The sequence below is a fragment of the Balaenoptera borealis genome, assembly GCF_965194805.1.
Source record: "Balaenoptera borealis genome assembly, chromosome: 13".
In the NCBI taxonomy this organism is placed as follows: domain Eukaryota; kingdom Metazoa; phylum Chordata; class Mammalia; order Artiodactyla; family Balaenopteridae; genus Balaenoptera; species Balaenoptera borealis.
The window spans coordinates 72,463,293-72,535,381 of NC_138870.1; the positions used below are offsets into that span (position 1 = coordinate 72,463,293).

The window sequence follows — 72,089 nt, forward strand, 5'->3', positions numbered from 1 at the left end:
CTTCCCAATGTTGTGTTTTGAAAATTTTGATAACTTGGAATCACCAATGTTAATTATAAATGTGAAATAAGGCATAGTCAAAGATACAGTCTGTGGCATGATATTAAAGATCTCTTTTCAAGTCGACATCCATTATGTGTAGTGCTTTGTTCACTTAAAAACCACTTAACCATAAACCGTTATCATCCTTCCCAGATTTATGTATTACCTATAAGTGTACCATGAAAACCTTTGCAGGCAGCTTAATTAGTGCTATGCAGTCTCTTTACTTGAGTCCAAAAATCCCATAAATCTGCACTTCCTAGAATTTCTATGGTGTGATGAAACTATTTTGTTAAATCCACCCTTTGAAGGCTCTTGTTTCCCTATTCCCCCAATTCTCCTTGACACCTCTCACAACTCTAAATCTTTGGTCAGTTTTCTTGAGACAAGTATTTTAACTAAAGATTTTAATAGAAGGTTTCTAGAGTTGTTTCTGACTGGAGAGACTGTGGAAGATCTTGGAAAATAATAGAAGCTAGTGCCTGACTTATAAATAGCCTAAGACGATAAATATCTTTCTGTCCCTCAAGACTCATTCAAAGTCATTTATTCAACAGAGGACTTACTCTGTCCTATTTCTATTGAGGTCACTTTTTGTTGAATATTGTAGGTACCAGGCACTGAGCAGATACTGGAAATCCAAAGGTGAATACAATTTAGTTTTCATCCTTAAGGAGCTCACAGTCTAATGACAGAAATAGATATTTAAATAGATACTGCATGGTAACAGGTGTAAATAAAATGAGAATAGGTAAGACCTGAAGCACGTACCAGCTGGAACCTAAGTCGCTGGAACCTAAGTCTAAAAAAGTCATAGTGTTCTCAAATTAGTAATAGTTATATACAGTTTTGTCTGAAACTTTCCTCATTACATAGAACATTCTGTTTTGAGGCAAACACTTCAAGGAAGCATTTCGTCAGACCAGTATTGGCCCACCGACATGAAACTGCCACCCATACCTATATTCATCAACCAGTTATGTACCTTTTTGTTGCAGTTGTCTACTTGGGCTCAGTATAATACAGTCAGAGCATTCCTGGGCATAACTCAGAATACTAATTAGCAATCCAGTTCGGTCTCTATTTCATACGAACCTAAGGTCTGTTTCTCCACATATATTGTTCAGCACAAAGGAAAAGAAAATAAATTCATTGCTTTGTGGATGAGAAAGCAGGCCTAGGCTTGTTGACATCTGTCTGTGGCTTCCTTCCAAGCACTTACTTTCAAAAGCCAGATCTCTATCCTTTTGTTGATTTGAAAAAATCAAAAACAAATAAAAAAGCTATAGGAAACTTCCTTTGTGGAGGAAGAAACCACGTGTGAAGAATTTTCATCCACCATGCACTGCCAGTGTTAAGTCTAAGTATTGAGGGCATCGCCTCATGATTGAATCTGCCTACAAGTGATTAAGGCCATAAATTACATAAAGAAAATGAGCATACTGCTAAATAATTGCTCCAACACTAATTCTACCCTGTTACATCTTGCTAGAAATTCTTTGCCATCCATGCAATCCTATCATGTTTATTGCAATTTTGAAGCCTGGTCTAATAAGATTTTTTTTTTCCCCACTATATCCTACTCCTTTTTTACCTTTAAGGGTCATAAGGACTGGGTAATGAAAACTTTTAAATTACTCTGCAATTCCTGCTTATGAGGTGGTCGAAACTACCCAATTTTGTTAGTACATTAAAAAAGCCATATGAAAGAATTAAAGTTATATGTTGTGATGCTAGCGTCCCTATTACAATATTCTTTTTGGTTTCTATGAAAGGCCTTTCATCCTTAGAACTACAAACTTAAGAGACATTCTGCAGTGAAATAAGTTCCTTTCATGTTTCAAACATCAGACTGATTTACAACTCCCCATTGACATGAAGGTGCTCAAATTATCCCCCCACCCATCTTTCTTTTCAAGTTTAAGATGAACTAAGTGAATTTGCCTTTGGTGTTTTATAATGTCAATGAACTTTAAAAAGCTTTTGAACAAATGGTATTGCCTAGGCAGCCACCTGGGACTAGATCATCAGTTTCTTTGTGTTTCTATTCAATTGAAACTATCTCACTGATTCGGGCAGGGCTCCCCAACCTGGGTGCCTACATACTTCAACCATCGCCAGCACTGTTCCCAGGAAGCTTGCCCAACTGCACTTTCCTTGAAGATCAGTTCTCTTATACGCCTTTCTCATGAAGAAGAATTACCACCAGCAGATGGGCTTACTACTACAAGGAGGATTTGGGCCCTCCTTCAAGTGAAGTCTCCACCCTATCAAATAAATCTCTTTCTAAGGCTCCTGTTGCGTACATGAAATTTTCGCAAGAGCCCTGCTAAGCCCCATCCTTTTACACTAGCATGGCTGCCGGCTACCCATGTCCCATTCAAATTAGAAACTGTCGCATCCTCCTCTCCTCGGGCATCAACAGATTTACGCACAACCACTGCTACTTCAGTTGCTCTGCAGCTAAATTGCCTCTGATGACCAAAAGTTGAGCTTGCGCATGAAGTAAGACTTTCAAAGCTTGAGCCTTAATTCACCAAACAGGGACAGAACATAACTAATATAAAAATAATAGTTCTTTTCAATTCTGGGGTATTATTAGCTGTCACAAACAAAGCCGGCTTGGGCCTGTATCTCTCAGGAATGACGGACCTTGAAATAAACACGTGCTGCTTCATGAATATGTTGTTGAATCTTGAGAATCATTTTTTTTTTTCCAGGGGTGATGCTGTTTAGAAGAAACTAGATGGTGCTCTCTTGAAAGGTTTAGCTATTTATAGGCATGCCATGTTAAAAGTTTCTTTTCATAATAAAGACTATAATAAGCATATCTGAAAAGGCACAAGCCTCTCTAAACAATTACACTTAAAACAGTTTTTGAAAGTTAAGTAGAATTTACTGCTTTAACAGGGAACTCAAATGTTACCATTCTGATTTTTCCTAACATAGTTAAATGCAATTTCTCTTGCCCAGCAATAGTATATTTGTTTTTTTAGCCTTCATTACACTCTTTTATCATACTTAATCTTTTTCATGCCAATAATCATTGTCTAATTACAGTCTGATACAAATTAGATTTGTAACCTGGATATTTGAATAAATAACTGAATTGTATTTTATTATAAACAACTGTGTTTCACAGTTTATTATGTTGTTTTATATGCCTATAGGTAGTTATATACTAACTAAATTATGGAAACTTTAAAATGAGCTGACAATACTTTTTTAATGGAATATAACTATAAAAATAGAATGGTTTGTTAATCTACTTTCAACCATATCTTATTGGACATATAATATTTTCACAAATAAACGTTTCTTCCTGAATCCAAATATGTGCTAAACACACAAGTAGCCTGAAATCTAAATTGTCATGATTGAATTCCTAAATTATAGTTTTTAAGAACTGAGCTTGAACAGAAAACTATTTCAATTAAGAAAAGGTCATGACATTGTTAGGGAAAAAAAATTTTTTTCTCCACCCCTTTAGGTTCTTCTGGCTGGTCTAAGAATTAAATTGACATGAGGCAGATTAACAGGAGAAAATCAAACAAGGGTAATAGCATGTATACTTTGGAGAGACCCAGGAAAACTGAATAACTTGCCAAAATGGCTGAAACCCTCACTTAAATATCACCTTCAGCTAAAGACAAAAGAGGATGTTGGGGGTAGGGGGTTGGGACTTAAAGGAGAGGAAGGCAATGGACATGGAGTTAGAAAAGCAAATGTTTGGTAAATCAGTATTTGCTGGGCTATGCAGAGACAATGGGACACAGAGTGAACTCTGATCTCTGTTGAACCCTGTTTCTGCTCCCCACCACAAATAGCGCTTATTCTTTGCAGATAACTCTGGTGATAGCTCTATTTCAGGAACATGCCGTCCACCTAAATTTTTTCTAGGCAATTAGTGGGGAAGGTCAAAGTTTCTTCCTGAGTTTTTTGGGCCTTGTCTGTTTTTAGCTCTGAATAATCCACATGCCAAAGAGACATTGCGGGTGGCAAATTTTGCTCCCCTACAATGTATCCCTGAATGTGTATGCTCATATACACCTTAGATTTAAAAGTTTTTTCCTACTACTACGAAGGCTAGCAAACATGAGGAAATGGCCCAGACAGTGAAATTTCAGTATTCCACCAACTGGACCTGATCTTTATATTTACTTTCTCTTCTTATTTTTAACACACTGACTCTGCTGATGGCATTTTAATTCAGGCTGCCAGTGTTATTATCTTCTGAGATTATATAGGTGTTTTATGGAGATCTTTATTCCAGGGCAGCCAATTAACAAGCTGAATTGGGTTACAGGTTATTACCACTTGGAAGCAGGACGTGTTTGCTTCAAACTTGTTTCCTTCCCTGTGTTAGAGAACATGTGTGTGCTTGTAAAAATATCATTAATCCTTGAAAACATTTATTCAGCTGGACAATGGTTCTTCTCCTGTTACAATGTGCAGTTTATGGCTTTCTAAACAGAGATCAGGATGTTCCCAAAGTAAATATTAATAAGGGTACACCACCTTTAGTGAATGAAAACAAAAATCAAGTAAACCAAAAATATTTAAAAAAGCAAACCCACTCATCGAGTTACATATGTCTAATTCAATCTAGAAATAAATATATGTAGAATTAAGTAAGAACTCTGAATACAAATATGTGATTTTATTCACATTGGTCCTCTTTATGTATAATGAGGCATTATGAGTTCTGTCCAAATATGCCCACCTTTATAAAAATTATGGTTGAGAACACTAAATATATGACTTGTAGGTTTTTCTACACAGGGTGGTTGGATATATAGCAATAATTTAGTTTATCTGATCCACGAGAAAAATCAATATGGGAAAATTCAGATTGAAAAAAATGTTGGCTCTATGGGTTTTATTTTTTTAATTTTGTTATCTAGATTGACCAAGTAACAATGATTATTGCTGAGTCTTCAATTAATTTTTAAAATAGAGACAGACTATAACAAGATCAATAGGTTATATTTTATTGTTTGTTTACTTCTTAGTTAATTATCAAATATTTTAGGCCTTTAGTATATCCTAGACTTGGCCATCAACTCACTTTGCATGTGCTAATTCTATTCTAAATAATGATATGAAAGTTTCCTAACCTGTTTTTCCTTCCCCTTTTTTTGGCATGTAATGCCTACCTGGAGACTGGTAAGTGCTAATATTTTATTTAGAATAAAATCATTTTTGTAATTCATAATAAGAAATTTTAAGTTGCTGTTTTGTACTAAATACAAATCATCTATTCATCCACCAATTTATTAATTCCCATATCTCCTCCCTCTTGCATCTCAAAGCCCTGAGCTGATCTCCCTGTGCTATGTGGCTGCTTCCCACTAGCTATCTATTTTACATTTGGTAGTGTATATATGTCCATTCACTTTGTTATAAAGCAGAAACTAACACACCATTGTAAAGCAATTATACTCCAATAAAGATGTTAAAAAAAAAAAGGAGCTGTGGTATATATCTACAATGGAATATTACTCAGCTGTAAAAAAGAAGGAAATAATGCCAAAAAAAATTTATTAATTCCTTCCACAAATATTTATTGTATCTTTTATTTTCTAAATATGTTATAATAATTATTCCTGTTTCAATTCAAATCAGATTAAAGTATATCTATGAATCTCTCTCCTTCCTGATAAATCAGATTACAGAACCCAATCCAGATGTGTTCGTTAGTCATACATTTAAAAATGGCCTCTCTGTCCCAGAAATCCAATAGTCTCTATGAAAGAAAATTGCTGATTCTCTTCTAAATACTACTTAATCTGAATTATCCTTAATATGCACCTAGAAAAAACTCTCATGGATATTTATCATAAACAATGTTTTAGTTTTGTGTAATATAAAAACCATGAAGAAGATTTTCAGTTTTTTAAATATGATCGTATTTGAACTTATTTTATTCTTAGAGAGTCTTAGAATCTCTTCCAATCACCCAAACCATCATATAACGATAGTTTTTATGTTTTAGGGCCAGAGTTCATAAGCTTTTATATTTAATACTTTAAAAATTAGGAATAATATTCAAATAATAAATAATCTGACATCTCAGATAACTAATGCCTGTATCATAGTAGGCTCTAAAATTTCCTAAAACATTTACCTATAATACTATTATTTCTCAAACTCACCAAATGTGTTCTCATGTCCAACGTCTTCACAATATCTATTATTGATACACTTATAAAACCCAGGTTCATTACTATTTTTTTTAAAAAGTAACATATATCATTCAAATGGTTCTTACTAATGGAAAGACAGTACTTTGTCCCTCTGGCACCATGCTAACTTGTCTCAAAAATTAACCACTATCAAGTTTCTTATGTATTCTTCTAGAATAATTTAATTAATATTTTAAAAAGATGTATGCAGATATCTTTGCAGTGATTCAGTTATAATTTTTATATGATATCTGTCTATATCAACAATACAGATAGTGATTCTTTCATCTGCATAAAAGCTATATAATGTTTCATTATATTGACATTATAAGTCATTTAACCACTTTCCTATTTATTGGTCATTAATTCTTTCTAATTTGTTTTAATTATAATATTGCAATGAATAACTTTGAATATATGTTTTGATACATTCTTGCGAGTCAATCCAATATCACATTCATAGTTGTGAAATACTGGAACAAAGAGAACATGTATTATGCATTATGCATTATGATGGCCAAATTCCACTCAGAACACTTGCGTCCTTTTACATCCCCCCCAAAAAACTTGTGACGGTGCTTATTTCCTTACTCTCTCACCAACACTAGATATTATCCAACTTTTCATATTTGTCCATCTGATGGAAAAAACATAGAATCTCATGTTTTATTTGTATATCTTTATGTATGAACGAGGTTGAAAATCCACACATATATGTATAGGTTTTTTTGAAAGCTTCTCTTTCTTAATCTTTTCAAATTTTAATTGCCATATTTAACATATTATTGTGGTTTTGTATACATATTATTTAACTTGAAAAAATGAGTTATTTGCTGTTTTATTTGCTATATGCACTATATGTGCCTCCAATGCAAGGTCACAAATTCTACTTTTTTTTTTACTTTGGATATTTTTTTTATATAGAACTTTCTACTACCTGAACCACTGAATTTTGTATATTGATATAGACATATAATGGGAGTGTGGTGGATAGAGACAAAGAAACTCAGGGATCAGCTAGTTCAAACATCTTATTTTCTGCAGATGTTGAGACAAAAGCCTTCAGAGAAGTAAGTTTCCTACATAGTTTGTAAGAGAATGAAGAGAAGAATTCAGGTTTCCTGACTCTCAGTCTCATCCAACACCACACATTTATTATTAACCTGTATCCATGTGGAAAGAGAAATTATTTAGTATACTCAAGGAATAATCAAATATAAACACAGATACCCAAACAGGACATTAGCTACCTAAGAGTTAATGTTTAAGTACATTTGTATCCTAACTATAAACTTCCCCTTGCTTTATAGAATGCAGATCTCAGTACCTTTATTCCATAGAAGAAGAGGAGGTTTATATCAGACCTTGAAGAGCAAATACCTTAAAATTCCTCATCATATATGTTTACTCTCCAGCCTCTTCTTCCTTTTCCTGTAGGAGTGGAGGTTCATGTTCTCTGCTTTTTTCCACATAGCTTCCAGATCTTGTCCCCATCTCTTTCTTTCTGAACATCCCAATCTCAAATGCTAGCCATTTTTGGGGGCAGAATAATTCAGATGTTTCTTGTTTCTGCTTCCAAACTTGCATTCACAACTTCCAAGGTGATCACCAACAGAAGTTCTGTTGCAAACTGACCTAACCCAAAAAAGTCATCAACAGCTCAAAGATCTTTTATTAGTAGTCCTCTAAAAAGTTTGTAGTAGTCAGAGTTTACTCTACCATGTAACATCACTACCAGTTTATAATGAAAGTTAACAAATTCTCAGATCATATCTGCCACACACATAGACATTAACTAAACAATCATTCATTCATGTGTAGACATAAAACCTTTTCATACAGATCGTTTGGCAAGATTCATGATATATTACTGGCTTTCAGGGCATGCTCACTTCACGTCATTCCAAAAAGCTCACTTGAAATTAGGCCAGAAGGAGAAATCTTTTAACCTAGTTGTCATCAGGCAACCAGAAGTCATGCTAATGATGGCAGGACATAGAACAATTTGGGAAATCAAATCTTGGGCTCCATTCCTAAATAAAGGCTACAGACCTGGCTGGAGTCTTATACACTATTCATGCCAAGGGAAGAACTATCTCTAAAGAATTTTAGCAAAACCACAGATCTTGAATGGCCTTAATTTTACCCATGGGAACCCATTTCTAACATTCATCATGCTCATTGATCAAACTATTAATATCATTTATTATGCTACTTATCAAAGCATCTGGTTTACATCAAGATATGGATTATTTAGTATGGATTAAGATCTTTCTGATGTAATGCTAACCCATCACCCCTGGGAGCAAATTCTTGATTAGAATGCTAACTGCCTCAGGTTGTGACTTTAACTAACTCACATACTATACTCACTTTTTAATGCTAAAATACTTAAAAGTCCGTCTTTGTAACATCCATCCAATTATTACGATCCATTTAGAAGGCAGTTAGGAATAAGTAAAAACTAAAAATTTTCTGTTACATATTTTATATATGAAATTAACTTAGGTTTTATATGTTGAAATTGAGAAATGTAAAGGTCTGAGTTCAGTGAAGAGTGAATGTTATATTGAATGTAGCATTATGTAAAAGAAGAAATTCCAGGAAATTACTGAAGCCAGGAAAGGTGATTTTTCACAATTTAGTGGGGAACAATTTTCTGTATTATTTGGTAGGCTGTGAAAGAAGTTGTAGTTCATGAAATCAGATGATTATCTGAAGAGTTTTATTTAACATTTCCCAGGACAGTCAGGACAGTAACTCTATTTGATAATAACTCAGTTTCTTTATTGAAGAAGTATTTTTAAAGAACATTTAAAAACAATTTAGCATCTAGATTTAAATAAACCATGGAAGAAGACAGAGTTTTGGTAAGATGAATCTAAATATCCACATTAAAAAGCTGTTCATAAGATGGAAATACACAGAAATATGTATATTCTAGTATTAATTCAGGGAGAAAAGTTGATCTTATCTGTGTCAGCCATTCTGCCTGGTATTTTATATATCCTATCTTATATAATTCTTATTAAAATATTGAGGCATATGTTAATTATTCATCATAGTATTCCATAAATTTTCTTAATAACCTCGAATATTATCAGGAAATTCTTTTCTGGTACCTTGGTACAATACTAAACTCTAGGCATATTTTTTACATTTTTTTAAACTTTTTGTTTTCTATTATCATCAGTGAGATAGAGGAAAATCAGTTTGTTAGATATTTTTAGAGAGTGTTGTAGGTATTCCATAATCAGGAACGTTTTCCTTCCCTAAGATGGATTGTATTTTTCAATCTTGTTCTCGTCTTAAGACAATGGACACCAAAGGTCAGAGAACAATCAAGGCATTCCAACAGCCTTTATTCTCCCCATCAAATAAAATAGTAAGTCATATCTAGATTTTACCTGTTTTGATAGTTGCTCTCCTCCCCCCAAAAAGAAGAAACTCCTTACTATAATCATTTAAATAGTTTTTAATGCAAAGCTGGCATTCTTTAGCTTTGGGGCATAAGTCAGAGGGTTCACCACAACTTATTAAAAAAAATCAGGGTAAGAAATACCAGTTGACTATTTCAGCAAAGGGACTGAATATTTTGATGCTTGTGATTAACTGCACTGTGGTAGAAATTATGACTCTTGATGAAATATAGGTACATTTCCTTTTGCTTAGTCTGAGATACAAAGGCTAAGTTTCTTCCTAAGGTATCTTTGGAAACATACATATTCTAAACAAAGGGACTTTACACAATGGATTTGCCAATTTTCAGTAGTCTTCCCCTATGGCTCAGTGACATTGGCACACTTTGAAAAGAATATTATTCAAAAATATTAAAGACAAATATCATGATATCGCTTATGTGTGAAATCTAAAAAAAAATGATACAAACGAACTTATTTACAAAACAGAAGCAGACTCACAAACTTAGAGAATGTGATATTTATCTTCAGGAGAAAAAAATAAAAAGCGCTTACTTGATATGTATTAAGAACAATTTTTAAGACTCACAATTTCTTTTTTTTTAGCTTTATTGAGGTATAATTGACAAATAAAATCTTAAGATATTTAAAGTGAGTAACGTGATTTTATATACATATATATTGTGGAAGTTTTTTTCCCCATTTGGTTAATTGACACATCCATTACTTCACATATTAACTTTGTTGCCAGGGAGGGGGTGGGTGGGAGATGAGAACACTTAAGTTCCACTGCCTTAGCAAATTTCAGATTCCCAACACAGTCTTATAAACTACAGTTACCACGTTATACATTTCATCCTCATGCATCTTACATTTGAAAGTCTGTATACTTCTACCATCCTCTCCGTATTTCTCCCACCCTGCAGACCATGGCAACTACTTTTCCACTCTGTTTCTATGAGTTTGACTTTTTTTTTTTTTTTTTTTTTTAGATCTCACTTGTAAGTGATACTGTGCAGCATTTGTCTTCTCTGTCTGGCTTATTCCACAGAGTATCATCCATGTTTTCCTAAATGGCAGGATTTCCTTTTTTAGTCTAAATAATATTCCATTTTATATATGTGTCACATTTCCTTGATCCATTCATCCATTGATGAACACTTATGTTGTTTCCATACTTTGGCTGTTGTGAATAATGCTGCAAGGAACACAGGACTAAGATATCTCTTTGAGATAATGATTTCATTTCCTTTGGTTATATACCAGAAGTGGGATTGCTGGATCATAAGGTAGTTCTATTTTCAATTTCTTGAGGAGACTTCATACTATTTCCATAGTGGCTATACCAATTTACATTACCACCAATAGTGAGCAAGAGTTCCCTTTTCTCCACATCCTTGCTAACATTTGTTATTTCTTAGCTTTTTGATAACAGCCATTCTAACAAACACGAGGTGATACCTCATTGCGGTTTTGACTTACATTTCCCCGATGATTAGTGAAGTTAAGCACCTTCACTCTTCATGTACCTGTTGGTCATTTGTATGTCTTTTTTTGGAAAAAAATGTCTATTCAGGTACTTTGCCCACTTTTTAATTGGGTTATTTGGTATTTTGCTATTGAGTTGTTTGATGTACTTTTATATTTTAGATATTAACCCCTTTCTGGACATGTGGTTTGCAAATATTTTCTCCCATCCCATAGGCTACCTTTACATCTTGTTGACAGTTTCCTTTGTTGTACAGAAGCTTTTTAGTTAGGAAGTCCCACTCGCTTATTTTAGCTTTTGTTGCCTTTGCAAGGTATCATATTCAAAAAATCATTGTCAAGACCAATGTCAAGGAGCTGAATCCTGTGTTTTATTCGAGGAGTTTTATGGTTTCAGATCTTATGTTCAATTTTTAAATATATTTTGAGTTGATTTTTTGTGTGTGGTTTAAGATAGGGGTTTAATTTCTTTCATTTGCATGTGGCTGTCCAGTTTTCCCAACACCATTTATTAGACTATCCTTTCCCTGTTGTGTATTCTTGGCATCTTTGTCAAAAATTAATTGACCATTTATATATGGGTTTATATATGGACTCTCTATTTTGTTTCATTGATCTATGTATATGTCTTTATGTCAATACCATATTATTTTGATTACTATAGCTTTGTAATATAGTTTAAAAACAGGAAATTTGATGCCTCCAACTTTCTTCTTTTTTCCCAAGACTGTTTTGTCTATTCAAGGTCTTTTGTGGTCCCACACAAATTTTAGGATTTTTTTGTTCTATTTTGTGAAAAATTCCATTCAAATTTTGATAGGGATTATGCTGAATCTGTAGATCGCTTTGGGTAGTATGGACATTTCAACAATATTAATTCTTCCAATCCATGTGCATGGAATATCTTTTCATTTATTTGTCTCTCTTTCAATTTCCTTTAACAATATCTTACAGTTTCTAGTGAATAAATCTTTCACTTCCTTCATTAAATTTATTCCTAAATATTTGATTCTTTTTGATACTATTATAAATGGGATTGTTTTCTTAATTTATCTTTCTGATAGTTTGCTATTAGTGTATAGAAATACAACTGGTTTTTGAATATTGATTTTTGTATCCTGCAACTTTACAGAATTTTTTTCTATTGAAGTATAGTTGATATACAATATTACATAAGTTACAGGTGTACAATATAGTGATTCACAATTTTTAAAGGTTATACTCCATTTATAATTATTATAAAATATTAGCTATATTCTCTATGTTGTACAATATATTCTTGTAGTTTATTTTATACATAATAGTTTGTACCTCTTAGTTCCATACCCTTATATTGCCCCTTTCCCCTTCCCTCTCTCCACTTGTAACCACTAGTTTGTTCTCTATATCTGTGAGACTGTTTCTTTATTGTTGTATTCACTAGTTTGTTGTATTTTTTAGATTCCACATAAGTGATATCATACAGTGTTTGTCTTTCTCTGTCTGATTTATTTCACTTAACATGATACCCTCTAAGTCCATTCATATTGTTGTACATGGTAAAATTTCATTCTTTTTTATGGCTGAGTAGTACTCCATTGTATATATACCACATATTCTTTATCCATTCACCTGTTGATGGACACTTAGTTTGCTTCCATATCTTGGCTGTTGTAAATAATGCTGCAGTGAACATTGGGGTGATTTTATCTTTCCAAATCAGCGTTTTTGGTTTTTTTCAGATATATACCCAGGCATGAATTTGCTGGGTCATATGGTAGTTCTATTTTTAGTTTTTTGAGAAACCTCCATATTGTTTTCCACAGTGGCTGCACCAATTTACATTCCCACCAATAGTGTATGAGGGTTCCTTTTTTTCTCCACATCCTCTCCAGCATTTGTTATTTGTGTCCTTTTTGATGATAGTTATTCTGACAGGTGTGAGGTGATATCTCACTGTGATTTTGACTTGCATTTCACTGATGGTAGGGATGCTGAGCATCTTGTCATGTTCCTGTTGGCCATCTGTATATCTCCTTTGGAAAAATGTCTATTCAGTTCTTCTGGCTACTTTTTAAACAGGTTTTTTTTTTCTGTTTTTTGTTTTTTGGATGTTGACTTGTATGAGCTGTTTACATATGTTGGATATTAATCCCTTACCAGTCATATCATTTGCAAATATTTTCTCCCATTCAGTAGGTTGTCTTTTTGTTTTGTCTATGGTTTTCTTTGCTGTGCAAAAGCTTTTAAGTTTAATTTAGGTTCCACATATTTATTTTTACTTTTATTTCCTTTTCTTTACAAGACAGAAAAAAAAATTGCTACAATTTATGACAAAAGTGTTCTGCTTATGTTTCCCTCTAGGAGTTTTATGGTTTCCACTCTTACATTTAGGTCTTTAATCCATTTTGAGTTTATTTTTATATATGGTGTTAGGGAATGTTCTAATTTCATTCTTTTACATGTAGCTGTCCCGTTTTCCCAGCACCACTTATTGAAGAGACTGTCTTTTCTGCACTGTATATTCTTGCCTCCTTTTTCATAGATTAATTGACCATAAATGTGTGGATTTATCTCTGGGCTCTCCATTCTGTGCCATTGATCTATATGTCTGTTTTTGTGCCAGTACCATACTTTTTTGATTACTGTAGCTTTGTAGTAAAATCTAAAGTCAGGGAGCATGATTCCTCCACCTCTGGTCTTCTTTCTCAAGATTGTTTGGCTATTTGGGGTCTTTTGTAACTTTACTAAATTTGTTTTTTAGTTGCAACAAATTTTTGGTGGAGTATTTAGGGTTTTCTACATATAATATCATGGTATCTGCAAATAGGAAAAAATATTGTTTCTTCTTTTCTGATTTGGATGTGTTTTATTTCTTTTTCTTGATTAATTGCTCTGGCTATGACTTTCAGTACTATGTTGAATAAAAGGGGTGAGAGTGGGCGTCCTTGTCTTATTTCTGATCTTATTGGAAAAACTGTCAGCTTTTCACCATTGAGTATGATGTTAGCTGAGGGCTTTCCAAGTACAGGCTTTATTATGTTGAGGTCCATTCACTCTATACCCATACTGTTCAGAATTTTTATCATAATTTTGTCAAATTCTTTTTTTGAATCGAGATATTTCTTCATGTTGTTAATGTGATGTATCACATTTATTTATTTATTTATTTGTGGACATTGAACCATCCTTGCATCTTTAGAATAAACCCACTTGATCATGGTATATGAATTTGTGCCAAGACCTATCAGTGTCCCAAAGCGGAGGATCACATTCAGCACCTAGATATAGGCTGCTTGGAAGCTGGACCCTCAAACAGCATCTGGCACCTTCCAAAGAGAAACTGGGAGATGAGGGTTTTTGCATGTTCCCTCTGTACTGGGCCTGGGTATATAGCTGGGGGGAATGGTGAAACGAATGCTCCTGTAACCATTAAGAACTGCTTCTCTGTTTGCTACAGTCATGTGGGACTCATGAAAGCAAGCACCACTGGCTATCAGAGCCATACGATCTTGGGATCTGTCCCTCAGGCAGCAGTTCATATACTGGAATGCAAACATGTGTACGAACTCCTTTTAGGGATATACTGGTAACTGGGAGCAGGCTAACAGGAGACAGCGGGTAAGATGTCCACTGGTTTACCCAGTCTCTACAGAGGATCATAGCTGGCCCTTAAATATGTGTTAAACTAGAAGCCTGACCCTCAGGAGGCAGATTTTGAAGTATGTGGATGGACTTCTTTCAGGGAAAGACTGGGACATGTGCATTTTTGGCTGTTCTCTCTGTGTTGAGCCCTGAGGGGATAGTTGTAGCAAGTGCTTTTGTACCTTTTAACAATTGCAGCATTATTTGCTATAGTTTTATAGCTCTCATGAGCACAAGCCTCTGGCTTTCAGAGCTAGATGTTTTGAGGACCTGTACCATGGGTGGGAGTCTTAAATGTTGGGGTACTAAATGTGGGCTGCAAGCCCCTCACTCCTCAGGGAAAAGCTGAGAGTCGGGAGTTCCTTCCTGATTGTATGGCACTGTGTGGAGCTATGGGGTTTATGGTGAGAGTGTGTCTCAGCCTTTCCTATCCCTTCCAATGTGAGTATTTTCTCGTTTGCTCAATGTGTAGGAGTCACTCAGCTAGTTTCAGAATATCTTTCGGAAACAATTGCTCCTTGTGTAGCTGTATAGTTGATGTGTCCGTAGGACAGGGGAATTCAGGAACCTCTATGTCATCATCTTGGTTGACCCTCCTTCCCAATTTCTTATATCCTTTTCCCTCAGGGAAAGAAAAGAAATCATTAGGTCAGTGGGAATTATAACTACAAAGGGAACTTGATTAAAAATTTCTTTGAATCATATATAATCACCAATATTATATATGTAATATAATCACCAAAGTTACTAATCACGTTCTTGCAAAACAGAATAAAACAAAATGAAATAAAATATGGATTTCATTAACTGTTAAAATAAAATATTAACTTAGATATAAAATCCAGTGCAACATATTATCTAAGAAACATCCAAATAAAATCAATAATCTCAATTATATCCTTGGTTATATGTACAAAAATGAATATCTTCCTTAATGAGCGTTCTTGTATGTTATGTAGATAACAAGGAAAGGTGATTGTTATAGATATTGGCTATATTAATCAGAGATATTAATCTTAAAGTTTATCTACATCTATTGAACAATAGGGATTATCTTTTAATAACTCAAAGTACCACAAAGTCTTTTTAAGTTATTTCATTTGTTTGCTTCAATAACCTCCCAAGAAATACAGAGGGCATATGTAAAGAAGACAAATTGATAATAATGTACTTCCGTTTTCCTTTTCATTATGGAAAGATTTAATTGAACTATATTAACCTCTGTGTTTATGTTCTTATAGGAAACTGTCTGTTTTGATGCCTTACACATTTTCTTTCCCCTGCAGCTTTACTCAATTGGCAGTGAGCCAATCCTTTTGAAAATACACATTCACACATATAATCGATACAAATATTTGTTTTTTTTAAATGAGGATATTAATAATCAAGGTTATGGATGTTTAAAATGCTTTTTATAGTTACTGAAATCCAAAGTTAATTTATGCTTTTGAAATAAATTCACTAAGATTACCACAATTGAAATATTTAAAGAATATTATCTATTCATTTTCAGATAAACTTGTTTCTGAGGCATATAACTTTCTTTTGTGATAGCCTCACAAAAAGGCAAACCCTCTTTGGTATTTCTCTAATACTGTAATGCTATGTGCAGCTGAACTTGTGGCAGTTACCTCAGTTGCTCAGTGTCCTGGACTGGTCTTTCACTGAAGTGTACTTTGGAAGAAGCTTATCAACATGGTTTCAGAAAGGGGTTAAGTTATCGTGTTGTTACAGTCCCTTTTTTGCTCTTGAAGGTGGGGAATTCATGGCAGAAACCAGTCTAAATTAAAGTCATTACATTTTCACTTTACTAGTCTTGCCAAATCCTTTCTACTTGCTGAGTTCTCACACCAAGGAGTTCTTCTGAGTGATGAATAAAACTTTTATTTGTCTTTCCCATAACTTCCCTCCAAATATCCCTCTAATTATCTCATTTCCTTCCCTAGTGAACAATCCGTTCATAATAAGTGTTAACAATTTTATTTTGGAAAGATTCATTTATGTTTTGTTTATACATGAGTATTGCACAAAAACATTGGGAAGTGATTTCCTATGTATTTATCATGAGAGATGGTAATCAAAGTGTTTTAGGGTTTTAGGTATTTGCTTCTGATGTCATAAATGTTTTCCTGGAGATTGTATTTTCAGGACAGTTTATGCTTTTATCTTAATGTAAAAGACAGTGCAGCTTAAGTTCATGATTTACCGCCACAAACGTTTTTGGATTAGATGAAAAATGGAATGATATACTGATTTTTAAACAGTTTGTGGTACTTAAAGCCAGTAAAGCAAAGTGATTGTATTAATACAGGGGGTATATGCATGTATTCCAAATAACTCAGTGTGACATCCATTTTCATAGGAAATCCAGATATGAGGACTATCTCACACAAAGTGGCACCCCATTTTAGGTACTCCTTAAGACATTAACCCTCACCCCCAAAAAACATATATCAGTACATTAAATGTGAATGTCTTTATTCTCAGAGAATTTTCATATGAGTTCATGTAATTGTGTTATGTATCTTTGATCTAGATGATAATTATATTAAACAGCAGTCATATTAAAGGGCAAAATATGTAGGTTTTAGATTATGTAGAAAGAAATACTGAATAATTTTGATTGAATGATCCAGTTCAGAGCTCAATTATGTCGACTAATAATTATCTCAAATAAAATAATCAGATTATTGAAAAGTTTTACAGTCTTTTAATTGGAATTAAAATGAAAACTAGAGGGAATTTTATTGTACTCGAGTTATTGTATCTGAATATACAATATGAATTGAATAACCTAATTGTCATAAAATATTAATCTGTTTTATGTAAATTTTGCTTTCTTCAATTAAGATCTTATTTTAAAAATGTTTTCCTAACTTCTCCAAAGCAAATCACTTCAGCTATTAAATATTAAACATATTTGAGTCAAGAAATGCTTTTGGAAGAAAAAGAGTACGTCATTATTATAATAGAATTCTGCTAGTATGGAGCTGGTATATATTCAGTCTCTACTGATACCGTTTCTAGTAGAATCACTTGAAATGCTATGCCAATTGCTAACAAAGACTTACTGATAAAAACTAATAAAGACCTCAGTTTAACTTTCTTCTTCTCTTCCAAAAAAGCTATTGAAGGTCATCCAAAAGGTATTGTACAGCTAATTCTTCGGTCAGCCAACATTCCTTGTCTCCTCATGTTTCCTGGCCTCTGAAAAATAGTGCTTGTATTTAAAGTATTCACACTAAGTTGAAATTTCTATTTGTGTTCTATTTACATAAACTACAAGCTCCCCCCCACAATTTTTAATGATCAAATAGTTAATTCATCGTTGAAAAATTGTTTTTGCAAGTTCAGCAATAAACACAAGATACAAGACTCTCTAAAATATGTTAATTAATTTAAACATGTTTAGCTGTATAATTTGTCTCTGAAATTCTCTCGAACTTAATAACACAGATAAAAAGGCAGAAACAGTTTAAAATCAGGCCTTAAGAGGATTAAAATATGATTGTAGTTCTCACTAAATGGCTGAGTTAAAATACTGATAGTATTTTGGGAGCTGAACAAATAAGATATGGATGTAGTTGACATTAAAAAGTCTCTGCTGAATAGGTCTCATCATTGGTTTCATCTAAATAAGCTAAGTGTTTCAAACTCTGTTATGTTTTCTGTAACTTTATTTTCTTCTCCCTCCCCTCTTGAACAATATAATGTACCTGTCAGATAAGAAATTACCATCAGGTAGGAAAAGAAAAATGTGTATTTGATCTATCAATCAATTAATGTCCAGACAGTTTCCTAGGGAAATATGTATTTAAATAAAGGCTTCAAACTTTGGAGATGTAAATCCAATACAGTAATAATATTAGGGATGATACTGTTGATCATGATACTGATAAAGAAACTGAAGGGTGGACTGAGAGGACATTAAGAAAAGACTAGAACATCAAATATTGTGAAGAAAGAGACAAAATCACAATTTTATAAACAGAAAAGGTATTGGAGACTTAGGTGTTTTTTTTGGAATGGAATTCTAGTTTCCCCAGTCCCTAATTGAAATGAGATTTCTGGCTCAGTATTTAAGACAGCGTTAGAGAAGTAGTCTTGACCTGGCTGATTAATGAAAGACACTTGGACAAGAAATATGTTGTAGCAATTGATGGGATAACTCCTGCCCATCTTCTGGTTTCAGGGTATAAAACACTTTGGTGATGTATTTTCCGACTCACAAAGACTTGTTTATGTACCACTCCTTTGAGCTGCTCTCAGAGCACACTCTGCCTGCTTTTATCACAATATGGGAATTTTGTGCTTACTTGTTGGGCTCCCCACAGTCTCTTCTTCATGATCATATTCCTTTATCTACCACTTAGCACGTAGCTGGCATTCAATAAGTACAAAATCAAAGAAAGGATAAAAGGATGAGAGAAGGAAAGAAAAACATACAGAAGATAGGAAAAGAGGAAGGGAAGGAGGAAAGGAGTACATTCAGTAAAAAAGACACTATAGGGAAGGGGAAAGTCATCTTTTTCTAAGGGAGTATTCATGGGGGGAATAAGAGGCCATCTGCCCATCAGTCAGACAGGCAATGGCAAGCAGTGTAGGACAGATGTTACAGCCAGAGTATCTTCACATTGCCTGCAGTGAGGAACAGTTCAGGAATTTGAAATCCAGGGAAGAGAACATGGATTTACAGTTGGAGCAGAAAAACAAAACCAAACCCCAGTATTCTCTGTAGTTTCTGTAAGAGAATAATTTTCTTGCAAAGTGTATGCACATTTTTATTGTACGCCTGTGTTTATTGTTTTGTAAAGATATATTCATACTTGAATGAAGAGGCTAAGTAAGAAACCCACTTCCCAATGTGTGAAGAGAAAGTTATCTCTTGAGGGAGTCATCATAAAATATAGAGAAATAGGCCAAATTAAGTTTATTGGTAATGATTCCAAATCATTTCAACAAAAGTGAGTCACCTGATAAATATTTTTCATGTCAGAAAAATTGTATGCAAATCAATTCACTGTTACTCTTACCCAGTTATTAACAAAAATATATATATGCCTTACACTTTACATTAGATTTTGGATTACTTACATATTTTATTTTTAATATTTAAATTAAAAAAAAATTTCATCACTCAAGAGGACTGTACCTCAAAATTTGCTCTGTTCACTTTGTACTAACTCATTTGTCCATTTGTTGTAATCACTGGTTCATATCCAGTGGCATATCTTTCTACATGATTGGTCATATGTCAAGATAACCTTAACGTTTCTGCATAAAATTAGAAGAGCAACACAATCATGAATCAAATAATTTTAGAAGTAAATCATTTCATAATTTACATATCTGTGTACAGCCTGATTATTAAACCACATTAAAATCGTTTCTGAGAAAATCCCTCTGAACTGTGTTGAAGAGAAATGCTCTGCTAATTGTAGTTTCCAAATGATAATGTAAGGCAAAGCCCAGAAAGCAAGAATCATGCCACAACATGATTGTAATATACCTCACTCAATTAGGAAGACAAAAAAGAAAACTCGGCATGTATAAGTCAAGTATTTTCTTAATTTGTTTCCCAGAGACAGAATGCTTGATGCCAGGCTTTCCAGTTTAAGAGAACATTCTGACACTTGGCAGTCTCATTATTAATAGTTGGAACTTTGAAAAGTGTAATGAACAGAAATACTGTTTACGTCTAATTTATGTCTTCTCTCCACATACAAAAAATATTGAGTTAGTATTCTTTTATAATGAAAAAGAAGGTTGAATTTTAATGAGATGTGGCTTAATTGTTGTATGGAATGTCTTTATTTTTAATTCACTTTTGTAATAGTATCTTGGATACAACAAAAAAAAATGCTCTTTATTAAAATTAAAATCAATAAAGTCTATTTTCAGTTTAACTTTACCCAGATTGTAACTCATTTCAGCCAGTAATTTTGTATGCTTTTTTGGCACATTTATCATAATTGTAGCTTTGAGACATTATACAATTTAGAGGGTACTTTTGCTTGACAAAGATGAACTAGCTGAACAGATAAATGCTTGGCTACATTTTATGTCCTTAGGATCAAGACCTTATATAATAAAGTAGCATTTAACGGCAGGAAGTAAATTAAAACACCTTTTTAAAAAAATTAATTAATTAATTAATTTATGGCAGCATTGGGTCTTCGTTGCTGTGCGGACTTTCTCTAGTTGTGGCGAGCAGGGGGCTACTCTTCATTGTGATGTGCGGGCTTCTCATTGCGGTGGCTTCTCTTGTTGCGGAACACGGGCTCTAGGCTCAGGGGCTTCAGTAGTTGTGGCTCATGGGCTCTAGAGTGCAGGTTCAGTAGTTGTGGCACACAGACTTAGTTGCTCTACGGCATGTGGGATCCTCCCAGACCAGGGCTCGAACCCGTGTCCCCTGCATAGGCAGACGGATTCTTAACCACTGCGCCATCAGGCAAGTCCCCCATGAGTTTTGTTTTTTTTTTTAACATCTTTATTGGAGTATAATTACTTTACAATGGTGTGTTAATTTCTGCTATATAACAAAGTGAGTCAGCTCTACATATACATATATCCCCATATCCCCTCCCTCTTGTGTCTCCCTCCCACTCTCCCTATCACACCCCTCTAGGTGGTCACAATGCACAGAGCTGATCTCCCTGTGCTATGCAGCTACTTCCACTAGCTAGCTATTTTACATTTGCTAGTGTATCTATGTTCATGCCACTCTCTCACTTCGTCCCAGCTTCCCCTTCCTCCTCCCCATGTCCTCAAGTCCATTCTCTACATCTGTGTCTTTATTCCTGTCCTGTCCCTAGGTTCTTCAGAAACATTTTTTTTTTTTTTTTTTTAGATTCCATATATATGTGTTAGCATACGGTATTTATTTTTCTCTTTCTGACTTACTTCACTCTGTGTGACACTCTCTAGATCCATCCACCTCACTACAAATAACTGAATTTCATTTGTTTTTATGGCTGAGTAATGTTCCATTGTATATATGTGCCACATTTTCTGTATCCATTCATCTGTTGATGGACACTTAGGTTGCTTCCATCTCCTGGCTATTGTAAAGAGTGCTGCAATGAGCGTTGTGGTACATGACTCTTTTTGAATTATGGTTTTCTCAGGGTATATGCCCAGTAGTGGGATTGCTGGGTCATATGGTAGTTCTATTTTTAGTTTTTAAAGGAACCTCCATACTGTTCTCCATAGTGGCTGTACCAATTTACATTCCCACCAACAGTGCAAGAGGGTTCCCTTTCTCCACACCCTCTCCAACATTTATTCTTTGTAGATTTTTTGATGATGGCCATTCTGACTGGTGTGAGGTGATATCTCATGGTAGTTCTGATTTGCATTTCTCTAATGATTAGTGATATTGAGCATCTTTTCATGTGTTTGTTGGCAATCTGTATATCCTCTTTGGAGAAATGTCTATTTAGGTCTTCTGCCCGTTTTTGGATAGGATTGTTGGTTTTTTTGATATTGAGCTGCATGAGCTGCTTGTATACCTTGGAGATTAATCCTTGGTCAGTTGCTTCATTTGCAAATATTTTCTCCCATTCTGAGGGTTGTCTTTTCATCTTGTTTATGGTTTCCTTTGCTGTGCAAAAGCTTTTGAGTTTCATTAGGTCCCATTTGTTTATTTTTATTTTTATTTCCATTTTTCTAGGAGGTGGGTCAAAAAGGATCTTGCTGTGATTTATGTCATAGAGTGTTCTGCCTATGCTTTCCTCTAAGAGTTTATAGTGTCTGGCCTTACATTTAGGTATTTAATCCATTTTGAGTTTATTTTTGTGTATGGTGTTAGGGAGTGTTCTAATTTCTTTCTTTTACATGTAGCTGTCCAGTTTTCCCAGCACCACTTATTGAAGAGGCTGTCTTTTCTCCATTGTATATTCTTGCCTCCTTTATCAAAGATAAGGTGACCATATGTGTGTGGGTTTATCTCTGGGCTTTATATCCAGTTCCATTGATCTATATTTCTGTTTTTGTGCCAGTACCATACTGTCTTGATTACTGTAGCTTTGTAGTATAGTCCGAAGTCAGAGAGCCTGACTCCTCCAGCTCCGCTTTTCCTTCTCAAGATTGTTTTGGCTATTCGTGGTCTTTTGTATTTCCATACAAATTGTGAAATTTTTTGTTCTAGTTCTGTGAAAAATGTCATTGGTAGTTTGATAGGGATTGCATTGAATCTATAGATTGCTTTGGGTAGTAGAGTCATTTTCACAATGTTGATTCTTCCAGTCCAAGAACGTAGTATATCTCTCCATCTGTATGATCTTTAATTTCTCTCATCAGTGTCTTATAGTTTTCTGCATACAGGTCTTTTGTCTCATTAGGTAGGTTTATTCCTAGATATTTTATTCTTTTTGTTGCAGTGGTAAATGGGAGTGTTTCCTTAATTTCTCTTTCAGATTTTTCATCATTAGTATATAGGAATGCAAGAGATTTCTGTGCATTAATTTTCTATCCTGCTACTTTACCAAATTCATTGATTAGCTCTAGTAGTTTTCTGGTAGCATGTTTAGGATTCTCTAGGTACAGTATCATGTCATCTACAAACAGTGACAATTTTACTTCTTCTTTTCCAATTTGGATTCCTTTTCTTTTTCTTCTCTGATTTCTGTGGCTAAAAATTGCAAAACTATGTTGAATAATAGTGTTGAGAGTGGGAAACCTTGTCTTGTTCCTGATCTTAGTGGAAATGGTTTCAGTTTTTCACCATTGAGAATGATGTTTGCTGTGGGTTTGTCATATATGGCCTTTATTATGTTGAAGTAAGTTCCCTCTATGCCCACTTTCTGGAGGTTTTTTATCATAAATGGATGTTGAATTTTGTTGAAAGCTTTTTCTGCATCTATTGAGATGATCATATGGTTTTTCTCCTTCAATTTGTTAATATGGTTAATCACATTGATTGATTTGGGTATATTGAAGAATCCTTACATTCTGGTGATAAACCCCACTTGATCATGGTGTATGATCCTTTTAATGGCTGTTGGATTCTGTTTGCTAGTATTTTGTTGAGGATTTTTGCATCTATGTTCAACAGTGATATTGGCCTGTAGTTTTCTTTCTTTGTGACATCTTTGTCTGGTTTGGTATCAGGGTGATGGTGGCCTCGTAGAATGAGTTGGGGAGTGTTCCTCCCTCTGCTATATTTTAGAAGAGTTTGAGAGTGATAGGCGCTAGCTCTTCTCTAAATGTTTGATAGAATTCGCCTGTGAAGCCATCTGGACCTGTGCTTTTGTTTGTTAGAGGATTTTTAATCACAGTTTCCATTTCAATGCTTGTGATTGGTCAGTTTATATTTTCTATTTATTCCTGGTTCAGTCTCGGAAGGTTGTGCTTTACCAAGAATTTGTCCATTTCTTCCAGGTTGTCCATTTTATTGGCATATAGTTGCTTGTAGTAACCTCTCATGATCCTTTGTATTTCTGAAGTGTCAGTTGTTACTTCTCCTTTTTCATTTCTAATTCTATTGATTTGAGTCTTTTCCCTTTTTTTCTTGATGAGTCTGGTTAATGGGTTATCAATTTTGTTTATCTTCTCAAAGAACCAGCTTTTAGTTTGTTTTATTGATCTTTACTATTGTTTCCTTCATTTCTTTTTCATTTATTTCTGGTCTGATCCTTATGATTTCTCTCCTTCTACTCACCTTGGGTTTTTTTTGTTCTTTTTTCTCTAATTGCTTTAGGTGTATGTTTAGGTTGTTTATGTGAGATTTTTCTTGTTTCTTGAGATAGGATTTTATTGCTATAAACTTCCCTCTTAGAACTGCTTTTGTTGCATCCCATAGGTTTTGGGTCATCGTGTTTTCATTGTCATTTGTTTCTAGGTATTTTTTGATTTTCTCTTTGATTTCTTCAGTGTTCTCTTGGTTATTTCATAGTGTATTGTTTAGCCTCCATGTGTTTGTATTTTTTACAGTTTTTTTTTTCTGTAATTGATATCTGGTCTCTGAGCACTGTGGTTGGAAAAGGTACTTGATATTATTTCAATTTTTAAAAATTTACCAAGGCTTGATTTGTGACCCAAGATATGATCTATCCTGGAGAATGTTCCATGACCACTTGAGAAGAAAGTGTATTCTGTTGCTTTTGTATAGAATGTCCTATCAATAGCAATTAAGTCCATCTTGTTTAATGTGTCATTTAAAGCTTGTGTTTCCTTATTTATTTTCATTTTGGTTGATCTGTCCATTGGTGAAAGTGGGGTGTTAAAGTCCCCTACTGTTGTTGTGTTACTGTTGATTTCCTCTTTTATGGCTGTTAGCAGTTGCCTTATGTATTGAGGTGCTCCTATGTTGGATGCATAAATATTTACAATTCTTATATCTTCTTCTTGGGTTGATCCCTTGATCATTATGTAGTGTCCTTCTTTGTCTCTTGTAGTAGTCTTTATTTTAAAGTATATTTTGTCTGTTATAAGAATTGCTCCTCCAGCTTTCTTTTGATTTCCATTTGTGTGGAATATCTTTTTCCATACCCTCACTTTCAGTCTTTATGTGTCCCTAGGTCTGAAGCTGGTCTCTTGTAGGCAACATATAGATGGGTCTTGTTTTTGTATCCATTCAGCCAGTCTATGTCTTTTGGTTGGAGCATTTAATCCATTTACATTGAAGGTAATTATCGACATGTATGTTCCTATTACCATTTTCTTAATCGTTTTGGATTTGTTTTTGTAGGTCTTCTCCTTCTCTGGTGTTTCCTGCCTAGAGAAGTTCCTTTAGCATTTGTTGTAAAGCTGGTTTGGTGGTGCTGAATTCTCTTAGCTTTTGCTTGTCTGTAAAGCTTTTGATTTCTCCATCAAACCTGAATGAGATCCTTGCTGGGTAGAGTAATCTTGGCTGTAGGTTTTTCCCTTTCATCACTTTAAATATGTCCTGCCACTCCTTTCTGGCTTGCAGAGTTTCTGCTGCAAGATCAGCTGTTAACATTATGGGGATTCCCTTGTGTGTTATTTGTTGCTTTTCCCTTGCTGCTTTAAATATATATATATATATATTTTAAAGACACCTACAGCCTGGGCAGCCCGAGCCACGGCAGCCACTCTGGGTCTAAGCCCAGCGCCTGCTTTTCCAGCCCCCTAAATATTTTTTCTTTGTATTTAATTTTGATAGTTTTTTAACATGTGTCTTGGTGTGTTTCTCCTTGGATTTATCCTGTATGGGACTCTCTGTTTTTCCTGTACTTGTTTGTCTATTTCCTTTTCCATATTAGGGAAATTTTCAACTATAATCTCTTCAAATATTTTCTCAGTCCCTTTCTTTTTCTCTTCTTCTTCTAGGACCACTATAATTCGAATGTTGGTGCATTTAATGTTGTCCCAGAGGTCTCTGAGACTGTCTTCAATTCTTTTCATTCTTTTTTCTTTATTCTGCTCTGTGGCAGTTATTTCCACTATTTTTTCTTCCAGGTCACTTATCTGTTCTTATGCCTCAGTTATTCTGCTATTGATTCCTTCTAGATAATTTTTAATTTCATTTATTGTGTTGTTCATCACTGTTTGTTTGCTGTTTAGTTCTTCTAAGTCCTTGTTAAACGTTTCTTGTGTTTTCTCCATTCTATTTCCAAGATTTTGGATCATCTTTACTATCATTACTCTGAGTTATTTTTCAGGTAGACTACCTATTTCCTCTTCACTTGTTTGGTCTGGCGAGTTTTTACCTTCCTCCTTCATCTGCTGTGTATTTCTCTGTCTTCTCCTTTTGCTTAACTTACTGTGTTTGGGGTCTCCTTTTCACAGGCTGCAGTTTCGTAGTTCCCGTTGTTTTTGGTGTCTGCCCCCAGTGAGTAAGGTTCGTTCAGTGGGTTGTGTAGGCTTCCTTGTGGAGGGGACTGGTGCCTGTGTTCTGGTGGACGAGGATGGATCTTGTCTTTCTGGTGGGCAGGACCTTGTCCGGTGGGGTTTTTTTTGGGGTGTCTGTGAACTTTTTATGATTTTAGGCAGCCTCTCTGCTAATGGGTGGGATTGTGTTCCTGTCTTGCTATTTGTTTGGCATGGGGTGTCCAGCACTGGCCCTTGCTGGTCGTTGAGTGGAGCTGCATCTTAGCATTGAGACAGAGATCTCTGGGAGAGCTCTCGCCAATTGATATTATGTGGGGCCAGGATGTCCCTGGCGGACCAATGTCCTGAACTTGGCTCTCCCACCTCAGAGGCTCAGGCCTGACACCTGGCCGGAACACCAAGACCCTGTCAGCCACACTGCTTATCACAACTCCACAGCCAAAGGCAAAGGGTTTCTCTCAGCTCCAGGTCACAGTGCCCCAGGGAAGTGTACAGATTGGCTTGCCTCCCACAGACGTCCAGAGTGGCCCGGATGAAGCCACAGAGCATCTCATGTCTCACTCTCCTATCCTACTTGCTCTACCGATTTTGGAACTGTTGCCCCAGTTTTAATCATGAGGGTTTAGAGCTCTGTAGCAGATGCTGTTACAGTTCAGCCTGTTATCCCATGGATCCCTTCAGCATTTTTGTCAAAATGCCTTTTTAATTGAACTAAAATAATCATGCTTAATTTCACCACTGACAAGCAGATCTTAAAATGGAAGCTTAAATATTTTGTTTAAGGTATGGAAGACATTTTTTCCCATGGGAATAATTTAGGCAAACAAATAAAACATGAATTTACATTTATAAATAGATTTTATGATATTATATCTTTAATAATTAGCTGGGAATTTATAAAAATATATTTACAAATTTTCTCTTAAACTGTGTTGAATCACAATGTACTAGCAACCCTGTTATGCAATTAGATAGTTTCACAATAGATAAAAAGTTGACACTATTTCCATTGACTATGAATTACTTTGAAGTTTATAAAATTAAATATTTCTAAATAACTCTAATCTAATTTTCTATTTCCTATTCAGAATTTGGCAAACACAGAATTCTTTAGCTAGTATTTGCTTTAAGTCTTATAAAAAGGCATTTGATATAATATAGAGCATATTAACATTATAAAAACAAAATTCAGTGAAACAAAAAGTATATGTTGAGAGCGGTTGAAAAATGTAACTAAAATTTTACATTAATCTCATCTAATTTAGGTAATAAGTTGGCAAACAAAAGTTTTGCTTACTAAGTTGATAATTTTGACAGCTCTGATTATTTGAATAAGTAATGGATTTTATCACAGAACTTATTAGTAGATTAATTTAATAGTTGTAGCAATAATAAAAGCCTATATTTTATAATATCTTTGATTTCAAGACAAGAATAGATTAGATAAATATAGTACGTATATATCCAAAGAAATATAAAATAGTTCTGAATTAACAAAATAGAGGGGAGACCCTACATATTTTATTGTAGATTTTGACAACTTTGTGTTTATTTTAGCTATATTGCATTTATGAATGAAAATATTCTGATTCATTTTATCAAATGAATAACACATGACCTAATGTGAAGAGTTTACATTGCAGATAGTGATTTTTTTTTTGGTTTCAGTGAAGTATTTTATACAAAAACTTTTCACAATCATAGATCATGCCAGTATGTAACAAAGAATATAATGAGATTGATTCATTTGTCTTGTTCCCCAAAATGATGTGAATTACCAGTAAATTGGTCACTTTGAAGGAACTGCTGATCATAAAAATGACCAGGATGAAAACCCTGCCCTATGGTTTTATTCCCATTGTATATGTAAGTACAGTCATCATTGCAGCTAAGCAATGCCAGAAAACGGAAAAGACTAAATTTAAAAAGTACAGCTGCAAGTTATTAATTCCTGATTTATTGAAGCTATACAACCCTAGGACAGTAACAGGCATATAACAGGTATTACAGAACACCTACTGAATAAAATGACTATCTGACCTTATTGAATATCCAGAGTGATGGGGAACTCATCACACTTGCAAGTAAGTTTCTATACACTTAGTTATAGCTAATGAGTCCTTATTTCTATTACTTGGGCAGAATTATTGTTGAAATAGTCTGAGACCTCAACAGATGACCAGTTAGAAATGGGGAAATGTTGGAATTGGGAGGTACTAAACCTTGGGGAACTGACGTTGGTATAAAGAAGAATGATATTCAAAATAGACAGCAAAAATTCAAATCACAGTGTGTCTAAAGATATATATTGAATATGTATTGATTTTGGAAATTGTCAGTATTTGAGAAAATTTTTTCTTCAGTTTCAATTTTTTATTGATATATAATTTAAATGACAGTAATACCACATATCTTATGTGTAATGAATTTTGATGAATATATATATACCCAAGTATTGAGTGCCTCAATCAAGATAGAGTTTCCTCCTGCTGGTTTCCAGTCAGGTCTTCCTAATCCTAGCACTGAGCCTACCATGGTTTCTTTCACCACAGAAGGGTCTTCCTTGTTCTTGAACAGTAGCTACATACAATTACAGGTATATACTCTTTTGAGTCTGTTTTATTTTCATTCAAAATTATGTTCTTGTGATTTACCCATATTGTTGCATGTATCAGCAGTTCAGTTATCTTTATTGCTCAGTTGTGTTCCACTCTATGACTATGTCACAGTTTGTCCATTTCCCAGCTGATGAATATTTGGGATGCTTTCAGTTTTTATTTATTACAAAAGAGGTTGTTATGAGCATTCTATACAAGTCTTTTCTAAATTTTTATTTATTTTTTACAAGTCTCTTTATAAATACAAGATTTTGTTTCTTTTGGGTAAATTTCTAGAAGTAGAATTGCTAGGAAATTTTTTTTAGCTTTTCAAGAAACTAGACAACTCTTTTCTAAAGCGGTTGCACCATTTTGTACTCCCAGTATCAATCTCTGAGGGTTCTAATTGTTCCATACCCTTACAAACACCTTTTTAAAAATTGAGATATAATTGACGTATAACATTATATTGGTTTCAGGTATATAGTATAATGATTTGATATTTGTATATGTTGTGAAATGAGCATCATAATAAGTCTAGTTAACATCCATCACCAAACATAGTTAACGTATTTTTTTTCTTGTGATGAGAACTTTTAAGATCTATTCTTAGCAACATTCAAATATACAATAGAGTATTTTTTAAATTTTATTTTATTTTATTTATTTTTATTTTTGGCTGAATTGGGTCTTCGTTGCTGCACATGGGGTTTCTCTAGGTGTGACGAGGGGGGGCTACTCTTGGTTGCGGTGCACGGGCTTCTCACTGTGGTGGCTTCTCTTGTTGTGGAGCACGGGCCCTAGGCGCACAGGCTTCAGTAGCTGTGGCACGCGGGCTCAGTAGTTGTGGGTCGCGGGCTGTAGAGCGCAGGCTCAGTAGTTGTGGCGCACAGGGCTTAGTTGCTCCGCGGCATGTGGGATCTTCCCGGACCAGGGCTCGAACCCATGTCCCCTGCAATAGCAGGCGGATTCTTAACCACTGCACCACCAGGGAAGCCCTGCAATAGAGTATTATTAATTATAGTCAATATGCTGTACATTACATCCCTAAAAACACTTTTAATCTTAGCCATTCTAAAGGTGGGAAATGGTATCTCATGGCAGTTTTAATTAGAATTTCCCTGAGAACTAATAAAATTGAGCACTTTTTCTTGTGCTTATTGGCTACTTGCATATTTGTCTTGTTGTTTAAAGCTCTACTCTTTTTTTAATTGGGTTGTTTGTCTTTTTAGTATTGAGTTATAGGAGTTCTTTCTATATTATTTATATGTTATATATATTCTTATATTATACCCTTCCATATTCTTTATATATACTAGCTATGTCTTTTATTAGATACATATATACTATAATATTTTCTCCCAGTTTGTGGCTTACCTTTTCATTAATGTTAACTATTTCTTTTGATAACAAAATTTTTAAGTTGATGAAATATAATTTATAAATATTTTCTTGTATGGTTTTTGCCTTCTGTGTCTTACCTGAGAAATCTTTGCCTACCCAAAGTTCATGAAAAATTTCTCATGTATTTTGTCTATAAGAGATATAGTTTTAGCTTTATATTTATGTCTATGATCCTTCTTGAATAAAATATGTATGTGAGTGAAGTGCGAGGGGAATCAAAGTTTTGGGGTTTGTTTTTGTTTTTTCCATATGGATATCCACTTGGTCAGGAACTTTTCTCTCCCCCATTGAATTATATTGTTACCTTTGTTAAAGACTGACTGTTGAAGCAGTGGTGTAAAGGTGACAGGACACCTGGATTCCTCACTTTCCTTCTTTTTCCATTCCTGGGCTGGAGGAAATCCTGAACATATGGAATCCCAATACCAGGCAGCCAGGACCATATCCACACCCCCCTAATGTTGGGTACCCTGGAGGTTGCAATCCTGCCCATCCACCACCTGCCACCCCTACCTTTCCTCCAGGCCCCTTTCCCACTCCCCCAGGAGCACCCCAGGGGAATCCAGCCTTTCCCCCTGGTGGGCCCTGTCATCCTGTGCCACAAGGGTATCCAAGATGCCAACCCTCAGGCCCCTACTCCCCTCAATACCCACCACCTGCCCCTGGCATGTGTCCTGTGAATCCATTGACTCCTGGCATGGTAGGACCAGGAATGGTGATCGACAAGAAGATGCAAAAGAAAATGAAAAAAGCTCATAAAAAGAAGCAGAAACACCACAAACATGGCAAGCATTCCTCCTCCTCCTCCTCCCCTTCCTCTTCCAGCAGTGACTCTGACTGAATACAGGGCCTGGACCCTTCCCTCAAGTCTCTCCAGTTCTGCTCTCCCATCAAGCTTCAGATGCCATCTTGTACTGGGGGAAATTAGCCCTTGTGTCCCTCCCCCCGCCATCCCTGTAATCTAAGCCTCACTCTGCTGTTCAACCCTAACTGGCTAGGGAAAATGGGAAAAGAATTGCCATGGGCTAGCAAAGGCCGTCTTCCCACTGCTTGGATAGAACTTTTAGCTGGTGAATTTTTCAGAACTATATTTTGAAGATGGTGAGATTTGATCTGAATGCTGAAGACAAGTCTAAAATCTGTAAAATGTGATTTTTTACTCTTTTGTAATACTCATGATTGGGGAGATGCTGTGGAAATTTAATTATGGAAAGAAAAAAACGACCTGTACCTTTCTTGTAATTGTGGCATGCTTGGGTGATTTAGTGGCAAATAAACATTTCCCAGCAGGCCTTTTATTGATTGCACTCACTGCAAGGCTGCTGGGAAGTGGAGTCCATTTGGCTGATGAGCTCTGACTGCCATTTTGGAAACTGATCTCTACCCCTTAGCTCAGTATGCTATCTCAGGTCCTGCTCTCACTCTCCAACTCTCAGTCCAAATAAAGCTGTTTCTCCTGGAAACAAAAAACAAAAACTGACTGTTAATACATCTTTATATTTCTAGACTTTCTATTCTGTTTCATTGATCACCTTGTCTATCCTTATTTTAATACCGTACTGTCCTGACTGCTATAACTTTAAGTCTTGAAATCAGGAAGTGAAGGTCTAACAACTTTGTTCTTCTTCACGATTGTTTTGTCAATTCTAGAATCTTTGTATTTCCTATAAATTCTAAGGCCAGGCTCTGATTTATATAAAAAATACTAATTGGCTTTTGAAGAGAATTACATAGAACCTATACAGACATTCTGAAGAACTGATTTCTTAACAATTTGTCTTATAATGCACGAACATGCACAAACATTATGTATCTCTTCATTTATTTTGGTCTTCCCTCTTTTCTCTTCAATATTTTGTAGTTTATAGTAGAAGGATTTGCATATGTTTTGTTAAATATTTCCTGTCCTTGAATGCTGTGTTTTAAATTTGATTTCCTAGTTTTCTGTTGCTAATACATAGAAATACAATTAATTTTTGTGTATTAACTTTGTATTCTGTGCTAAGTTCACTGTTCTAGTAGGTTTTCTTTTAAGATTCCTTTGGGGTTTTCTACATAAACATAATGTCATCTGTGTATAATGACAATTTTACTTCTTTTGTTTTAATCTGAATGGTCTTTTATTTATTTTCCTTACCTCACACTAGTATTTCCAGCTCAGTGTTGAATAGAGGTAGCAAAAGTAAACATATTCACATTTCTCAATCTTGAAGTGGAAATGTTCCATTTTTTACCATTAAGTATGTTAACTATAGGTTTTTCATAAATGTCCCTTACGAGATTGAAAATCTTTCTTTCTCTTCCTTGTATACTGAGTACATTTATCATGAATGGCAGTTGAATGTTTTTTTAATACTTTTTCTGTATCTATCAATATGCTCATGTATTTTACTTTTTGTTATGTTAACGTAGTGAATTTGTTTGATTGATTTTCAAATATTAAACCAACTTTATATTGATGAGACATATCCAACCTATTCATGATATATTTTTGTGTATATATATAAATATTGCTGGATTCAATTTGCTATTTTGTTAAATATTTTTGCACCTATATTCACAAGGAATATGACTCTGTAATATTTTTTATGATGTCGTTTTTAGAATTCATTATCAAGTTTGTGTTGATGTTATAGACAAGTTGGAGAATGTTCCCTCCTCCTATCTCTTTCTTATATGTTTAATAATATTTACTGGGGATGGGATATGACCCTGGGATTTTCTTTTATGTTTGAATTCATTTTTCATTAACAGATATAGGGCTATTCAATTAAGTTTTCCTATTTCTTCTTGTGAAAAGAATCTATTCAAAAATTCAGAAATCATACTTTACTAAGAGCTGCCAAAATTGAACTTTGAAAAGTGAGAGTGTTAAGCTGACAACTGGCCTACGACTTTCTAGGATTCCATACACTGGTTGGATGTTTGAGAGCTGCAGCTCCTAAGGGGGAGGCGGGAGGGGGGCAAGAGCCAAGCCAGTTGAGATCTCAGACACACAGCTGGATTTCGGGGTAAAATTTCATTTCCTGTGGGGAGACTGAAGCTAACTAAAGAACCAGAGCAGGAATTTCAGTTACACTGAATGAGCAAACACAATAGAGGTTTAAAAAAAAAATTCTGCCTTGAGGATTATGTCAACTGGAACATAGATGGAAGTGACACAAGACCTAAATAAATAATAAATATTTAATGCAAAAGGGAACTAATCTCAAAAGGCTTTAATAAAAGGGGAACCGATCTCAAAAAGTTACATACTGTCTGATTCCATTTATATAATGTTCTCAAAATGACAAAATTATAGAGAAAGAGAATGCACAAGTGGTTGCCATGGGTTAAGAGCATGATTAGAAAGGAGGGCAGCATGAGAGAGTCGCTTTGTAGGGATGTAATGATGTAATGATGGTTCTTTATATTGATTATAATGATGGTTATATAAATCTATACATATGAAAAAATATCATAGACTTACACACAACAGCATAAAATAATGAGTGCATGCAAAATACAGTAAAATTTGAGCAAGGTCTATAGTTTGGTTAATTCTACTATACCAATCAATTTCCTGGTTTTGATAATGCACTATAATTATGTAAGATGTCACCATTGAGAGAAGCTGGGTGATGGGTACAAGGAATCTGTCTGTACAATTTTTGCAATTTTATGTGAATTTATAATTATTTAAACATATAAGTTTAAGCAAATTTAAAAATAAATAAAAAAGGGAATTTGTTGGCTCACAAAAGTTAAATATCCATGGTTATACTAGTACCAGAGTTTCAAATTATATTACTAGGACCCACTCTAAGAAAACGTCTTAATTCTGCTCTCTTTCTTGTTGGCTTCTGTCAAAGATTTAATGAAAAGACAGGAGCTTCCCAGACAAGTACATTTTGTGTGTATATGTGTGATGGGTGTGGGGGGGAGTTAAGGAGGACACAAGTATCTTCTTCCAGCAATTCAAACATAAAATTCTGTGTCTAAGTGTTACTGGGCAAAATTGGGACATATGATCATCCCTAAGCCAATCACAGTGCCCATACCCAGAGTATGTTGTTGAGTCGACCTCATAAAAAGCACAGCGAATTGAGACTGTGGGAGGGGTAAGTCAAAGGTACATCAAGGTATTGTTACCAAAAGACAGAATAGACACTGGGTTCCCTGAAGAACCACTAGGAGGGCATAAAATTACTCAGAGCTCATGTCAGGTGTGCCAGACACTTAAAAGAATATGGTAGGCTCACTATTCTAGAATGTACTCATCATTCAAGCAGAAATCTTAATACACTTTCTGACTTAAACAACATTGGTTTAGAAACTGGGTGGCATTTGAGAAAACAGAAATTGACGTATTAAAATGGAAAATACTTTCCTCTAAGTCTCATTCATTAATCATATATAAAATATGCTTTCGAGAGCTGCATAAAATAAGTCTAATTGTTATTTAATTTAGAGTTCTTTAAGTTAGGCAAATATCATTTTACCCTGAAATCTCTTTTTTACAAAGCTAAACTTCTTTAATTTTTATAGAACTCCCTTATATATCGTGGTTTTCAAATGTATTTCTCTTAAAGAACTGTGTGTATTATTCTAGATGTGGTCTGACAAGCACAGAGTAAAGCAAAACTCTTACCTCCCATGTTCTGGACACTGTATCTATGCTATTAGTTAGTTTGGTGGACATCTTCACTATGTCACTGACTCATTATATTTGCAGTCGACCAAAACTCTTCCTTAAATCTTTCCTACATATACTTTTATTTATTTGCACCTTTTCAATATTGAACTTGTAAAGATTTTTTTTTAAATAATTCATTCTTTTACTTTGGTGTTGAAGAAATTTCTATTTTAAATATCACATTCTCAGATTTTCCCCCTGTAGTTTTAACCACGTAGGATTATCTTGCAGTCAATATCTTCAACTTTGTATGTCAATGATATTCCCAGTGTTTTCTCATCAATAAATTTCAATTAACATGTTATCTGTATCCAACCCTATTTATCATTATATATCTTGGTCAAGAAACAGAACTTTCACATAGATTTAACACTATTGGGATCTGGGCATTAAGTCCATCTGAGTATTTTATTGTCAAATATGGTTTGAACTCTGTGTGTTGAAAACAACTCCAAGAACCCTATGTGTTGCTTAATCATCACAACAATCCATGAGGATGTAATATTGTCATCCCCATTTTACAGATTAGAAAACTGAGTCACACAGAGTTTAAGTAACTTTCCCAAAGTTGTACCATTAGTAAGTAGCTGAGCCAGGACTCTAATTAAGGCAAACTGACTCTAGAACCTGTTTTCTTCCAACCTCATCACTTTCCCTCACCACTCATGCCTACAAGAATATCACGTGCAGTCTCTCAAAAGGCCATACTGAAATTCATATGTCATTAGAACTCTAGAACCAAGTCCGAATCACTAAGATTATCACTAGTTTCCCAATTTATAATAGTCATGACTGCAAAGAAATGAGTAGAGATGTATAAATATTCACTAAACCATGTGCGCTGTTACAAGCCTGAAAGGGACCCAGAGGACATTATACTCTGGGTTACAGACTTATACTCACCTAACTTTTAGCTGCATTATTCAATATAAGAACTATTCTATTGTGAGCTGGACAACCCAAATTTATTATGGAAAATCTCAAGCCAAGTCCATAATCTTGTTTTTTGCTACAATTATGATATCAATATTTGTTTAACTATTTCAGGTTCAAGGTTACTTTGACCTTTCCTGCTATTTCTGCTCCCAAGAGATCTGCCTCAGAATTCTGTTCTTATATTCCTTAAATCAAGAATTCCTCTTTTCATCTCAAATTTGTCCTAGCAGGTGAAATTCCCCTCATCTTCTACCTCTACAAGTAAGAGGAATTTTGAGTAGAACTGTTATTCTTAGGAGTCATTACCAATACCATGTCTTCAAGGACCCGAAAAGAATATATACTCAAAATCTGAAAATTTTATCAAGGCATTAACAATGAAATAAAATAAAGAGAAAAATAAATTGGAGTCATCAAAAGTTTATGGTAACAAATCCAGGCACCTGTACCCTGAAACTCTGCCTATTATGAGCTCTTACCATCTATTCTGGTTTGCATTCTGTTCTCTCCTCTCCATTATTCTGGAGGAAAAATTATCATGTTAGTTAGACCTTGTATTGGTTAGATCTCTACTGGTAAAAGCATCAGAAACTCAATTAAAATCAGAAAAAAAAAGAAAGATCACTGGCTTCCTTAAAAAAACCCAGAACTACAAGAAAGCCAGAGATTGTGCTAAAACTGAAACAATTAAGAGAACTCTAATGCCACCATCATCCAGTCTTTCTCTTTCACACATTTTGTCCTTCTTTCTTTTTCTTTTCTTTCTCTGTAGATTGGCTTTATCTTAACAAAGCTAATTCTTTTAAGACATCAGAGACTTTTACCTGGCAGCTCTAGGAATTTCATTCATTTCACCATCAGAGAGTAACGGCCCCTTTTTCTTTAATTCTCATTACAAAAATCATTGGGGAAAAATGTTGATTGACCTGACATGAGTCTGTACCCATTCCTGTGGATAATGGATTGTGTTTCCATGATGGAAATATCCCAGTACTACCTGAGGATGGAGTGGAGGAGGAGCTATTCCCACCAGAAAGGGGAGAGTTCCTTCTGGAATAAGGAAGCAGTGTTCAACAGGCAAACAGTATTTGCCCAGTGCATGCTCTCTTATCTTTACTGCTTTATTTTCCTTTTTTACCCACACTAATAAAGATATTCCTCCCCTATGCTATATTCTCTATATTCCAAGACATGAGGAAAAACAACCTTTTCCAACTCTGGAATTTATCTGCAAAATAGGCATCTCACACTATCAAGATCTTTTTACTGCCTTTTATTCAAGTCCTAAAGCACTTTCTTTCCAGTTTTTACCTATCTCACAGTGTTCACAGGCAAATAAAATCCCTGCCAATGAAACTACCCATGGCTACTTATATCTACCCAGAATCGCCTAAATATTCAGTATAGACACAGCTTAGGTTCTAGCTCTGGGATCTTTACTATATAAAATTAAAGGATTATATAGCATTCCCATACATTAAGTTTTCAGTTTGATGAATTTAGAAGGGATTAGGTATAAACCACATAATCAGTCAAAAATATGAATCACCTGTGTTGCTTAGCTTGCAGGTATTTCAAAATGAAATAAAATTAAGATTGCAGGTATTTTAAAAAGTTAATTACTTTTAAGTCGTTCCAAGACCACAGGTTACACCCCTAACTCCTGCAGCTGGTCAAAACATCATGCATGGAAAACAGAAATGATTCAAGTCATTCAACTCCACAAAAAGAAAAGCAATAGAAAGCATTTTCTTTCCTTTGAGTTATTAAGACCCCAGTTCTCAATGTTATTTTCTGTACACATTTGTAACTTGCCATGAATTATGACATATGTCATAAACATTTTGTACTAACAAGAACTACAGTAATAAAATTTCTAAATAATTCCTTTTTCAGTAATTTTATGTAGATCCAAGTTCATCCCATACCATAATACATTATTCCTGTTTACATCTTTTCAATATTCCTCCTTGAATAGGAGGGAAACTAGTGACCTTATAGTGAGAACACAGGATTAAAACCACTGAAGAATATTTAGTAGGATGGACATGACCAGATTTGCTTTCACTAAAGAGCACACTGGCTGCATTGTGAAAAGCAGGGAGACAACTTACAGGCTGCTGCTCGCAGTAATTCTGCAGAGAGATGAGAAAGCCAAGACCAGAAACAGCAGCAGTGGTAATACATGTTTGAAAGCGGATTGATAAGATACAACAAAAGTCTCATAGGCAGACCACTTTCTAAAAATCGCTCAGAGGAGTTGACTTTATGTTAATAAGAAATTAAATATTTATTGTGCAGTGACCTCATGCAGGGCACTTTTATGGACACTGCTGATATAGTTACAAACAAAACACTAAAAATCCCTGCTTTTATGAAGCTCACGTTCCAGGTGGGCATGTGAAGAAAACAAACGATAGTAATAAGTTCAAAGTATACTACATTTGATACTGATAAATACTATAAGGAATAATAAAACAAGGAAGGAGGTTAGAGGTACAGTATCTGAGAGCTGAAAATGTAGATGTTCCCCAAGAAGAGCTCACTGAGAAAGTGGATTCGAGAGTAAAGTCCTGAAGGAAATAAAGAGCCAAGCAAGTATAAGGGAAAGAGAATTTCTGGCAAAGGAAATATCTTTGAGGCAAGAAAGTGGTGTTCTCTAGGATGTCAGCATGACTGGAGAAGAGGAAAGGAGGTGAGAATAGTAGAAGATGAGATGAGAGAAATACAGGGTTTGCAGGGTCCAGATAACACAGGGCCTTGTAAATTGTGTCAGGATTTAGGTTTTTATTCAGAATAAGAGGGAAAAGCATTGGAATCATTTGAACATAAGAGTGGCATGATCTGACTTTTAACAGAATTACTCTAGCTATTGTATTGATAATAGACTGAGGGGAGGAAAGGAGGACAAAGGAGGAAAAAGCCTCATCAATTAGGAAGCTACAGAATAATCCAGGTGAGGGATGATGGTGGATTAGATCAGGAAGATAGCAGTGATGTGGTAAGAAATGGCTAGATTCTGAATATATTTTGAAGGTAGAGGTAGTAGGACTTGCAGATAGACCAGATAAAGGAATGAGAATAAGAGATGGGTAAAGAATTTTGCCAAGGATTTTGGACTAAGCAATTGGAAGACAGGAGCTGGAGGCCGTCATTCAGCCCATGATAAATATATATCCTTTGTAATGCAAGAGTCCAGCAAAGCATTTCTAAAAACTGTACTGGAATTATTAAGCTATACCTATTAAATAGTATTACTGAGAATCTGTGGAGAATATTATTGACAAAGAAAAGTAATGAGATCTGGGTGGAGAATATGATACTTATAACACTAAATGAATTTTCTGTTTTAACTGTTACATAATAAACAGATCACTTACCTGGACTTTGTTGCTTAGGCTATGGACAGAAATGTTATTAGTAATAATTATTATTAGATTCTCAGGAGACTACATTCATTTATGCACATGCAAAAATATTACAGAAGTTTTAAATACAAAAATAATGCAATATATTTTGTTAATATTGTGTACTATTATATAATGTTATGGAATATTCATCTGTATCTACTTTTTTTTTTTATTTTTCTAGCACAGACTTTTATTATCTCTTCATATAGTCATAATTTTGAAACATCTTTTTCTATAGGGTCAATATAAAGATAATTTAGTCTTTCTTCTAGTTAGTTAACCAAATTTCATTTTTCATGATAGAGAATTTAGAAAATTTTTTTTGTAATTTTAACCATCAGAGGTTTTAAGCTGCATTATAATGTAATAAAATAGTTATGACATTTTGAAACTCTGCTGGTCCTTTTTTTTTTTCTTTCAGTGTACATGTCTGGCTTTCACTAGAATATCTTCTGTCATACTTAAATTTTGGCAAGATTAATAATTCTGAAAAAAATGCAAAAAATTAATCTGAAATTAAGGCCCACCCACGAGCACTTCAAATGCATGTTCTAATTGTCTCTGTGTAGTATTGAGCTACTCAGTTTTGTAAACAAATGACTTATACTACATATTTTGAATTATTGACAAATGTGTAGGAGTCTCATCACTGGAACACTTGTTTCTTCAGGCTGTTTGCTGCATTGGTGTCAGTTTTCAACATCATTTTATCTGAAACTGCTAGACTTTATCAAGACAAAATGTGTTAGATAGGTTAAGACACGATCCCTATACATAAAACATGAAGGTTCACATCCAGATGTACTCAAGATTTGTAGTGCTGCTGTCAGTCTGCACCCACCCCACAAACACAATAACTCTGATAATTTCCATTTTGTACAATTCCCATTAAAAAAGAGGGTGCACATATAATTTGCTGCTTGAGTGAATACACTCCTGACAAAAGAGGACTTCTGTGTTTGCTAGGCATTGAAGCAACTAAAATCTACTGCTTAATATTTGCACATATAATGACTAGAAGAATTTTCCACAAACTAGTTATGGTTCTGGTTCTGTATATTTCAAATTTTGTTTCTCCTTTACCATCCACATGCATCTGGTGCTAGGAGATAGAGGACATAGTCATACTGTAATATTGCCTCTGGCAGGCACCTTTATGAGTCCATGATTTGCACCTGGTAAGTCAATGTGGCGAGTGATGGAAGTCTTTCTGAAGGTCATTCTAACTGTGGCTGGCAAGAACTTAATTACACATAGAAATGACTATAAATCAAATAATAATATCCTACCAAACCCAACTAACTGTCAATTCAACTCATTTCCCTTTATCCAGATCCAAAATAGTGCCTGTGACCACGCCAAAGTCCACTATCAAAAGGGAAGTGTGATCAAGGCAAGGTCAAAGTAATAAGATGTATGAAATTGTAAGCATATTATACATCAGATATACTAAGATATAATTGTAATACATACAAAATTGTGAGTTCACACAGATGAATTCACCATTTGTAGCAGTGCTATATGTATGCCTTACAAATACAGGAATTCTGATTAAATGTATTTTGTGTAATTCCATAAAAAATGGAAAAAAGATGGTGCATTTATAATTATAGTACTGAGCATATAAGAAATGTTCATATTGTGATTATATCTGGCCCTATATCTCACAATGCCAGCTGAATCTGAAAAACCCAATTTGTATTCAGATAAAGTATGCAATTATAAATGTTACAACATGACATCTTTTCACATCATGTGGTACCCTAGATATTAAACACAAATGTCATTCTTTTTTTATCCCTAAATAGTATCAGAATCCAGATGAAATCCATGTAAAATAACATATTTCAACCTATTTTTAATAACTCAGTGAAAATGAATTTAAATATTTATGAAGATAGAGTTTAGTTTTGAGTATATTATTCACAGGCCTATCTCTTTCATATAACCAAAGCTCATGGAAAATATCAATCAAGGATCATAATTCTATCCACTATTATTTATTAAACCCTCAACAGAACTATTTTCTATAAACGGATGTTTTGTATTATGATTGATTGCCAAGTGAGATAAACTGACTCAAAAATTGCCAGCCATTTCAGTTTCTGGTAGGGGGTATATCAGAATTAATTTGAACAGATACTTCTTATTCAAAGCAAAGCAATATAGAGTCTGGCCCCTTTCCTTTTGAAGTTCAACATTATTAAAATATCTTTGATGAAATGAGAAGGCCTGACTGAGGTCATCTTGCAAATGTGGACAGCAGGTACTCAAAAAGGGGAATTTACTGAAAGGATGGAAAAATATGGATTAGTGACCTGGGCTCAAAACCAACTTCTAGAACTGTGTGATTGAGACCAGATTCCGCTTCTGACCTGGCCTTGCTGGTACTATTATAGCTTGCCTTCGGGAAAATGGCAACGTGTAAACTTATAAAGTCATGTGATACAGAACTGCTATTTTAGAAGCCTAGCTCTTCTTTTATTATGGAGTAACTATTGCTAATCGTAGTATGAAGGGAGAGAGAATTTTTCTACCCTACCGCTGTCCGCTCTCTGAAAAACTGCTGCAGACCAGCAAGTAAAAAGAATATCTAATTCTCTACAGGTTTGCTAGTTCTCACTGTGTAGCTATAATCACAGTACAAGAGATCAGGATTCTCTGACAACTTGAGCAGGCTTTCTGGTTTTCTATCCTTCAGTAATAATAACTAATTTGGGTTTCATGGCAGGGAAAAAGAATGCCGGCAAGGAAATAAAACCATTCTCTCCACCTGTAAACTGGAGCCTGGGATGATTTAATTTGAATGGTCTCATATTGTGCTCTTCTATTGCTGGAGATGCATAGAACATTTTATAACAAACTCTAAGCCCAACCTTGGAGGAAATGAATGATAGAGTTTCGACTGATAAGATAGAACCCTAGAGGCTAAGTATTATTTCAGATAATTTTGTTTCTAAAATTTGGTGGAATTCTTCTTTAATATTACCTGATAAGTAGCCAGATGGATATCTGAATGTTTTTATATTTAATTGATATTTAAATTATTTCTATATAACTCTTGATTAAATAATGAGTATTAATATAAATTAAACTTGTAAAGCATCATGACATGACATAGAGCATAGATGAGATTATCCAGAGAGTGTGTGGCATGAGAGGAGAAGGGACAAAGATGAAGACCACATGAACACTGAATTTCAAGAGTTGGATAGAAGGGCCTGCTAATTAGACAGAGAAGAGGTCGATGGAGGAGGAGACCAAACGAAAGGAGGAAGTAGTCAAAATGGCTATATTGACACCTGGAAAGCCACTGGTAATTTGTGAAGAGAGTGTGATGGCATGTTATATAATGTGTGTGTGTGTGTGTGTGTGTATGAAAAGTAGAACGGTTAAATGAAAAACTGCTTTATAGTTGAAAAGATCTGAATTTGTAACTTGGGTCTTATTAACTTATGCTTATTAGCTGGATGATTTTGTGTTGCCTCGGTGTCATCATTTTTTAAAGAGAGACGTTAATGCCTAAAGTGGCTTTAGGGAATAAACTGAATATTATGTGTATACTCCCTAGCCAAGTTTAAGTACTTACTAATGGTAGCTATTGGTACTGTTAAAAAGTAGCTTAGATCCTCCCTCCTTCTAATGACTTTATTATTAATAATGAAATTACTCATGATAATAATAATGCTAAATGCTATTGACAGACGATCTCTACTAATCAGGTTTTCTTGATGGCTAACATGAAACTTAATTAACTTAAGCATTAAGGGAATTTATTGGAAGAGTGTGTCATGTAGCTTACAAAATTATATAGGAAACAAAGGTGCTGAGATCAAGCAGGCAGTCTAGGAGACACGGCATAGTCAAGATGCCAAAAGGTTGTCACAGAAGGCATCTGCTCAGGACACTGAAGCTTGGTCAGACAGCTAGACATTCCTTATCACCTCCTGACACTCGCTGCTGTGATACTGCATTGTCTACTCTGCCACTAGTGCTATTCCAGGGCTGCTCAACCTCAGCATGATTGACATTTTGGATCAGACTTTGATTTGTGGGGCTTTCTGGTGAATTGTAGGATGCTTAGCAGAGTCTCTGGCTTCCACCCACTAGATGCCAGTAGCCCTTCCCAAATCTTGACATCAAAAATTTCTCCAGACAAAAAGGGCCCCAGTTGAGAACCACTGTGCTTTGCAAATATCTCTGACTTACACCTTTGCTTCCCTCTTTCAAAATTCAAATATAGAACAGGAGCATCCACTTAGTTATACCTGGGTCACACGACCAGCCTCTAATCACCAGGAGAAAAGAATATTGCTCCAATTTAATTTTCCTTGTTGGGGACACTCGGTTGCCACTGTTATGTATGAATTGTGTTAAAATACTGCTCCACAAAAACAACAAATATCCATGGAGTCCCCTCTGTGCCAAAATTATGCTAGACCATTTACAATGATTTATGATCTTTACAACAACACTTTAAGGCAAATATTGTTAGAATTATTTAACTGATGCACAAAACGGTGCTTTAAGACTACATATTTTGCCCAACACCACACAGATGAAAAACCAAGTTTGTCTGAGGCAGATGTCCATTATCTTCTATCAGGTCAAATTCAACTCCAGTTTATAACAAGCCCACCTCAAGTTGCTGTCTTTTCATTTTGTTTATTACTTAGAGCAAATGGTTTTTAATTATATTGAACTATAATTTCTTCATTGTGGGAATGCTTCCACATGGTGTTTACAGTAGTGAATTATTGCAGGATTGTTTTTGCCTTATGTCTCTATTCAATGAACAAAGAACATTGCCCATTTTTTTCATTCCAAATTCTTCTACTGTCACTCAAGTCTAAGTTGTTTCAGTGTCATGTATACAAGAAAGAATTTCAGTTCTGAAAAATCCTTGAAGATGCTCTTCAGATGACATCTGAATAAAAAATGTCAATTCTAGGTTTCCTCTTTCCTAAGAGAGTTCTTTTTTTTTTTTTTTAACGTCTTTATTGGAGTAGAGAGTTCATTTTTACATCCTAATTCTGTATAAACTTGCCAACTCATGATTTCTCCTCCAAACTAGCAACCTAGCCCAAAATCTGTCAAATTGAGTAAGTCCCAGTATGGAAGCTTGCTGGCTGTACAACTAAAGTATCTTGAGGACACTGCCCAACTGGCCCATGTATTTTGGGCTATGATGACTCAGTTTAGCAATATTTATCGTATAAACATTATTAAATGGCTCTTTGTTGACCACTTAGTTTTTGGCTGCTTCGTAATCTCTGTAAATACCTTATTGTCTTATTCTGTTTGGGCTACTATAACAAAAACACCATAGATTGTGTGGCTTAAACAACAGCATTTATTTCTCACATTTCTGGAGTCTAGGAAGTCCAAGATCAAGGCTGGCAGATTCATTGTCTGGTGAGAGACTGCTTCCTGGTTCATAGATGGTCTTCATGTCCTCACATGGTGGAAGGGGGAAGGGAGTTCTCTGGGGTCTCTTTTATAAAGGGCACTAATATCATTCATGAGGGCTCACCCTCATGACCTAATCACCTCCCACTCCCCTAATACCATCACATTGAGGATAGGATTTCAACATATGAACATTCAACATAAAGATTCAGTCCTTTGCATTTATTTTCCTTTGTATTTTATCCTCTCCACACCTGTGCATTTATTATTATTAGGCCATTTATAGATGTTTGGCTTCAACAAATATAAACTGCACCAAACAAACATGCAAAAATCAATAAACATTTAATACAGCTTTGTTATCAATAAATGTTTTGGGGACTTCCCTGGTGGTGCAGGGGTTAAGAATCTGCCTGCCAACAACAGGGGACACGGGTTCAATCCCTGGTCCGGGAAGATCCCACATGCCGCAGAGCAACTAAGCCCGTGTGCCACAACTACTGAGCCTGAACTCTAGAGCCCGTGAGCCACAACTACTGAAGCCTGCTCGCCTAGAGCCTGTGCTCCGCAACAAGAGAAGCCATGACAATGAGAAGCCTGCCCACTGCAACGAAGGGTAGCCCCTGCTCACCACAACTAGAGAAAGTCCACGTGCAACAACGAAGACCCAGTGCAGCCAAAAATAAATAAATAAATATTTTTTTAGAAAAATGGTTTTGACTACATGCCAATCCACTTGCCAAAACCAGAAATATTATAGCATCCATCACTGATAATGATCGTTTTTGGACTAAGAAGTCTGTTGCTCTCATTATGATCCAAATGCTTTCATTCTCTGGTGAATATCATGCTTTTTAAGTTTTATCTTTCTACATGAAATATAGATAAGAAGAATGGGAGACGTTGGCAAAAGAAAGAAATTTAATCTCAGTGGATTTCACTCTCCTTCCCATAGTGTATCCATGTCAGCCAAGTTGCCAAAATGTAAGGGTAGCATAACAATATTAATAGCCATTCTTAATTGAGTGTATACCAGGTTACATGTACTGGACAAAGTGGTTTATATGCCTTATTCATTTATTATTCAAAAACCACTAGGAAATAGGTTTATTCTTCTCGTTTTATAGCTAAGGAGTTTGAGTTACAATAAAACTGAACATGAAGCAGGTCAGTACCACGGCCATGTCCTAACTGCTGCTTTCTAGTTCAGAAGCCTAGTTTACATTCTTGTTACAGAAGTGTTACCGCTTTAGGAGAGCAAATCGTTAGTAGTGTTATTTGGACTAAAGGGGAAAAACAAAAAACAAAAAACGAGTCAGGTAAGAGGACTATCACTAGGAATTTACTTATTTATTTTTGCATGTGATATATATATATATATAGATATCTATATATATCTATATATATATATATCTATATATATCTATATCTATCTATCTATCTATCTATCTATAGATAGATAGATATATAGATAGATAGATATAGATATATAGATATATATAGATATATATAGATATATATAGATATATATAGATATATATATATCTATATATATGCATGCCAGGATATTATACTTGCTCTTGTAACCTCTTTACAAGCATTAACTAATTCAGTTCTCATACCAACTTTCTGAGGAAGGTTTAATTATTATCACCATTTTAGGGTGAGGAAAGTGAGATACAGAGAAGTTAATAGCTTGCCTAAGTCACAGTGCTGGTAAGTGGCAGAAGTGGAATTCCAAACCAGGTGGTCTGACTCCTACACTCTCGGCCTTAACTGCTACTGTATGCTGAGGTGAGGCGAGAGTGTCACATGTTCTCATGTTCTCACCTCCTTTTTAGTAGGCTTAAATTCCATGGTGAATTATAACCGATCCCTTGCACAGCAGTTTTTCCTTCCCTACTTGATCTTTTACATCAACTTATAAATGTGTTATTATATCTCTTCTCAAAAAGAACAAAATTTATATTACTCCCATTTCTCTTTGGAAATACTGCCCCATTTTCCTACTGGTCTTCACAGTAAAACTCCTATAAGGCATTTTTCTATATTTATTATCACCAATTTATCTTCTTCCATTTCTTCTTGGACCACTACAGGTCTTTACCCCCCATGCTATATCAAAAGTGCAGTAACCAGTGTCATCATTGATCATTGTTCAATCCAGAAATTAATTCTTAGCCATCATACTTTTTGACTCATCAGCAGTTTCTAAAACTTAAAATACTTTATTTTTTCACTTTTTCTTTCAGGACACCAACCTCACTTGGTTTCCTACCTAACTTTCAGGCAGCTTTGTCTTAGTCTATTTTTCTGGTCTCTCCACATCTCCTCCAACCTTTAATCAGTGGAATGTCCCAGGACTCAGTTCTTGGACCTCTTCTCCTTATATTTATATTTTTCTATTCATATGTACTCCCTATGTGGTCTCATCTAGTCTCACAGCCTACTAACATCTATACAGATTATTCCTAAATTTTATTTCAAACCCATACCTCTCCTCTGAACTACAAACATATACATTCAATTGCTTACCCTACATCTGCATTTCAAACTTAACAGGTTTAAAAGTTAGTTCCTAGTCTTTTTCTCCCTGTACCTGTTCCCATTCCCCTCCCCCCCCCAACAACATTCCCCTTCCATTCCACCCCCCCATCCTCACTCCCCCACCACTGTCAACCTGCTCTACCCATAGTTGTCCCATTCCATTCCTTGTGTGATGGGCTTTATCACACGTTCCACAGAGTATCTTGTTTGCCTCAAAATATAGCCATAAATTCACCACTCTTTATGACCCTCCTTCTTTCACTCCCAACCACCTGGATTGTGCAGGTTTCCTAATTGTGTCCATACTTCTGCCTTTACCACGCCAGTCTGTTTTTACACACAGAAATGGGAGTTATCTTTTAAAAACACAGTCGGGTCCTCTGCTGAAATTCTTCCATTGGCATCCCAACTCAAGAGTGAAAGTCTAAGTTCCTATAAAGTGGACGGGCCCAACTTGACTTTGACCTTTTCTCCTGTGTCTCTGCACCTGGTTCCGTCTCCTCCTCCCCTTTGCTCTTCCTTGAATGTTTCGGACATTCTCTCCCAGCAGAAACCTGCTTTTTCCTCAAATGAAACAACTATACCCATGTGGCTCATTCTCTCGCCTCTTTCAGGTCTGTGCTCAACTGCCGTCTTCTCAGTGAACCTCCTCTAGCAACCCAGCCAGACTGTCGCATCCTCTGTCACCTTCAGGCACTCACTGTACTCCTTTCCTGCTTTGGTTTTCCCCTTAAGGCTTGTCAACAGTGAACACATTGTATACTTTATACATTTTAAAAAATCATCACACAGAATGTTAAAAAGACATCAAAGGTAAAGCTTTAATGAAATTAATAATTATTATACTTGAATCAAGGATATTTTTAAGTGACACTGGCCCCCCTATTGGTGCCTGGCAGTGAAGAGCACAATGGCTACCAGTAAGTTTCGGGACACTGCCTTGATTCCTGCTAAGGTACCAGCGTACCATTGCTTTTGTATATCAGTGCAAGTGTCAATACAATGAAAAAGACAAACAGTGTCTTAATAGTGTTAAAAAATAGCTTTGACTTTGTGGATGCTGTGAAAATGTCTCTGGAACCCACAAGGTTCTGAGAACCACATTTTGAGAACTAATAGGCAAAGTGCTTTGGAAACTCAGAATAAATGTAAGGCAATATAAATATAAGAAGCTTACAACTGTAATAACTAGGTTGATATCGCCAACATACTGAACAATCAAATATTCAAGAAGAAATGCAATTAAATAGCAAACATCTTCAGATGCAGTGCCATTAACTAAAAACAAGCCCTCAGAGTGTAAAGAGGAACAGAGCATCAGAACTTCAAAAACAGAATTTCTCAGTTCATGGAAAATGTTAAGGTAGAGGCAAAGTTTAGAAAATCTGGAAACTTTAAATGACTTATCCTCATTTAATTGTTGACAATGATAAGACTGACTTCTTCCCAGTATGCTGTGCTATTTCGGAAATGACACTAGCACAATTCTTGAATCTATGTGTCTAACTCAGATATTTCTCCTCAATACAGAGTCATATAGCCTTTCAACTACTTTCTGGGCATCTTTCAGAGTGCTTGTCACTCTATTCATTTTCTGAACACTCTACTATCCCACAAACTCCTTGGGGAAAAACAGCACATTATTCCTTTCTATGCCCCACACGTGTGCAGCCTAGCATTTAGTACAATGGCTGGCATATGGTAGTTAACATTTCTGAAAAATTTTCTCTTTACCCTTACTTTAGTAAATAATAGCTTTTACTGTTCTAAGGTCTTTCCATGTGTTCTCATTTAACCCTCACCACATTGCCATAAGGTAAATATATTGTCTAAATTTTATGAAAATAATTGTAAAATACTCCAAGGCAATGAGTAATTTGGCCAAGTTGCCAATGCTAATAAGCAGTGAAGCTCAGGGTGAGCCCACTCTCACAGCCATGATGAAGTGTGTAATAATGCTCAATAACTGTTAATTGAGTGAATAAAAGTCACTTGGAGGGTCTTTCAAAACATGTATGAATAAATCTTGTTTTGGTGGATCTTTAAAGACATGTTTGTTTCATTTATTGAATTATGGGGAAGCAAACTTTCTTATAAATTATATCAATTCTGTCCTTAATTAAAAGTATTATGAATTTTTACCTAGGGGAAAATGACTTTATGTGGAATGTTTATATTGATATAACTGTTCTGAGGATATTTATATTCACTCATTTTTTTCTATCTCATCAAATATATTTATTCGCTATTCATAAACAGTAGGGAGACTTCATCTTTGAAAGTTAGTACTATATTAATAAATGTTTATAGCCAAAATATTGAGATAGAGTAGATGGAAAGCAAACTGCATTTTTGCTTTAAAATTCTCAGGTTGTTTTTCCTGGGCAAGTAATGCATTACTTTCTTGAGTGTGGAAATTGTTTTGTATGGGGTTTATAATAAGAGAGATATACATTATATTTCTCTTGATAATGACTGGGGTGGTGTACACACAAAACTAAACTTGTCGGATGCTTGTGGGTCAAATAATCATCAACTTAATAGCTCACACTTCAGGGAGGATGCTTTGGAAATTTTATTCTGATGGAGTCAGTGATCATTCGACTTACTTTCTATCCAGTTACTAGCATTTACTTAGCTTCAGAAAAGATTTCTTGATATCTCACATCACATACTTTCTTAATTTGGTATATATACATAAGAATCTGTCACTATGTATATAATTTTGCTATTTATCATCCTTCCCTAGCTCTCCTTTTTGGATGAAATGGAGCTTTACATATCACCACTGCCCCAGAGCATTTGATGGGAGGATCAAAGTTGTCAAACTTCTCTTTTTTCTCCAACAATGTGTTTTCCCAAAAGTTCTACCTAATAATAAATACTATGCCATATCCATCAGAAATCCTAAGCACACTGTAGATGACTAGAAAGATTAATATCCAAGGAAAGGTGACAGGACTCAAATAGCAAGGAAGTAGACCTCACTTCTGCATCATACACCATAAGGAACAAGAGCCTTCAAGTTGGACACATGTTGGTTCATATCTGGGTTCTGTCACTTTTTTAGGCAATTTAGAAAGCTTCTCTGAGAACTAGCTTATAATTTTGTAAAACAGGGATAACCAGCTATAGCTTTGTGAATTTAATATATATAATCATATATAAATATATAATCTATTACTGATTATTATCATATATAGTTAATATAAAATATGATATATACTATGCCACATCATATCATATATACCATATACCATATACTGAAACTGCCTATTGAATAGTAAATATGCAAAGTACGTAAATACTCAAATATAACTACCATTAGTTCCAAGTTATAAATTGGAATAAGCAGAAGAAATGTTTATAGGGGCTTCCCTGGTGGCACAGTGGTTAAGAATCCGCCTGCCAATGCAGGGGAAGTGGGTTTGAGTCCTGGTCCGGGAAGATCCCACATGCCGTGGAGCAACTAAGCCTGTGCGCCACAACTACTGAGCCTGTGGTCTAGAGCCCACGAGCCACAACTACTGAAGCCCGCGCGCCTAGAGCCTGTGCTCCACGGCAAGAGAAGCCACCACAATGAGAAGCCGGTGCTCCACAACGAAGAGCAGCCCCCGCTCGCTGCAACTAGAGAAAGCCCGCATACAGCAATGAAGACACACGCAGCCAAAAATTAATTAATTAATTAATTAATTAATTTAAAGAAAAATGTTTATAGCTTGAATATAGGTTTGCTATTACAGATTAGCTAGCAGTGGAGCTAACAGTTCTAAAGTCACATACATACACTACCAAATGTAAAATAGATAGCTAGTGGGAAGCAGCCGCATAGCACAGGGAGATCAGCTTGGTGCTTTGTGACCACCTAGAGGGGTGGGATAGGGAGGGTGGGAGGGAGACGCAACAGGGAGGAGATATGGGGATATATGTATATGTATAGCTAATTCACTTTGTTATAAAGCAGAAATTAACATACCATTGTAAAGCAATTATACTCCAATAAAGATATTTTTTAAAAAAATCTAAAGTCAAAGAAGACAAGTTTTTAATCAAATGTTCAATTGCTGACCATAATTTAAACCACAGTTGAGTAAAAAAAATTATCTTTAATGTGTAAATAATAATCAGCAAAATTTTGGCTTTGATATTTTAGCTTATATAGTTTTTGTTTTGCTTTGTTTTGTTAGTGGTGGGGTTAACTAGTGGACAAAGCTTGCTTTGAATGGTTCTTCATGGTCTATAAGGCACAGAAGCACACAGAAATGAGGCCATTTGAAGAACATTTCTATCAGAGGTGATGAAACAGTGAGGATTATAAAAAATCTTTGGATTATCTTAAAAGGTGATTTTGCCACAGTGCCTGAATGCTTAAATAACTTTTGCACAGCTAATTAATCATGGATCAAAGATTATATTGATATAAATGCTAGAATCACCATAAATTTAACTGGTGCCAAACCTCAGGCCTTTTCAATTGTTAAATTTGTATTATACTGTTAATGTTTATAGCAATGTTAACAAAAGGTTTGTAATGCTTATAAAACTTCCTGGCACACAAATATCCATCTTAGATCTGATTCCTGGGAAACCTGATATAAGATAGGTTGTATCAGGAATGCTCCTAAAGGCAGGCACAAAAATGGGATTTTGTAGATGGGACACCAGCTAGAAATAAAGACTCCATCACTGATGGTAGCTGACAGCTCCTAGCATGCTATAGTGGTGCAATTGCTAAAAATTTTACTGAGGACAAACTGGGGTGAGATACACATACAAGGAATTGTCCTTGGCTGTTGCAATACCTCATATGACTCTTAGGAAAAATGAAGAGTCAATGGCTCACATTAAGTGAAGTCTACTTACCATAATTACTATGGCCGATGGTGGAAAATAGAATAGGAAAGCTCATGAAAGTGAGCATAGTAGGAGGGCAGAACACACAGGAGCCACCTATGTTCTGTGAGAGAACTGGTAAGAGTTACAGGAAGAAATACTGTAACTGAGTAGAATGATTTAAATAGTGACTTGCTAACATAGTATCTTAATTTTTTTTACTTCAGTTGTTACTGAAGCTACACATTTTTAATATCTATCGATCATATATTATCTTACATTGTGAATTACCAGTTTATGTTCTTTGTAAATTTTACTATTGTGGTATTTGTATTTTCTTTTTAACTTGTAAGAGTCTTTTGTACAGGAAGACCATTACCTTTACCTGCTATATGTAGCACATATATTATTACTGTATTTTTAAAACCATTCATTTCAGTTTTGGTATTTTTGATACAGAGCTCTCCTAAAAATAATTGTGTCCTTCAAACCATTAATTTGTTGCTGTTGTTTCTTCATTTGTTTTTATGTCTAGTAAAGCTCTTTCCCATAATTAGAAAAATAAACACTCATTTGTATATTTCTTGAATCTATTTTTAATTTGTGCATTAATTTTTATATTATATCTGTAAATTCTGAAGGACTTTTAGTGGCAGGCTAAGGAATCTTGGAAAAAGAGGGGAAAACAGCCTAACCGAATTGTTATATTGTCAGTAAACCAATCTAAAGTTTACTGAGTGCCTATAGCAAGCCTGACACAGTGCTGGTTGGTTTACAGACTGGTAGTAAATGTAACACCACTATTAACATGGTATCATTATGCTTGGTTTATAGATAAAAAATCGAAGTCCACAAAGTGTAATAGTTTGATCAATGACACCCAGTTAATAAGTGGTAAGGCAGAAATTTAGGTGGTTCTGTTTGACCTAAAGCTCATGTTCTTTCTATTACAGCAATATTCTATAAGCAGTAGGGAGGCTCCTGGACTTTTGAGTGGAAAATGACATGGTCAGAACTGGGCTGTAAGAAAATCATTTTAACAATAGTTGACATGGGAAATTTTTGTTAGAAAAGGACATTCTGGAGGCTATTGAAATAGATGAAGTCAAGGATAATGAAATCCCTGTGTCTGAATGCAAGTAGTAGCTGGAAATTACAGAGGAAGAAATAGAGAAGAGATATTGTAGAGAGAGGATTGGCAGGGCAGGATAACCCACTGAGTGCTGGGGAAAGAAAATAGATGTGCTAAAGATGATTAGAAAGTTTCCAACAATTTAACTTGAAAGAATATATGAGTAGTTTTTCAAATATGAAGTTTTTCTAAGGAAGATTATAAGGTTAATTTTGGTTATCCTGGAGTACCAAATGAAGAGGGAAAGTCCTACGTGATGGTGTAAACTGTGGGATTGCATCCTGGGACAGGAAAAAAGGGTTGAAATTGAGTTATAGATGTGGGAATCATCTGCCTTGATACAATAGAAACCATGAGATTGCCAAAGTTATGAGTTGAAATGAGAAGAATCACGGGCAGATGCTTGGAAAATGTCTGCATTTAAGTGGTGAGAATAGGACAAGACTGTAGATGCGAAAATAAAGGAGTGTGTAGAGAAGTAAAAAGGGAAACAAAGAGTTTTTATAAAAAGAGAATAATCATCTGTTGCAAACAATGTAAATACTTTTAAATAACATATAACCTACACCGTCAGTGTCATGCCCATAGGCTCTCACACTAACCAGATTTGTGCCTGGCTGCTGGAATTCCCGATCCCAGCAACTGCATTACTCTGTCTGCGAGCTTTCTCTGGTCACCAGCACCTGTTATCTGTGCTCACGCCATAGGCTAAGAGTGTCAGAGAATTCCCTCCCAACCCAAGAAGCCCTCAACCAATTAACGGGACTTGGTGTATAAGCGCTCCAGCTCCCTTAGGTCTTGAGAGGTTACCTCTGAGGCACATCTCCCACACTGGCTATGCCAGTTCCCCAACATGCTTAACTTTAAGTTATTCTCAGGAGAAACTTACCTGGTGACAAAACTTTATTGACTGTCTTCTCTGTTATCATTGCCCTGGTAGTGTTTCCTAGAATCATTTAAGAATGTGTTCTCAAACTCAAATCTACCTCAGGATCTTCTGGAAGAACCCAAGTGAAAACAGAACATGAAAAATGGTAAAGGATATTAGTCTTAGGGACAGAGAAGTCATTCCTGACTTCAGGGACAGCCCTCACAGATGAGTGGAAGACAAATTGCATGTAAGAAAACTGAGAATGAGAGAGTGCTTGGAGATGCCAGGTAATTTGATGTAGAAGGAAGTTGAGAGGATTAGATCCTGGTCTGAGCCGAGAGTGGGCTTGAGCCTTGCTTCTCAGCCTAGAGTGAGGTGAAGAGAGATGTTGAGGTTCTGAGAAAAGTACATGAATTCTAGAATAGCTGCTGCAGATAACATGGTAAGCCATTGATCAAAGTTAAAAATATTTTAAGATACCATTAGGTAATGAAAAGAGCTTTTTTTTTTTCAATCCCTGCATAGGGATTCTGGCCTTACCTTACTGTGTAACCACATGCAGGACATTTAACTTCTCTGGCCTCATTTTCTATCTGTGAAATGGGAATAAGGCTCATCAATCAAATATTTGTGGATTAAATGCAACAACGTATAGGGTTTCCTGGCACATACTAAATAATAAATGTGAGCTGTTAACCCATCTGAGGGATGAAAAGAATCCAGCTGCAGTGCGATTGCATAGTTCAGAATGGCAATATTCAGCTCGGTGTTATGTACCTTTAAAAAAAATCAAAATGTTGATCTCTATTACCTAAATCTTGAGATAAGAAATACCTGTTTGTTCCAAGTTTTCCTTTCTCAGGGGTTCTGTGAGACTCACGGGTCCTATTTTGATAATCTACTACATTTGCCTGGCATGCGCTTTAAAAGGTAACAAAAATAATGGTTGCTTCAGCTTTGGCTTTATGGATGTTTTACATGGGTATTATTTTTCAGGCAATGAATGGTATCTGATTATTCTGGGACTATCCAATTTGACTTGAGGTTTCCTTCTCAGATTTTATTGACAAATCAAAACAATGTACTGAATACCAAATTAAAAAGAATCTTTCAGGCACACTGTTATGCCCCCAAAGGAAGCAACAACCTCAAGTGAACTTCCTTGTTCTTAATACATATTCTAATTTCTTTAAGTTTTTCTCTTTTAAAAGTAGATTTTATATACTCAAACATTCTTTTTATTATTAGGATTGATCAGACATGGCATTACAGCAGAAAACACTATTTTACTGTTATTTCTATAGCTGTGAATCAATCATGTGAATTTTTTGTGCACTGTATCTCCTAAAGAGCATGGAAGGGAAATATTCACATAATCATTACACTTCAAAGTTTATGGGGTCAGTTGCTCTTATTAGACACTAGCAAGTAGGAAGCAAAATGTTTAAGTATCAGCTATGATGCTTCTGGCTTTTGAATATGGATATTCTGGTCTTCTACTTGCAGATTGCAAGTTTTTTTCTCTTTACAAATCCAGATTAAAGTAAATTTCAATGCAGAAAAGAATTTTAAAGGTTATCAGAAAGCATTTTGGCTGTATTGAATTGCACCTGAAACGATATAAAAAATTATGCAAAGAAAGCTTCTTTTGGTAATTGTGGTAGAATATGGATTTATACCCTTATGTTCATTTAAATTATTCAACATTATCTTATTGAAACTTACTATTTCGTATGTTCTCTACTAGACATAAAAGTCACAAAAATGAAAAACTCACAGTGCCTTCCCTCAAGGATTTAACCATCCAGGGAAACTATTAACCTGTCCACTTCCCTTTTATGAATATAAATTATAAAAATGGGATTTCCTTTGTCAGGAATTCAGCCAGCATAAAAATAGTTTTTTCTTCCTCTGATTCTGTGGCTTCCAGAATTTTGGCAACAATCCGAGCCCTGAACTGAGCCATCAACACATATAGCACAGAATACTAAAATAACCTCCTAATCTCCACTGGAATAATTCTAGACATCTTAAAGTTTATGTTCTTTCCAAAACCTTCTCCTACCCAAGATTTTTCCATTCAATTCAACAGTGTGCTTAGACCCCAAAGCTAGAAATCATCCTTTATCCCTTCCTTAACACCCCTACTCCAGTACATCAGCAAGTATGCCAGTTGTAACCACTTATCATTTCTGCCATTTACCTTATCCAAACATTATCATTTCTCACCTTGGCTAAAACAGTAACTTCACAACTGATCTCTTTCTTTCCACTTTCACTCTTATGTCCACTCAGCCACTAGAATAACTTTTAAATTATGTAAATCAGTCATATCCCACAAAATTTGATCATATATCATATGTCATATCCTCTCCCACCTCCAGTCCTGCTTTAAATACTCCAGTGGCTTCTATCCCACTTAGAATAACATTTAAACTCCTTACAACATCCCACAATCTGTGACCTCACCCATCTCTTAATGTCTCCTTTCACTCCTCCATTTTTTCTCTCTGCCACCCTGGTCTTACTTTTCTTAAGAATGCCATTGATTTTCTTCTTTTTTAATACAGGCTTTTCAGCAGTAATTTTTTGCCTCTAAGCACTGCTTTAGCTGCATCCCATAAGTTTTGGTATGTTTTGTTTTCACTTACAATCATCTTAAAATGGTTTCTAATTTTCCTTGCGATTGTTTTCTTTGACTCATCAGTTATTTAGAAGTGTGTCACCTACTTTCCACATAGTTGTGATTTTCCCAGATTTCCTTCTGTTATTTATTTCTAACATCATTATTTTATGGTTATATAGCATACTTTGTATAATTTCAATCCTTTTACACTTATTGAGAACTGTTTTAAATAGTCTATATTGGAGAATGTTCCATGTGCAATTATAAAGAATGCACATTCTACTTTGTAGGATGGAATATTCTATAGATGTCTATTAAGTCTACTAGTTTATAATGTTGTTCAAGTCTTATTTTTCCTTGTGAATCGTCTTTATAGTTGTTCTATTTACTACTGAAACTGGGGTATTGAAATCTCAAGTTATTATTCTTAAATTTTCTATTTATCCTTTTAATTTTGTAAGTTTTTGCTTTATGTATTTTGGGGCTCTTTGTTAGTAATTGTTAGTAACAATTTTTGTCTTAAAGTCTACTTTCTCTGTTACTACTTTGTCTGATATTAGTATAGCTGCTGCAGCTCTTTTGGTTACTGCTTATGTGGTATGTCTTTTCCATCCTTTTACTTTCAATCTGATATATGTCTTTTAAGTGGGATCATGTTTTAAAATCCATTGTGTCAATCTCTCCTTTTTGATTGGAATGTTTAATCCATTTTCGTTTAATGTAGTTACTGATAAGATAGAATTTACATCTTCCATTTTGCTGTTTGTTTTCCATTTGTGTTACATCTTTTTGTTGTTGTTCTCTATTTCTCCTTGCTGCTTTTAATTTTTTTGCTAAAGAAATATTTTCAAGTATACAACTTTAATTCCCTTAGTGTTTCTTGTACTAGATTTTTTTGAGTTATTTTCTTAGTGGTTGACCTTGGTAATACAATTAAAATTGCAATTTATAGCAACCTAGTTTGGATTAATACCAACTAATTTCAATAGTATACAAAAGCTTTATGCCATTCCCTCCCCATTCCTTTGTGATCTGATTGTCATACAAATGACATCTTTATATATTATATGCCCATGAATATAGACTTATAATTATTACTTAATGCAGTTGTTTTTTAAACTTAGGAGAAAAAAAAGTTACACACAAAAAGCACATTTACACTATCTTTTACATTTTCCTATGTAGCTAGCTACTTCTTCCCTGATGCTCTTTATTTCTTCATGTCAGTTTGAAGTACTGTATTGTTTCCTTTCATTTCAGCCTGAACAAATCTTTTAACATTTCTTACAGGTCAGGTCTACTAGTGACAGATTAGCTGTTATTTCTTAATCTGGGAATATCTTAATTTCTCCTTCATTGTTGAGGGTAATTTTGCTAGATATAGAATTATTGGTTAACAGTTTCTTCCTTGCAGCCCTTTGGATGCCTCCTGCATTCCAGGTTTATGGTGAAAAACCATCTATTAATCTTACTGACCATCTCTTTTATGTGATGGGTCACTTTTCCCTTGCTACTTACAAGGTCTTCTCTTTTTCTTTGTCTTTCAACAGTTGGATTTTGATATGTCTATGTGTTGACCTCTGTGTTTATCCTCAGTGCTGTTTAAATTTCTTGAGTATGTAAGCTTCTTGGGATTAATTTTTTTTTTTTTTTTTTTTTTACAAAATGTGAGATGTTTTTGGCCATTAATTCTTCATATGCTCTTTCCGCTTTTCTCTCTCTTCTTTCCTTCTGGGACTCCCAATATGCATACGTTGCTATCCACAGGTCTCTGAGCCTGTTTATTTTTCTCCGTTTTTTTTCTTCTGTTCCTCAAGCTGGATAATCTCAATTGACCCATTTTCAACTTCACTGATATTTTCTTCTTCCAACTCATATCTGCTATTGAGTCCCTATAGTGCACTTTTTTAAAAAATTATTTATTTATTTATTTATTTATGGCTGTGTTGGGTCTTCGTTTCTGTGTGAGGGCTTTCTCTAGTTGCGGCAAGTGGGGGCCACTCTTCATCGTGGTGCACAAGCCTCTCACTATCGCGACCTCTCTTGTTGCGGAGCACAGGCTCCAGACGCGCAGGCTCAGCAATTGTGGCTCACGGGCCTAGTCGCTCCATGGCATGTGGGATCTTCCCAGACCAGGGCTCGAACCCATATCCCCTGCATTGGCAGGCAGATTCTCAACCACTGCGCCACCAGGGAAGCCCCCTATAGTGCACTTTTAATTTGGTTGTTGTACTTTTCAACTCCTGAATTTCTATCTCCTTATTGATAGTTTCTATTTGGTAAGACATTGTTCTCCAACTTTCTTTTAGTTCTTTGCACATGATTTCTTTTAGTTCTTTGACTATATTTAAAATAGCCAATTTAAAGTCCTTGTCTAGTGAGTACAACAAATGTGCTTTCTCAGGGTCCTAGGGACAGTTTCTATTAATTGCTTTTTTGTCATATATATGTGCCTAACTTTCATGTTTCTCTGCATGTCACACATTTTGTAGAAAACTGAACATTTTGAATAATATAGTGTTGCAACTCTAGAAATCAGATTTCTTTTCCTAAGGTTTATTTTTATTCCTATTTCTTCTTATTGTTGTTGTTGCTACTATTTTTTTTTTGCTTAGTGACTTTTCTGAACTGATTTCATAAAGTCAGTATTCATTGTCATGTGTAGCCATGGAAGTCTTTGCTTGGTTAGTTTAGTTACTAGCTAATGATCAGATAGAGATTTCCTTGATTGCCTTCGACCAATATGTCTCCTAGGCTTTCTCAAGGGGCTGAGTGTATGTTGGGGTACACGTTCAATGTTCAAACAGACAATTTAGAACTGTAACTTAATCTTCATTTCCTGTTTTCCCGGTGCCTCATAGTCATCTGGATGTGAGAGCTTAGAGCCTTCTCAGATCCTTCGTGGGCATCTACACAGCCCCAAGCATGCATGTGCCTTTTAGATTCCCAAGAATATATTTTCACTTTTCAAACTCCCTATGGACAGTTCACCCATCAGATTTTCCTTTTAAGTTTGTTGGTCAGCTTGTTTGCCCTATCTGTTATTGCTGCCACAGGCAACTGCAACATTAAACAATTGCTGCTAATTGTTTTCCATGAATGCCCGAAGGGAAAGGCTGTTCACCCTGGGTGAGGTCTGAATCAAGTCAAATAGAGATAGGTCCCATAAATGCAGTTTTTCAGGAAACTGAAAACAGGTCATATAATGACAATTCTTTGGAAATTGAGCTTTAGTGGAACTCCAGTCCTATTCTGTCCCCTCTAATTGATGCTAGGCTGCTTGTATTCACTGTGATTGTACAGATCTGATGTAAGCTACTACAAAGCTGGGGAGAGTAGAATGGGAACAGGGCAAGTTAAAAACAGCTTGGTGCTTTGTGACCACCTAGAGGGGTGGGATAGGGAGGGTGGGAGGGAGGGAGATGCAAGAGGGAAGAGATATGGGGACATATGTATATGTATAACTGATTCACTTTGTTATAAAGCAGAAACTAACACACCATTGTAAAGCAATTATACTCCAATAAAGATGTTTAAAAAAAAAAACACATAATTTTTAGATTTAGCCATTTATCTTGAATAAATGCTCCCAGAATCTTGCAAGCTTTCAGCTAACTTCCAGAGTTCCCCGAAAGCTGATTTTTGCCAGTGCTTTCATTAAGTGAATAGGCTAATTTTGAGTCCCGTCTTAACACAAAGAAATTACAGTACATTCAGTTTTTTATCTCCTTCTGTTTTGAACAGAAAGAACTGTGCAGCAAATTATAAAAGTTTTGACGTGGTCCATCTCAGACACATTAAACTGTCATTAACATGTTTGAACAAAAAGAGAAAAAAGTATAAGGCCTATGAAGAGGTCCAAAAGAGAAAAATATGTCTCTGTAATCAGAGTAAATTGGCCCCAGTGAAATAGAGAACATACATTAATTGAAAGAATTTTTTTTTTCATATCGCTCAGTGCTCAACTTTATTTTTTTAATTTATTTTTTATTTTTTTATACAGCAGGTTCTCATTAGTTATCCATTTTATACATATTATTGTATATATGTCAATCCCAATCTCCCAATTCATCACACTACCACCCCCCAGAAAGAAATTTTTTAAAAGAAAAGTATATTTTAAAAAGGGCAAAGTGTTCCAACAAAGAACAGATGATAAATGGCTTCAGGATACTGCGGAGAGGCATAATTAGAGTTCACAATTGTCCAAGGACACATTATTATATGAGATCCTTTACCTATTCAACTTTCTCTAGACATACATGCATTATTCTCATTTATAGCTTTTTAAGTGAATTTGTACAATAACTAGATCCAGGAGGTATGAGGATAAAGAATGGAATAGGCACTTCTTATGTTCAGATTTCTTCACTTGGGTAAACATTACAAATACAGGTACTTTAGAGCACAGACTTTAGAAAGGTACAAATCTAATTTCAATTCCTGCCTCTTCTTCTTAATAGTCCTGTGACATTAAAAGAGTTACTAACTATTTAGAAACATCATTTTCTCCCTATGTAAAATGTAGAGGTTATGAGAAATAAACTAAATAATGTATGTAAAGCTCTTAGCTCGGTCCCTAGCTTATGAGTGCTAAATAAATGGCAGCTATGATAAGTGTATTGTCTGTATTAAATATCTGTGCATATAAATAGGAGTTCTCCTAATTCAGCACTTTTCATAATAACATAATTTTAAATAAGGTCTAGTCCACATGTGAATGTAAACCACATACAACTTGATCAGTAGTTAATGTATACAACACAATAAGAAAGCAGTAAGAAAGTATGATTCTATCACTCCTATTTCCCTGTGTTATTGGGGAAAATAATCCAGAGCTGTTTAAAATGAGAGGCTGAATAATTTTGTTCACTATCTTGTTGTTTCATTTCTCTTGTTTCATTTCTCCGTGATAAGTCTGAATTGTTTTTTAATACAGCATAATTTTTTTCTTCTTTTTATATCATGCTTGTTTTTGTTTGGTATTAGATCAGTAAACTACTGTAGAAAAATGTTGCTATCATTCAGTTTGACTTCTGCATCATTAGTCTCTCAAACTCAAATGCATAATTTATATCTGCAGGATTGCTATTGCTATAGCTATTTTTTCTTAATTTCTGTTTCATAGATTCACTAAATACTACATTTTCTCTTCTATAATAACAGTAATAATCATCATCATCACTACTATTCATTGAAGATTCTCTATGGACTAACCACAGTCTCAGGAATAATAATACCAATGTCTACTGTTTATTGAGAAAAATTTCGTGTATATCTCAATCTTTACAACAAATCTATTAAGGAATTATTATTCTTACTTTATAGATGAGAATACTGATATTCAGAAAGCTACATAGGAATAAAATTGGACAGCTTTAACTGGAATTTTTCTATTTCCAAATACATATTCTTTCTATCTTACCATATAACCACTCCATCCAAAAAGATTTTCCTTGCAATCATGACTGTTACAAAAATTTTCTACATTGATGTTGAAGTGACATTATGTGTTGCTTTTAAATATAAAAATAAATAGTTTTCAAATTAAATATTGTCTCTAAGATTGTCCTGTGTTAGTCAGAACTCTATTCTCATTGATCGATTCTTGCTTCCTCTTCTCAAGCATATCTTGTCCTTCCTACCATATTCCCTTACCCACAGCATCTGAGGTTAAATATATTTAATTATTTTATGGTAATTTACATATAAATTACTAAACATATAAGTATATTCCCCTCTCATGTTTTTTGTTCCATAAGCTTTCAAATCACTTCCAACCCTATGTCACTTAGTATGGTCAGTCACACATACACACACACACACACACACACATTTACAGACATATATGCCCACCACATACATACATACACAAAATGCTACTGAACAAACTATCCAAAAACTCAGTGGGTTAAATAATGTTTTAATTTCTCACAGTCTGGGGATCAACTGAAGGTAAGCAGATTTGACTGGACTCAGCTTGGAGGCTGTGGTTATCCCAGCTGTTTGAATTCATGCATCTAGATAGCCTGATATACTTTGGGCCTTGCTCTGTTTATCTTTCTTCCTTCTGCAAGTTGGCTTGCTGGGCATATTCTCCTCATTGTAACAGTATATTTGCAAGAGAGGGACATCAATGATACAAGCACTTTTCAAATCTCTGCTTGTATCACTTTTACTAAAATTCTCCTGGACGCACCAAGTCTCATAGCTGTGTCCATGGAAGTAGGAAGGAGGGGGGAGGATAATTTTGGACAAGATTTAATACCACCAGACAGAAATGCATTATATATTTCTAAAAATTACTCTAACCAGTCAGAGTCTTGGACACAAATGTAGACTACTTTAATTGGCATTACATCTCTCATATCTGGATGACACCTGACATACAGATATACTCTGGGGCCAATTCACCCTTGTCACAGTTCAGGAAAAGGCATCACCACACAATTTACCATCAGCCTTATCAATTAAGAGTGAAATAATGTTCAGATAATTTGGTCTTCCTGTAATTAATGATGACAGAAGATAGGGGTAACTCATTAACATAGCCTTCTTATTTGCTTCCACACAAATACATAGATGATCTCTCTCCAAGTTCACATTTTTAGGGTGGGTCTGATATAAAGAGTGCTTAATTCATTAAAAACATATGGATGAGCTAAAGAAAACTGAAATCGTCAGTCATCAAATCACTAAGATTAGTGCAGAAGCACTTCTTTAACAGTGTGGAAGGTGTTTTCAAACTATGTTTTCTGTCCCCAAATATTATAATTCTGACTTCTGTATATTCTGCCCATAAAGAACTACAAAAAGATAGTAAAATAAGGCAAGATGGTAAATTGTGACTAATAGAAAATTTGTGGTGATAATTTGACTTAAAGTTTAAATAATCGTGTTTATAAAACAGATAAGCCAGACGCTTTTCATTTTGAGATATTTATATGAATCTAATTTTCTAAATTTATTTGGCCTAGAATTAGAGGCTATGTTTTTTACAAGGTCAACAGTTATTAATAGTACACTCTTAGGATTGTATAACACTAAAATCATTCAATTATTTACATATTCCTAGGTATGTACACGTTTATCTTCAAAACATGTATATATAGATTTTATGACTCATTTGATTGTTTTACATCTCTTTCCATATGCTGACTATGTCACTAACACATATACCAAAGGCATAAACATTAGTAACTTTATAAAAGTATAATTTAAATAACTTTAAACAATTAGTCTCTCTTCCATTTGACAGTATTTCTTGAAAATATCCAACTCTCAGGTTGATGCTATGGTAACTGTCAGTGTTACTAGTGGCAACCAAGAAAAGCAATCTTCAGGTTCAGCAATAAAAAGACATAAGAAAACAATTGGAAAAAATTTTATCAGTTTACTTCTAACAATATTATGAAAAATAGCAGAGAGAACATTTTGGAAATGTTCAAGTCTTGTGTCAATTTGTTGACATGGTTCTAAGACTAGTTTACTTTTCCTAGAGAAAACTGTTTCAGCCAGAATTACTTTAATAGTTTTAATTTTTATCTAAATGTAGTTGTTGATGCATTATTTACATTACTTATATCATTTGAAGCAAAATTGTATAATTTTTGATGGTTTATTTTATTTTTTTAAAGGATTTGTGCTTCTCTTACAGTAGAAATACATGTCACTTTGGAATAAAACAAGTAAATTAATGCTGAATATTAATTATATATTTGATTTAAACCACACAGTTTATTTTGAAAACCATGTAAGAAATTATTTCAATTAACAAAATTTTGCTTTTAAAATGGTTTTAATTTAGTGAAAAGATAAGGAACCTTATTTATTCAATTTCTAGTTCCACTAAAATTTTTTAAATTTTTAAATATTTTTGGTACTGAAATCAGGTACGACACTAAATGGACCTTGAGCACATTATGCTAAGTGAGATAAGTCAGGCAGAGAAAGACAAGTACTGTATGATATCATTTATATGTGGAATCTAAAAAAGTTATACCTGCATGAAAACAGAGTAAAATGGTGGTACCAGGGGATGGGGCATGGGAGTATAAGAGTGATGGTGTTTAAGGGTACAAACTTATAACAAGTACTAAATAAGCCATGGAGATCTGATGCACAGTATAATGAATATAGACAATAATATTGTACTATGATGATATAATGTGATAAATATTGCTTCAAAGGCAATCATATTACAATATATAAAGGAATCATAGTAACATGCTATATACCTTAAACTTTCAAAATATAGCATATCAAATTTATCAAATTAAAAAAAAAGAATTTTAGGGCTTCCCTGGTGGCGCAGTGGTTGAGAATCTGCCTGCCAATGCAGGGGACACGGGTTCGAGCCCTGGTCTGGGAAGATCCCAAATGCTTCGGAGTGACTAGGCCCGAGAGCCACAATTGCTGAGCCTGCGCGTCTGGAGCCTGTGCTCCGCAACAAGAGAGGCCGCGATAGTGAGAGGCCCGCGCACCACGATGAAGAGTGGCCCCCGCTTGCCGCAACTAGAGAAAGCCCTCACACAGAAACGAAGACCCAACACAGTCATAAATAAATAAATAAATAAAAATAAAACAATAAACAGGAGCTGTTGTTTTAAAAAAAAAAAAAGAATTTTAAATTTGTGTGTGAGAGATTATGCACAGATGAATTAGAAGAGAACAGTACTGAAGACATATATTTATCTAATTGTCCTCAGCTGAATTATTTGAAAAGGCAGCAAAATTTAATTTAAATTATGTTTGAATCCCTGATTGTCCCTTAAAATTTGTTTCAAAGATTATACTATGGTACATTCTTAAAACAAAAATTATTGTGTATACCAATTATTCTCTGTCACAAGCCCAGCAAGTGAGTTTAGGAAGTAGAAATAACTAAGCCCCTTCAGAGGTCAGAGAATTTACAAAGCTTGGAAAGATTGAAGATTCATCGATGTGTCACAAAAAGCAATCACTCAAGCATTGAATAGGCATCCATCCAAAGCTTCCAAATGATTTTTCCAAGAGAAACTGTTTAATTTCTAGCATTGAAAAAAAAGAATGAGGTAGGGTTTACTAAAGAGGAAATACACATAAAATTCTAGAATTCTTTGATATACTGTTTTTCAAGCTGCAAATAAATTCAAGATCATGAGCATGTACTATCAAAGCAGGAGTCACCTGATGTGTGTACTTGTAGCAGTTATTCGGGAGACCATTTAGACTAAATAACGAAGATATTTAAATTTTATGATATTAAAGATTAAAATGGTCTGTAGTTATATGGAAACATATGCTGTTCTGTAGCTGTCTTTTTAAATGTTTATATTTAAGGTAATACTTTATTCTTCTCACCGAGCTTCCAGAAAATAGATGATGATGTGTCTTACAATTAATAGTGTCTATGAACTGAGGAAATATGGTCCTTATACTTCACAAAGCAAAATCCCAGCCCAAATTACATTTTATTTGTAAATGCTTTTTCTAAAATGATTGATATCACATTTGCTACCTTGAAAAGGCAGACATTTTTCATATGACTCGTGTGATCTATTCATTTGTGTAGCAAAACTTCTATCATAGACAAGGCACGGGTAAACTTTTATTGAACTTCATCTTCACTTTATCTTATTATTACTAATTCAGTACAGTAAGTCCCCTACTCAAAAACCTTCAAGTTGCGAACTTTCAAAGATGAGAACGTGCGTTCCGTCAACATAAGGCGTGAGTGAAATCGCAGCTTGCCCTCCGTCTCCTATTGCTGACGATCCTTCAGCTCTGCCATCTCCCACCTCCTCTCCCTCCTCCAGTCAGTAACTCTTCTTGCCTGTTCACTCGATGCCAGCCCCTGTATGCCAGCTGTTGTACTGTACTACTGTGCTTTTCAAGGTACGGTACTCTAAGATTAAAAAATATTTTCTTTATTTTCTGTGTTTGTTTCTTATGTATTATTTGTGTGAAAAGTATTATAAACCTACTACAGTACAGTACTGTATAGCCAATTGTGTTAGTTGGGTACCTAGGCTAACTTTGTTGGACTTACTAACAAATTGGACTTAATGAACACACTCTTGGAACAGAACTCGTTCCTATGTAGGGGACTTACTGTAATATATTTTCTTTTTCTACTTCTTTCTATGCATCCTGCAAGTTATAAGGCCTATATTATTCTCTGTTACTCTATATTTCTTATTGTAGTAACTGGGCAACGTTATTACTCTTCCAGGACTTCTCGACCTCAGCACCAATGACATTATGAGTCAGATAATTCTTTGCTGTGGGAGGTTGTCCTTTGCATTGTAAGATATTTAGCAACGTCTCTGGCCTCTACCCACCAGATGTCAGTGGCAAACTCCCCTTCTCTCAGTTGTGACAAGCTGAAGTATCTCCAAACGTCGCAAAGTGTTCTCTGGAAAGCAAAATCACTCTGGCTGAGAATCGCTGATCTATTGCAGTGCTTAAGGCCTTGATGAAGTTCACATGTGGAACTATGATTCAAAACCTGAATTTATCCATTGCTTATAGTTTGTGTGATCTTGGGCCTCATGTTTATAAACTCTGAAATATAAATAATACATTTCTTATAGAATTATTAGAATTAGATGGATAATATATGTTTTAGAATAAAAATTTATACCTTTTACTATAAAGAAGATTTAAAAGCATTTAAAGACAAAAGGAAGAGAGATCATATTAAAAAGTATATATTTATTATTATTTTAGCTATTGAGCTGAATTTAATAATAATTTTGAAAATTATTTGGTATATCTTATAAAGTCATTATCAGCATATTTTTTTCTCCCACCTGTTGTTCTTTTCATGCATTTCTTTAGACCTGATACTTTGTAGAGATACAGAACATTTGGCTACCTTATTAGTTTTAATTCCTCATGTAATTAAGTAGAATTCTTGAGTCAAACCTCACACCTACTGTAATTATACTCAATTATGCCTGTTAGTTTATGCTTTTATTATCCATCCCAACTACTACTCATTACTTTCAACTAGGTATATTTCTCTACGTGTACTGGCCACTAAAATTTCTTCCTGCTTTAATAAGGGACTAGTTAGGTACTGGGAATAGTGTCTATTTGGTTGTATCTTAACTCTTATTGGTCAATATAACTTAAGCCTATCAAATTCTTATTCTCACCAGTCTTAAATATTAGCCAACCTTTGGTGGCCTGGTCTGACTTAGGTGACCTGGAAACAATGGAAGCAGGGAAAACTATTAGGAGACTATTTCAGTAATCTATAAGAATAATGAGATTGCAATGAAAAAGAGATGGATATAAGAAATATGTAGATAAAATCTGATTGAATGTCGTTGATGGACAAGATTGTGGCATCTGAAGTAACTGAAGGTTTGTGGGACATCTATAACCTATTTGATCAAGGAATTATAAGAGTAAAGAATAGCAAAAAACGATGAGGTATTCAGTTTGGAACAAGCTAAGTCTGAGAATTAAATGGAAAATCCAGGCCCAAATATCTAGCACGGAGTTAGATTCGACCTACATAATATCTAGAACTTAGTTTTTAGCCAAAGCTAAACCTTTGGAGATATATATATATACACACATACATATATATATACACACACACATATATATACACACATATATAACCAATTATATATATATATCTATCTATATATATCTCCAATATAATGTATGTATATGTATATATTTTTTATGGTCCATCTTAATGCCTTAACTACTATACATACATAAACACACACGTGTATATGCAAAAATCAAATCCTCAGGCACTGGAATTGTTAGTATCATGTAAGTCCTCTCAGATAGCCCTAGGAATTTTTAAGGTCTTAAATAAATGAATATTACTTGTGGAAAAAATACCAACCATCAATGATTGTAAATGGCAAGAAGATGACAATATTCTCAACACATATTATTACAGTTCACAGACCATGGCTTTGTGACAGCTGTATAATTTTAGTGAAATTACGAAGTAGAACAAAGCACTGTAATGTTGGGAAAAAGTGCTTCAAAATCAGTCTTTGAACTGTAAGACTTTATATAATAACACAGTTGCTACTGATAAATACCATCCTCTCAATTCTTTTTTTTCAGTAGGAGGAGCTGTCATGTATTTCCTCTCTCACATTAATTTCTAACTTCCTTTATACTAACATAACCAATCAGATCTGAATTTATGACCAAAACTTACTGCTCCTTATTTCATACCTCTCAAAATTTACTTTTAATAGTTTAGTTGAAATTTCAAATTCTTCTACAAAAGTTCAATTTAATCCAACATCCTTCAGATATTTTTTTCTTCCATTGGTCTCTTTCACTAATTTGATAAGAGTTTATGAAAAGAACTGACACAGATGTTTTAAAATAATACCTACATTTGGTGATCTAACACAATGAAGATATCAGTAGGATATTGAGTTTGCTTTCAATCAGAAGCAAAGAAACATGATTTTAAATTAAAGGAGATTTTCTAATTCCATATTTATAGCTGACCTGTACATAATGTAATCGTCCAGTTTGTGAATTAATACTATGGAAAATCTAATATAAAATAAAATCAATGTATGTAGCTGTAGTATAGACAGACACACACACATATATAATAAACTCCCAGTACTCATTGTATGAATTATAATATATATAAAAAAAAAGTTTATTTTTAGATCTCACAGTCCCTTTGAGTCTACCTATCGGGGAGCATTTTTCCTTTTCCCTGGATAAAAAGTAGGACATTTCCATAATATTCAGTTTAATCTTAAATAACAAAAAGTCCTCCTGTTACTTTAACTCATTAATATGACCTCAGTTCTGTAATTAAAAGTGCCCAGTCTCATGTCACAATAAAACTTTGAACTTGCTTTAAAGTTAAAACTTCTCTCTCACCTAAAAGGGGCTTCTGCTAATGGAAACAGGAGAAGGAAGACAAGGTACTTCTTCTATTTTTTCCTTAGTTTATGTTTCCATCGTTCCTCCTCTGTCTGATACACTTCAATTTCTGACTCTCTGGAGATAAAGCAAGAGGACAGCTAAAAAGCAAGAAAATAAAAGTTCTTACAACACTTAAAGTGTTTGTAAGACGGCTTAATGTTCTCTGCGTCTGGTAGATGTTGTAAACTGATAGATTTCATAGAAGACTTTTTCCCCTCTCACTTATTCTTTATTTTATTTAAAATAACAAATGAATGTAATTGCATATATTACTTAATAGATAGTCCAAGCATAACTCCTTGCTTTACCGTTAGTACTTTTTCTACCTCTTACTTTTTCTTCAAGCCCATTCATCTTTTACTAACTTAGAAGTGCTTGAAATTCACTCCTACTTTTTCATCCTTTTCCCCATGCTTAGAAAATGTGTCTGTAAATTAGACAACAAAAAAATTTTAACTTTTACTTCATCAACCCTAAATACTTTGTATAAGTGACTCAACAGTTGTTCTGGGTTATGATTTATTGTCTTGAATCCTTTGTTGTTCCTGTCACTGGAAATGTTTTAGTGTGTTTTCTGTGGAGTAGTACTGAATTTTCTTCCTAATGGATGCCCTATATAAACATCACAAAGAAGCTTCACAGGTGAATTCTATCAAACATTTAGAAAAGAACTAACACCTATCCTCAAACTGTTCCAAAATATACCAGAGGGAGAAACACTCCCAAACTCATTCTACAAGGCCACCATCACCCTGTAACCAAAAACAAAGATGTCACAAAGAAAGAAAACTACAGGCCAATATCACTGATGAACATAGATGCAAAAATCATCAACGGAAATACTAGCAAACAGAATCCAACAGCACATTAAAAGGATCATACACCATGATCAAGTGCGGTTTATCCCAGGAATGCAAGGATTCTTCAATATATGCAAATCAATCAATGTGATACACCATATATCAACAAACTGAAGGATAAAAACCATATGATCATCTCAATAGATGCAGAAAACGCTTTTGACAAAAACAACACCCATTTATGATAAAAACCCTCCAAAAAGTAGGCATAGAGGAAACTTACCTCAACATAATAAAGGCCATATATGACAAACCCACAGCCAGCATCATTCTCAATGGTGAAAAACTGAAATCATTTCCACTAAGATCAGGAACAAGACAAGGTTGCCCACTCTCACCACTATTATTCAACATAGTTTTGGAATTTTTAGCCACAGCAATCAGAGAAGAAAAAGAAATAAAAGGAATCCAAATCAGAAAAGAAGAAGTAAAACTGTCACTGTTTGCAGGTGACATGATATTATACATAGAGAATCCTAAAGATGCTACCAGAAAACTACTAGAGCTAATCAATGAATTTGGTACAGTAGCAGGATACAAAATTAATGCACAGAAATCTCTTGCATTCCTATACACCAACAATGAAAAATCTGAAAAAGAAATTAAGGAAACACTCCCATTTACCACTGCAACAAAAAGAACAAAATACCTAGGAATAAACCTACCTAGGGAGACAAAAGACCTGTATGCAGAAAAAAGTAAAACACTGATGAAAGAAATTAAAGATGATACCAACAGATGGAGAGATATACCATGTTCTTGGATTGGAAGAATCAACACTGTGAAAATGACTATACTACCCAAAGCAATCTACAGATTCAATGCAATCCCTATCAAACTACCAATGGCATTTTTCACAGAACTATAGCAAAAAATTTCACAATTTGTATGGAAACACAAAAGACCCCGAATAGGCAAAGCAATCTTGAGAGGGTAAAACGGAACTGGAGAAATCAGGCTCCCTGACTTCAGACTATACTACAAAGCTACACGGTAATCAAGACAATATGGTACTGGCACAAAAACAGAAATATAGATCAATGGAACAAGATAGAAAGCCCAGAGATAAACCCATGCACATATGGTCACCTTATCTTTGATAAAGGAGGTAAGAATATACAATGGAGAAAAGCAGCCTCTTCAATAAGTGGTGCTGGGAAAACTGGACAGCTACATGTAAAGGAATGAAATTAGAACACTCCCTTACACCACACACAAAAATAAACTCAAAATGGATTAAAGACCTAAATGTAAGGTCAGACACTATCAAACTCTTAGAGGAAAACATAGGCAGAACACTCTATGACGTAAATCACAGCA

The 72,089-nt window shown here is 34.8% G+C and overlaps 1 pseudogene across 1 annotated transcript; it reads left to right on the plus strand.

The window, feature by feature from the left end:
- The first annotated feature begins 28,611 nt into the window (after positions 1-28,611).
- LOC309608725 (proline-rich protein 13 pseudogene) lies at positions 28,612-46,369 on the plus strand (annotated as a pseudogene). The gene is made up of 2 exons: positions 28,612-28,635; positions 30,902-46,369. The product of its transcript is annotated as a proline-rich protein 13 pseudogene (transcript).
- Positions 46,370-72,089: the final 25,720 nt, after the last annotated feature.